At 33.7% G+C, this 72,089-nt stretch overlaps 5 protein-coding genes across 5 annotated transcripts; 2 read left to right on the top strand and 3 right to left on the bottom strand.

Moving 5' to 3' along the window:
- The first annotated feature begins 13,883 nt into the window (after positions 1-13,883).
- LOC112020169 (probable alpha,alpha-trehalose-phosphate synthase [UDP-forming] 9) lies at positions 13,884-20,198 on the top strand. Its single transcript, XM_065763583.1, is given in 5 exon segments — positions 13,884-14,115; positions 16,562-18,663; positions 18,863-19,136; positions 19,219-19,285; positions 19,288-20,198. Coding segments are annotated over 4 exon segments (2,574 nt in total). The 5' UTR covers positions 13,884-14,115; positions 16,562-16,684; the 3' UTR covers positions 19,542-20,198.
- Positions 20,199-20,570: 372 nt separating this feature from the next.
- LOC112020165 (probable CCR4-associated factor 1 homolog 11) lies at positions 20,571-21,626 on the bottom strand. Its single transcript, XM_024052715.1, has one exon. The coding sequence runs from the start codon at positions 21,624-21,626 to the stop codon at positions 20,571-20,573; it is 1,056 nt and encodes a 351-aa protein (XP_023908483.1).
- Positions 21,627-26,212: 4,586 nt separating this feature from the next.
- On the top strand, positions 26,213-29,740 carry LOC112020170 (E2F transcription factor-like E2FE). Its single transcript, XM_024052722.2, has 11 exons — positions 26,213-26,376; positions 26,477-26,544; positions 26,632-26,684; positions 26,810-26,887; positions 26,984-27,037; positions 27,148-27,250; positions 27,675-27,742; positions 27,826-27,898; positions 27,991-28,052; positions 28,214-28,610; positions 29,329-29,740. The coding sequence occupies exons 1-11, from the start codon at positions 26,276-26,278 to the stop codon at positions 29,415-29,417; spliced, it is 1,146 nt and encodes a 381-aa protein (XP_023908490.2). The 5' UTR covers positions 26,213-26,275; the 3' UTR covers positions 29,418-29,740.
- Positions 29,741-30,256: 516 nt separating this feature from the next.
- LOC112020171 (uncharacterized) lies at positions 30,257-36,272 on the bottom strand. The gene is made up of 15 exons (XM_024052723.2): positions 35,682-36,272; positions 35,213-35,310; positions 35,003-35,103; positions 34,812-34,890; positions 34,570-34,630; positions 34,323-34,369; positions 34,121-34,213; positions 33,894-33,984; positions 33,597-33,645; positions 31,937-32,053; positions 31,708-31,855; positions 31,278-31,370; positions 31,131-31,199; positions 30,607-30,649; positions 30,257-30,520 (listed from the first exon to the last, which is right to left on the bottom strand). The coding sequence occupies exons 1-15, from the start codon at positions 35,737-35,739 to the stop codon at positions 30,420-30,422; spliced, it is 1,248 nt and encodes a 415-aa protein (XP_023908491.1). The 5' UTR covers positions 35,740-36,272; the 3' UTR covers positions 30,257-30,419.
- Positions 36,273-41,137: 4,865 nt separating this feature from the next.
- On the bottom strand, positions 41,138-48,622 carry LOC112020174 (aminoaldehyde dehydrogenase 2, peroxisomal). The gene is made up of 15 exons (XM_024052731.2): positions 48,330-48,622; positions 47,734-47,876; positions 46,646-46,726; positions 46,421-46,569; positions 44,961-45,053; positions 44,754-44,877; positions 44,556-44,621; positions 44,390-44,456; positions 43,884-43,960; positions 43,397-43,510; positions 42,518-42,595; positions 42,281-42,432; positions 42,021-42,081; positions 41,786-41,892; positions 41,138-41,383 (listed from the first exon to the last, which is right to left on the bottom strand). Exons 1-15 carry the CDS (start codon positions 48,436-48,438, stop codon positions 41,293-41,295), a joined length of 1,512 nt encoding a protein of 503 aa, XP_023908499.1. The 5' UTR covers positions 48,439-48,622; the 3' UTR covers positions 41,138-41,292.
- Positions 48,623-72,089: the final 23,467 nt, after the last annotated feature.

Consider the following 72,089-nt stretch of genomic DNA (forward strand, 5'->3'; position numbering starts at 1 on the left):
GAGATTGGTGTACCAATTTGTAGGCTCACAATTACTAACTCTAAAATGGTGTTTCTATAGTTTTTTTGTAAGAAACTCTTTTTACAATTTCATAGGTAATGAATGCATATATAGCGTGGGTGAAAGGAAGGAAGAGTCATACAAAAATGAGCTGTCAGAGTTCCTGGAGACTCACTAGTGGGTTGGCCTACCCGCGAGCCAGTCGCTAGCTAAACTAGTTGTTAGAGCTCTTGTTTTGAGCAAATCTTCACCAACTTGAAATCTAAATGTAGTATGACAAACCCCACAAAAATATAGGTAAATGATTGAAAGATTTACAATCAAATTGGCACAAAATAAAGCCAACAGAACTAACGTGAAAAAATCACAACTTAACACTGTCATCTCGGGTTGATTCTCATATCAATCTCTTTGAAAAAACCTTTGTCTTAGTCTATAAATGTCCCCATTTTGGACTCTTTGGGGGAAACCATCTTGTCTTGAATATTAGTTTATCATCTTGTTTCTCAAATGTCCTAATAATAATTCTATTGTTTTTTAATTAAAAAAAAAAAAAAATCACATTCCTACTGAGAGGGGTTTAAGGGGGAATCCAGATTCCCCTGGCATCTGATTCCCTAGCATGATTTGCAACCAAATATAGGAATATTTAAACATTCTTAGAAATCTTAAAACATTACCCTGTACCAAACGCCACATTAAAGAAAAGGATATAGACTTCAAACACTACTTGAAGACATACCTAAAGGAGTCTTTGTGTGCGAATACATTTAAAGAATATGAATCAATTTATTGTTTATGGCTAGCTTCAAATCATTGTTAACAAAATACTTTATAAAAAATGTGAATTTTGAAAATTTAAACAAATAACTGAAGGGACCATTGTATCTTAATATTATTAGAAAATTGATAGAACACTTTATTTCTTTTATTTTGTTAGCTCCAAATCATAGTTAAGGAAAGTACCCATAAAAACTAAGGGGGGTGGGAAAACGAGATCGGATATCTTCAAATTTTGATTTTTTTTTTAAATAGTTTTAAAACTTCAAAGGTTTTTTGTGTCTTGTATATATAGTTTAGAATTGATTTATACATTAAAACAAAAGAACTGTGTGTAACCAATGTAATGAAGTCAAATGTTGGTGTAAAAATTTCAATATATTCTTATGTTTATATGTGAAGAATAAATTGCATATCTTTATACGGTTTTTATTAAAAAATAATAATAATAATTCTATTGTTTTTTAATTTATTAAAAAAAAAAAAAAAACTAGTGGATGAAGTATGAGGCGAGGGCGTTTTCATCCCATATTGAGGCCTTCATCCACTAGTTTTTTTTTTTTTTTTTAATTAAAAAANGGGGGGGGCTTTTTTATTTTTTATTTTTATAATTTTAATTTTTTATTCTTGTAAGTTATCTGTTGCTTTAAATGCAACTGTGTCAAGTTAGTTGCTATGGATTTGTCAGGAAGATCCAGAGGACATTCTCGGATATTTCGTGCATGCCTTAGGCCCTCGTCCAACTAGGAATTATCCAACCCAAAAACTTAACAACAACAATAAAAACATTCACAATGTTTATTGTATGTTAGCAAAAAAAACTATTTTATCACCAAAAAATCATGTGTCATTAGAGAAACTAAAGTTAAATTTTTTGAACTACAGTAAATTGGTATAAATTCCAGTTGATTATAGCAAGTTGTTAAAAATAAAATACAATATTTGATTAAGATTATCTCTCTACCTTCAATTAAAAAAAAAAATCAAATTCTCTCTCTTCCTTTATTATTTTAATGAGTTGTTTATATTATTTTAAATGAAGTGGTAAAAAATAGAACATATGATGTTGGGTGTATTGTAAAATGAGGTGGTAAAATAAATAAATTAGCTTTTTTGAGGTGCTAAAAGCTAAATTTTTTAGCACCACTAGTGTGAATGCTCTAACTTAAAATAAAATAAAAAATCCTGGCTAGCCTATTATTTAAAAAAAAAAATTCTTTGTTTATTTATTTATTTATTTTTGTCTTTGTTGGCAAATAATTACATTTTAATGTATTAAGAAATAATTATTTTATGTATTTATAATTTGTTAATACTATATGGATGTCTATTTGAATTTTTTTTTCTTATACTCTGACCCCTCTAGCTTGAAATCTTAGGTTCGTTCTTTGGTAGCTCGGAACACGGATTGGCACAGGAAGTGTATTCAACAGGCCTTCTTCTCGGGTGACTAGTGGTTTAAACATGCTCGGACCACAGGTAATGGTTCCTGTTAGGTCGAATTCCGAGATTTGAGATCTTGAGGTGTTTCTGACAACCTTTTATTTTACCTTTAATTCGTGCTTTGGGATCGTGCCTCCGTAGTGGGGCCCCATATTTTGAAACGATATGTTATGAACTTGTTATAAGGCCCACTGCTTACTTGGGTTTTATGTGCTACTTCCCTACAATTATATTTGAGCTCAAAACATTATCTTGATAGATACAATAAGCATTCCATTTATGTGGTTCGTCACTTCATAAATATTATTATTTATTATCTGATTAAAATATTAATTAGTTTACCCCAAGGTCTTTGTTCATCTTAACTTCAAGAAAATTGTTCGAATAAAGTCCTAAACACAATTTTATAAAGTAGAGAGTTATCTAGTTCTTATTCAAATTTTCCATTGCGGAATGTATTAAGCCCATAATATAAATTAATTATGATCAAAAGTAAGTAGTTAAGCCCGAACTAATTTCCTGCTTCCACAATAACAATTAGTTATTATTTAACTACCAAACATGAGTCATGATTTGAGTATGTGTGTGTGCGTGTGTGTGTGTAACATTATACACATATGAAATATGTAATTTGAATAAGTAATCAAGTTTAGTGATGTTCTTGTTCATATTAAAATTAAATGAACTAATTATAAACTTCCAATACTCAATTAGGCTAGTTTATAATTTGTGAATTTTCTTTTGTATTTCTTCCCCCTCTTCCCCCACCCCCCCAAAACAAGCGTCAATACATTTGATATATGTTGTGAATCCAAATGCAAAGTTGTGTTAAAAGTAAAATTCCCATTATAATAGGTGTATGAGTTATTAAGAAATTAATCTCAAGCAAGTATCTTTTTTTAAATAAATATCAAGATCTTCTAGAATTACAGAATTATAGGATAACATAGAAGTCTTATAATCCTACCGATTCATTTTACGATTGATTATATTTTGAGTAATGCTACAGACACAAATTATTTTACAATATTTTTACAGATTGTTGATGTTGCAAATTCTTATTGGTTCTTATATAGATCCACCACTAATATCACATTTTTACTTACAAAAAACCACCCATTACATTAGCAGTTTGTAATAAAATAAAATAAAACTTAAAATAGTTTGTGATTATTATTGTGGGGCCAGAAAATCGGGTAGCCTCGGCCCACTTCAACCCAGGCTCAAATGGCCCACGCCGAGGGCGCATGATGGGTCCGAGGATGACCCTAGCCTCGGTCGTCCGAGACCTCAGTACGAAGAAGGGGCAAGCCCTGGGTGAACTGTCACTTCAGCATTGAATACGCTCACCTAACCCTTCTGGCCACATTAATGGGGATGTAACCCCTTGACAGAGCAACATCGATCAGGGCAAACCACTGGAGCATGGATATGGCCTCTGATGGGACGGACGGTCAGAAGGGAGGCCAATAGATGATCAACAGGAGGAGGAAGAGGGGGATATATAAGAAATGTGAGCAAAATGTAAAGGGGGGTTTTTTTGGGGGGAGGGGGGAAGAAAAAACCTCCTCGGCCATGGGCCGAGGAGCATCCCCCAGTTGTAAATTGTTCTAAGTATTTTTCAATAAAAGGAAAGAGTTCATGCTTCGTGAACGCCGGCCAGCGCCTAAACCTTCAATCCACTCTCTACAAATTCATTGTTCTAGGTTCGTTGGGCCTTTAACCCATATCCTTTGGGCTTGGGCAACAAAAACTGACCCTACAATTATCCTTATATTTTACCATGTCATCAACATAGATATATTAAAAAAATTTGACTGCCACTATTTTGGTATCTATTTGAAACTTTGATAATTTAATAAAATCCAATCCTCTCATTTTAAAATTGATGGATAATATTTTATGAACTTCACAGTGGAGTTAGCTTAATAAATCTAGAGGATCCTCATCCATTTTTTCTAATTATTTTCATTATGTTTAAATAAATCTATCAATAAGTCTAAGGCCAAAAAAATTTATACTTTTTTTCACAATTGCAAAGTGATTTGTTGTGATTTGCCTAAATAAAATTGTATTAATGGTGAACACAAGTGTAGTGAGTGTTGTTCTAATCATAATAGATCATATCAATAATTATAGAAAAAATTAAAAATAATGTATCCCTATCATGGACTTGAATTGGATCCAGCGTCCCGTGCTCAACCCTTACCCCCATCTCATTATTCAAAGATATTAGAAATTTGTGAGTGCTATTTAATATCTTCATTTTTGTCCGTGATATTTCTAAATTTTAAGAATATCCTAATTACTTAGTATTATCTAACAAAATCCCACATTTCATGGAGAATGTCATGAAAATACTAAGATATGTACGATGTTTTTAGGATGACAGCAATACAATTGCTATGAACGGTTGAACCACTTTAGTCTTTATGGCATCTACAATTTTTATTATTTATTTTTTTGGGGAAGGCGTCATTTACAATTCCACGTTTCAACTTTCAATGAAAGTCATAACAATCTATAATGTTAATGTCCACTATAGATCATGATTATTTTTCTCCACTATTGATTTATGATTATTTTTTAGTTTACAAACAGAAAGATCTTTTTTTTCTTTTTTCTTTTTTTCTTTTTTTTTTTATATATATTATAAATAAGATAAAATTCCAATCTATAATGTCCACCATATGATAATTGTAGCATTTATTATTAGGCAAAAACATCAATTGATTTTTTTTTTTTTTATATAAATGAGATCTGAATTTCAATTACTTTGCTCAACCAAAATTTTTTTTAACAATTGAGATAACTTAAACCCACAATAGAAGATAAAAATAAATGGAGAAATTAACGGATGCCCTAAAGATACTAGTTTAGGAAATATTGTTATAAGCTTTTTATTAATAAAAAAATTTTAATTTTTTTTACATCTTTTAATATTTATTGTAAAAGTAGTGTCAAAATTTGTCTAAAATGATTTATTAACAAGAGTCCTATTACTGGATGTCCTTAAGGCATTTGGTAATAGACAATTTTATGAAAATTTTGCTACTACTTCCATGAAAAATCTAAAAATGTGTCAAAAAAGTCAATTACCTTCTTTTTTTTTTAGTAAAAAATTTCTAAAAATATTTCATAAATCGATACTTCTAAGACATCCGTTAGCTTTTCTCAATTAATAATTGTTGTGAGTATAAGTTATAGGTCTGGTTAATATATGCCCTACATTAACCATTCATTTTAATAAACTTTTTTATGAAAAAATTAGTTTTTTTTTTTTTTCATTTTTTCATAAAAAATGTCTTAAAATAATTTATTAACGTATATCCTAAGATTATATATCAATAAAACCCATAAATTAGGTATAATGTGAACCTGATATTATTTTTTCTCAACACGTGTTGTACGCGTGGCATATACTCCAAAGGCATATGTAAGTAGAATCCATAAGATAGGAAAATTGTGAAGCTGATATTTTTTTTTTCTTGACACGTACGTAGGCGTGCCATGTACCACGGGATGAATGGCCTTCTAAAATTCCTAGTCAGAAACGAAGAATCAATAACACAACACTAGTCTCTCTTCAACGCATGCTATTCTGTATTGTTGACAATGGATTTTTATGGATTAGTCGATGATGATTGATGTCAATGTTTGAAAGACGCCGACATAGTACCGATAGAGATCACGAGATTGGTTTTTATTAAATAAAACAGGGAATTTAAATTTATTATGACAAGTGTCTTTCCTTTATCTTGAGGGAAAATGTTGTTCGAAAACCATTATTGTTTGTGAAAGTTTGACTTTTTTCATCCATTTAATTGCGGCCATGGAAATAAGTTTTTGAAAGCTTTCAACTATCCAAAAAAGAAAAAAAAAAGTGTTGAAACCTTTTTGTTATTTAGTTCTCTCATAAAAACATTAATATTTTGTATAATTTCATATAATTTTATAACATAACTTTTTTTTAACACATATATCTAGAATTTAAATTACTCATTCCCCTACAATCAAATTATAAAAATATAAAAAGATAATTAAAATAGATCTAATGTTTTACTATTTAACTTTTCAAAATTTAGAATAAAACAGCTAAATAATATACTTTCATAAAAAGTTAAATATTATATCAATGGCTTAATTAATGGGTGCTCTAAAAAAAAATTAATATCACTTTTATAAAAAATATAAAAAGCAGTTAAAATATCAATTTTTTTCAGTCTCCAATAATTTTAAAAAAATATATTTACTAAATAAATGTTTTTAGAACATCAATTAACAAAATCTATAAATATGAAAATCATAGAATGAGATTGAGTAAATGGAATGGCATTGATACTTATTAATGTCTTGGCTACATGTCATGGATTTGACATATCTTTTCTTTCTTCTTGAAATAAGAGTACATATGATGAAAGAATAAGTAGTAACAGTAGTTTTTTTTTTTACTTGTACTTAAAGAATTAGTACATATATATATATATATATAATATAAGTAGGTTTATTATCACAATAATTTTCACAACTTTATCTACAATTTGCTTACATGATGAGTTGTAAGTAGTAAAAATAAAACGGTGAGTCTATGTGAGTCCATGATTCTACCACTCCAGAGTTGCTACATGGCAAAGTTATAGTAAAATTGAAAAACTAGTTGTAGTACTAGACTTACTCATAAAATATTAAGGGTCATGCTAACGAGTGCCCTGAGAGCACTATTTAATAATCTATTTTTAAAAAAATTTAATACTACTTTTATGAAAAAAAAAAAAAAAACTGTTAAAATATTAATTATTTTTGGGTTTAATAATCCATTTTAGGAAAATTTTCATACAATTTTTATGGAAAATGAAAAAAAATTGTCAAAATATTAATTACTTTTTTTCATTTCTCCTAAAAATTTTCTAAAATATATTATTAATGAGTGCCCTTAGAGCACTCGTTAACATTTCTTTTTTTTTCTTTTTTTTTTATATCCCATAAAAATTTTATTAAATAGATTATTAACAAAATATACTTGTTAGTATTTCTCAAATATTAATTAGAATATCTGAATGGTATGCTGACATGGCGTGGGATATCCAACAAAAATGAAACAAGTGCGTTCTGAGTTGTCAAAGTTAAAGGGTATTGGTCTCAAGTGTGAAAAACTGAAAAGGCCGTACGAGATTGCGGAAGCAAAAGGAAAAGGAAAAGGAAAAGGGATAACGTTGGAATTAAAATGTAAGGATGAGGAAAATGGAACGAGCCAGAGGGTAAAGGAAGGAAAGGCATTTAAAGATCCTTGTCTCCTAGGTTTTATGACTTTATCCACATCGAATTGCACAATTCCATTAGGGACCTCCTTTTCATCATTATTACATTTTTGCCATGGTCTTCCTAACAACATTTTATTTTATTTTATTTATCCCTGTATAAGACTTTTTTTTAGTTGGGTTTTGAAGGTGAAAGATATTTTTAATTTAAAATTTGTATAATTAATTCAATTGTGTTTCGTTTTATGCCATATATTTTGAAAACTATTTGAGTTTTAGTTAGTTCTATTGGTAAATTTTTTATTATTAAATGAATTTTTTTAGTAAATAGTAATATTTATTAGAATATAAACGAAAATAGTAATAATAGTGTTTTAAACTGGGTTTATAATACATTAGATAACTAGAGTACAATTACAAAAGGGTCTAACCTTTGTAGTTGTATAATAGGGTTATAAATAGCAGATACTAAACACACACAACTAATGTGAGATAAACATTTTTTTTTTTTAGTAAACAGTAATATTTATTAGAACACACACAAAAATAGTAATAATAGTGTATTTAAACTGAGTTTATAATACATTACATAATCAGAGTATTAAAAAAAAATAGGAATGTTTCTCCCACATTGGTTGTGTGTGTTTAGAATCCGCTATTTATAACTCCAATCTACAACTACAAAGGTTAAACCCTTTTGTAGTTGTACTCTGATTATATAATGTATTATAAACCTAGTTTAAAACACTATTATTACTATTTTCGTATGTAGTCTAATAAGCATTACTATTTACTCAAAAAAATAGGAATGTTTTTCCTACATTGGTTGTATGTGTCTAATGTTCGCTATTTATAACCCTAGTCTACAACTACAAAAGTTAGACCATTTTGTAATTGTATTCTGATTATGTAATGTATTATAAACCGGGTTTAAAATACTATTATTACTATTTTCGTGTGTGTTCTAATAAGTATTACTATTTACTCCAAAAACAAAAATAGGAATGTTTCTCCCATATTATTAAATAAGTTTAATCCATTGCTTACATCAAAACCAATCGGTGTCTTAATTAGATGATAAAAAAAATTATCAAAAGTGGACCCTATAAATTGAATCTCTCTCCAAAAAATAGTTTGAAAAATATTATTATTACAAGTAATAAAATGTAGGTACAGTTTTTAAGGCATTGTGTCTTAAGTTTCCTAATTAAATTCATTAATGTTGCCCTATTAGGAACTATATTTAGAAATATTTTATTGAGAGAATAATAAAATAATAAATGTTATTGACAGTTTTTTATATTTTCTATAAAAGTGGTGTCAAAACTTTCCTATTATGGTTTATTAACAATTACCCTAAGAGCATTCGTTAACATGACCCTAAATTTAAATTTAATTATCATTGAGAAAAGATAAAATTATTACATTAACCAATGCCACTACATGATTGACCTTAATTAGGGAGTCCAACTATCTAAAAAACTGAATATGTGTTAAATGTTTGTCAGTTTAAATAGAAAATGTCGAATTATTTTGTAATAAATCACAATTAAAAGTAAAACTTTGTCAATTTCATATGCAGTGGGATTTGTAATAGATTATAAATGAATCACAGCTGGTTCATTAACAGGTGCTGGCCAGCACCTGTTAATTAAGTCCATAGATTAATAGTAAGTTACCGATTACAAGGAACGGCATATTTTTTTAGATATTTCAAAATTATCTTACTTTTCTTTTTCATTAATATTAATATTTTTTAATGTCTCAAATTGGAATAGAATTTCGCAAAAAAAAAAAAACCTTATTAATAATTTTAATTCCATAATTTAACTTGCATGAGTTGAATTACAAATCATTGGGTAGGTTTTATGAATTTAAAATTAAATTTAAATTATTAATAAGGTTTGTAATGTTAACTTGCATGAGTCGGATTACATGTCATGAGGTAGGTTCTTTCGCATGTATACTTTACATTTTGACCCTTGCATTGCTAATGTATGTATGTAACGTAAAAGGATTTTTTTTTTTTAAAGAAGAAACGTAAAAGAACTCTAAGTAGTACTATTATTTATCTATTAAGATGGAGAAAGAATAAGAGAATGGCCAAAAGATAATGAATTAATAACTTCTACGTCTCATTATGTCACTGGCAAACAGTTAACAGTTACAAATTATAACAATTTAATAAGGTAAGAGATGTCAACACTATTGTTTATACTTATCCAAAACGAATAAAAGAAAGAGACAAACCTTTTTTTCTTTAATTATTTATTTTTACTTTTTTTTTAATCTTACCAGCTTAATCATGGGTTGCAAACTTAAACGGGGTTGGTTTGTCGGCACAAAAAGATTAAATTAAAAACAAATGTTACATTTATAATATTTTTGTAACAAATTTTAAGTGACAGGATGTTATTTGTTTTTAATTTGAATTAACCATTAAAATTAATATTTTATTAATTAGTAACATTTAGTAACAATCAATCATCTAAATTTTTTTTATGAAAATATTATGAACGTAGTATTTTTTGTTAAATTATAACGGCAATTTTGGTTTTTTTTTTTTTTTTAAAATAAAGGTCATAACGTTACGTGAATAAGGTAAAAAGGAAGTAAGTAAATGCGTAAGGATTATTCAAAGTGGATGACAGATTATGAAATAGCGTGGTCGAGCAGCCGCGTGCACTTTTTCTATCCTACCAAAATAAATGTGGTTTCCACTAATTTTTTATTATCTCTGTCTCTCTCTCTCTTTGCATTATAGGCGTTTTAGTCAAACTACTAATTTGTTGCATTTCACCAAGCTGGTCATGATTAGGTTACAGCTCATATTGACCCTTTATTGGCCTTATTATTCTCTACGTAACCCACACTCTTCTATTTTGCCGTATCCATATGGGTACTGAACAGCCATAAACTCAATTATTAAGTGTACATTCATAGGATTATTATCCAAATTCATTATCAATTCATTCTAAGATGGGTCCAATCAACAAGTGTCCTAAAAACATATATTAAAGAACAATAAATACTTGACTAGAGTATGAGCTATAATGCACATAGAAATTTTTTTTTTTTTTTAGCTTGGAACGGATAAAATCGACAGAATGGAGAGAATTTATCTTATGTATTGGCCCTATTGGGTGTACTTAGGCCTCTCACAACCTAGGGGTTCCATAGCATGTGAGCACATTATAGCAAATAGAGCTAATCGTGCGCCGAGAGGAAAGCTTTTAATCACCAAACAGATATTAATTTTTGTGTTCATAAGGTGCCATTGGTTGGACTATAATACAAGTAAAGATAGCAAATCAAGTAGCCCACTTATTTATATGCTATCAATTATCGGTTACTATACTTGGTACATTTTATTACATGAGAGCAAGGCTTATTATTTTAGTGAGGGTCTGATACATGTTTTATTGTAAAGGCTAACATCAATTATAGCCTTCTATGGATTAGGGTTTCGTGAATAAAAATCATACGTTCCATTTTTAATGTTTCAATTATATTCGACCAACTAAAGCATGTCATGTGTCTTATTTTTATTTTTCCATTTTAAACTTAGGTCACTATCAAAGGGGGAAAATGAATGTGTAACGTACTGTGAATAATGGAGTATAAAATGGAATAATGAGTTGGTTATTGCTCTCATTCTAAACCACTGCAGTTGCAGCTAAAAAGGTTGAGAGTAGAGGGTAGAAGACCATTACCCATGTTGCAAAATTTTTTGTTCAACCATATAATGACATATATATAATTATAATTAGTGTGATTTGTATAGTTTTTTTTTTTTAATTGACAGTTGGGAAGGGAGAGTTTTAATTCTAAATGTTTCAATTAAAAACACCATGAAATGTCAATTGAGTTACAATTTACAAAGCTCTTAGCGTTTTGTATAGTTGCCGTGGTATTAAAAATTTACACTCACATTATTATTTATATTTAACAAGCAAAATTCGAAACAAAATAAAAAATATAAAGTAACTAAAGGAACTCAGCTTTTTAATATCAATCTACTACCAGAAAATCAAAGCTAATTCAATTTACTCGTATCAATTGATATTACAAACTCAAGAATTTTATTAGTCTCAAAAGTCTTTCCCTCCAGGGAAAATCTATTGATTATTATTTTATGGGTTATGCTAACGAGTGCTCTTAGGGCACTCATTAATAATCAATTTTATGAAATTTTTGATACCACTTTTATGGGAAATGAAAATAGCTGTCAAAATATTAATTACTTTTTTTTTTCATTTTCCATAAAAACTTTCTTTAAGTAAATTATTAACCAATACCCTAAAAATACTCGTTAATATTTTCCTTATTTTATTATACTCATATTTGTTTTGATAGTTTAATGAATTGAAAATTAGAGAAATTCGAGAAACACAAAAAAAACAGGGGAGATTCACAATGATAGTTTTGGGCGCACAATTTATGTTTATGTTTATCCGTAGGCAGGCAGGCAGAGTACAACAGGGATTTTCAGCTTTCATTCATTACTTATTTTTTTTTAGAAACCAAGAGACGGTCAATAACTATTATTTCTACCTACAAAATAATAATAGCACATAAAAGATTGGTAGATCAAGAACAGGATTGAAGGATAATATTCTTTATGGTAATAATGAGGTCTTTCTTTTGCTGCCTAAAGAATTAGGTTTTAGGTACAGAACAATCTATTGGAGGATTGAGGTTAACCTAATTCTTTTAGTCATGGGTTGACTATTAATCATATTGAATTACATATTTAACCCCTTCTTCTTAGCAAGATGACATATTGCCAAATTTTCCATTCAAGTATTCCTCATTTGTGTGTGCGTGTTTTTTTAAATAACCTATGATTTTTTTGGAGGTGATAGAAAACTGACCTATGAATGATCTTCTTTACTCCTACTCTTTATCTTTATTACCTATTTAACCGATTTCTTAAATTAGAAATGGGACATCACACCCTTTGCATTGCAAGGATGACAAGTGTCCTGATTTTCAAATGAAGCCATCAAAAGTAACACTTAAATAAAAGATAAACTGCTTTTTTTTATATATATATAAAAAAAAAAAAAAAAGCATTTAGAAAGACATAGTATTGAAGAAAAATTATCACCTATATGTAAAAATGTTATAGTTTTTTTGTTTTATTTAAATGGCATTAAAATGTTAAAGGTGATAGCACATCTTTCACAATTTGTTAGAGTGAGTTATAATTGATTAAATATAATTTTTAAACAGGTCCTACTATTAGCACTTTTATCATAGGAAAACATTGAAATTACTACAATTTTTAGCACAAAACACTTACAAACTGATTGATAATGAATGTGAATGGTGCTAATTGAATATGATAAATAATTTTTTTTTTTTTTTTGTAAATGTCGACATTAGGATCACAAGTTTACAACATATCATCTCGACAACTTTTAAAAAAAAAAAATATATATATATATATATATATCACCTCAAAGTTGTCAAATTTTGCTTTCTTAACAAAAACTTATTGATTTATATGTGGTCATAGAGGATAAAGCAATATAATAACACATTTTTATTTTTATTTTTATACGGGGCATCCAAGTTTTTTTTAGTCAAATTATTTATCTCCCTATCTATGAGATACCCCTTTTGTTGTTTTTGGAGAAAAAAAAGTCTATAATACCTTGAAAATCCTATGAAGTAATAATTGAGGGATGAAACATATAAAATTTTTGGATTTACAATATGTCTTTTATATTAGAAAAATGTCTAGTACACCTCACTTAATGCACATAGCATACATACATACCAAAATCAAGTTCCAACTTCGATTTTTTTTTGAAAACTGTGTGTATTATATGCATAAACATGTGTGTAATAAATACTACCTTACAAATTATTGAGCCCATCACCCAAATTTTCCCAAAATATGATATAAAAAAACACATGTTTCAAAAGTTAGGAAACGAATAAGGGTACACACCTAATAAAGTTGAAAGTTAAGGGTATTTGTGGGTGACCAAATCCACAAGACTATAACGTAAGACCAACCATGGTTGCAATCCAACTCTCTCTCTCTCATATATATCTTTCTTTTTTGACTTTCTACGATTTTATCTAATCTGAGAGCTTCCTTTGTTGAACGAACAATTTATCAAATTAACAAATATACAAACAAACACCATTCCAAAGGGAACCTACAATATATATAAATAGTATTATTTTTCACTCTTTTTTTTTTCCAAGTCAGTTTCGAACCCATAAAAGCTCCTCACAAATCTCACCAGTTTCGAACCTAACACCATACACTAAACGTTCTTTCTCTCTTCTCTCTCTCTCTCTTTTTTTCTCTGATGGAGTATTTCGTATCTGTACTTCCTTTTTATTTTTTTCTGTTGGTAAGTTTGTTCACATTGGTTTCTTTGCTTTTTGCTCTTGGAAATGTAAAAGATGAGAACTTGGGTTTTCTTCTGTGAGATTGCAGAGTTTTCTTTTTTATCTTTTCTTGGGTTTCTTGCCAACCAAACATAACTTGCATTGCTTATCTGGATTTTTTCTTTTGTTGGGTATGGTTTTTCTTTGCAGAAAAATAGATCTTTACTGTTACACACCGCTTAACTAGAAGCTCTATTGTTGGATCAGCTTGGTTTCTATTCTGGTATTCTCTCTCTCTCTCTCTCTCTCTCCACGTGGGATTGTTGCCTTGTTGGCATTTCAATTTTTTGCTGAAACTTCTCATGGTTCTATGGTTTCATATTGCCAATTCTGCTAGCTTTTGTTTGGTTACATAATTTTCTCTCTTTCTTTTTGTTCTTTTGGTTCTATGGATGTAATTTCTGTATGTTTATGTATGTATGTGTGGATGGATGGATGGATGGGTGGATATGTCTTTAAAGAAAGGTCAAGGGGCATGAGAGTTATTCTTTAGCACAGTGGATAAGGATGAAGGGTCAAGAAAAATGGAGTCTTGAAGAAAAATAATATCGTGATAATTTTATCAATGAAATATTTTTCTGCTCAAATATACAAATTGCATGTGAATATTTTGGAATACTAAATCTGGTTAGAGCAATGGTTTTTGAGTTTTATTATACTATTTCTAGTAAAAATTTTCCATTACTGTTGAAGATAAGGATGAACCAATAAATGGCCAAGAAGCTATTATTTATTACATTAATTGAAGATTATTCCGCTTTGTCCATTATTAGTAACCAGATAAGCTGATTTAGTGATGAATCAATAATAATTTCAAGGAGCTAAAGACAAATGGTGACCTCCTAAAATCTGTAAAAATAAACCTATCCATAGGAAAAAAAAAATGTCTGATATATATGAATGTAAGTAAGAACTTCATCATTATCCAAATGTAATTCATTAACCACTTATGTCAAATCTGCTTTGTTAAATTGAACGTATCCCTATACCATTATTAGAAGATCAGATAAGGTAATTTAATAATGGTCTTGGTGGAAGCAAAGGGATTAAGTAGTATATTGATACAATATACTTTAATTTTTTATTTTATATTAAAAAATCAATTCAAGAATATTCTTTTCCAATTCTACAAGCTTCATAAATTTTGTTTCATAGAATATTCCTTTCCATTCCGCTGGCTTCATAAAATTTGTCCTGATCTTCTAGTAATTGTATTCATACGTTTTAACAAGTAGGTCAGAATTATTATAAAGGACTTTTGGGTAAGTATATACAATGACTATATTCTTTTTTCTTTTTTCTTTTTTGTTGATAAGTATATACAATGAGATTCATATAAACCAATGAAACATAGACATATATTCCTTCCCTTGTTACCTGTATAATTGTATACATGTTTTTGTCTGTTTCTCTATCTACATTTTCTTCCCTTTGTTGTTAGTTAAACCTTGCATGATATAAATTGAGTTCACATGAATAGTCACCTCTTGGATGAGTCTCTGCAAAGAAGTCACCTCTAGATGGTCTTTGAGCATTCAGATATTTGAAATTATGTCAGAACATTTAGCTCTTTGTTGTTTTCTGCTAATTGTGGATACATGAATGCAGCTCTTTTCTCTATAGAATATGATGGAAATTAAGATATGACTTGAAAATTTTAATCATTGTAAATTTCAATATTATTTAAGCTGTGGCTGTAGTATCACTCTTGACATTTTTTTATCTGCTTATTCATGTTCATTCTGTAACTACACATTTTGTCTTTTATTTTTCCTGTCTTTATGCACCTCATGTATGCAATGGTCATCTTAAGAAACAAGGTAGGCTGTATAACTGCGTCATTTCAGCATATGAAAGCATAAGATCATATAGCTCTTTTTGACAACCTTGATCTGCAATTAAGCATAGAAGGATATTTCATGTATAATTGAAAATGGTGTTAGATTTGTATGGAATAGAGATTGTTTATAAAAAATAATTTGATATTTGAGGGTATTGTAGGCAAGATCAATTGTGCCTTTCTATGGTGTCTATGCTTTAGAAAGAATTCAAGGCTCTGCCTTTGGGTTTCCTTCATTTATCCTGATTATCTTTTCTCTTTTCTGCTTAGTTTGATGCGCGTTTGTTTGCTTGTAAATAGCAGCTAGGCATGTCTTTCTTCTATCCTCACTATGGTTTGGGACCTTTTTTTTTCATTGCTTCATGGGTTGAAGCAGGCATAAGCTCCCTGTTTAAGAGGCACCTGCATTTTTAATAACTACATACATAGCTGATAAAATACATTCTAAGCGCACTTACATTTGATGTTCCTAGTTGGGGATGTGCCGGACTTAGAGTTCTAATCATTGCAGTAGGGAACATATTTGAAAATTGTTATTCATCCTATAGTAGAATCATGTGAAATTTTCTTCTTTAGTGACTTTGACTGTTTGAATGACTTTTGCTGGTGGAGAAACATTCACAGAAAGCAGCATATAGCATTTCTAATAGGAAAAAAAATCCTGATACATAGATTTCAACCAGTAGTTGATAAGAAATGAAAGATTTATTGCTCCATCGTAATTATTGAATGGTGGATTTTTACGGAAGCTTATTTTATTGCATAGTTCCAATGCTGGGCATTGTCCTTTATAGGGTGGTTATAACGGTGTTTTGCTGCCTTCCTGCAGGTATTTGGTTTTCTTTAATTTGGATTAATCCATTGCGATATTTTTGGCGGGAAGGGCATCTTTCCTTCATTGTTCTGCATTTTAAAATTTAAATAACAGATATATGAACACCTACAGGCAATCATGGTGTCAAGGTCTTCTCGCATAAGTTTGCTGGAATTGTCATCTGCGGATATGTTGAATTTCCCTCAAACTCCTAGACCACTTCCACGGGTGTTGACTGCTCCTGGAATCATTCCTGATGTAGATAGTAGTGGAGATTTAGATGTTCTCTCCCCTAAAACCCATCAAAAAATAATATTAGTGGCAAATTTTCTCCCTCTTCATGCTCAAAAGGATCCAGAATCTGGCAGATGGTGCTTTAGTTTTGATGAGGATTCACTTTATTTACAGCTTAAGGATGGTTTCTCATCTAACAATGATGTTGTATATGTGGGATCTTTGAAGGTTGATGTAGATGCAAGTGAGCAAGAAGAAGTTTCCCTGAAACTGTTGGAGGATTTTAATTGTGTGCCCACATTCCTTCCTCCTGACCTTCAAAGGAAATTCTATCATGGATTCTGTAAACAATATTTGTGGACCCTTTTTCACTACATGCTGCCTATTTGCCCAGACCATGGCAATGGCTTTGACCGGATGCTTTGGCAGGCATATGTTTCTGCTAATAAAATATTTGCAGACAAGGTTCTGGAGGTGATCAATCCGGAATATGATTTTGTATGGGTTCATGACTATCACCTCATGGTTCTCCCTACATTTTTGAGAAAGGCTTTCAATCGAGTCAAGCTTGGCTTCTTCCTCCATAGCCCATTTCCCTCATCAGAAATCTACAGGACTCTGCCAGTCAGGGAAGAAATCATGAAAGCATTGCTTAATGCTGATTTGATTGGTTTTCATACATATGATTATGCTCGCCACTTTCTATCTTGTTGCAGTAGACTGATGGGCTTGGTGTTTGAATCTAAGCGGGGCCACATTGGACTTGAATATTTTGGACGCACTGTGTATATCAAAATTTTGGCTGTGGGGATTCATATGGGTCAACTTGAATCTGCATTGAATCACCCATCTTCTTCCATGAAGGCCAAAGAGATCCAGAAACAATTCAAGGGGAAAAAAATAATTCTTGGTGCCGATGACATGGACATATTCAAAGGCATCAGTCTAAAATTATTAGCCATGGAACAGCTTTTGCAGCAGCACGAAGAGTTACGGGGCAAACTTGTCCTGGTGCAAATTATAAATCCTGCAAGGAGCACAGGGAAAGATGTTCAAGAAGCAAAAAGGGAGACATATATGACTACCAGAAGGATAAATGAGGATTTTGGTTTTCCAGGCTATGAACCAGTTATTCTAATTGACCGTAAGGTCCCTACCTATGAGAAGACTGCCTATTATGCTTTGGCAGAATGTTGCATCGTAAATGCTGTGAGGGATGGTATGAATCTAGTCCCATACAAGTATACTGTTTGTAGGCAAGGGACTCCAAAAATGGATGAAGCTCTGGGAATTGCCTCTGCTTCTAGTCGTGCTAGTACACTTGTTGTTTCAGAGTTCATAGGATGCTCACCATCGCTAAGTGGGGCAATTAAGGTGAACCCATGGGATACTGGTGCTGTAGCCAATGCACTGTATTCGGCTATCATGATGCCTGATTTAGAGAAGCAGTTGCGGCATGAGAAACACTTTCGCTATATTAGCACTCATGATGTGGCTTATTGGTCCCGCGCTTTTGTGCAGGATTTGGATCGAGCATGCAAAGATCACTACAGTAAACGTTGTTGGGGCCTTGGTTTTGGTCTGGGTTTTAGAGTTTTATCTCTCTCCCCAAGTTTCCGGAAGCTTTCTATTGATCACATTGTCTCTGCATATAGGAGGACGGATAGAAGAGCAATATTTTTGGATTATGATGGTACAGTAGTGCCCGAAGCTTCAATTGTTAAAACCCCATCCCCTGAAGTTATTTCTGTTCTGAACAACCTGTGTGATGACCCTAAGAACACAGTATTCATAGTTAGTGGTAGAGGGAAAGACTCACTTACTGAATGGTTTGCTCAATGTGAGAATCTTGGTATTGCGGCTGAGCATGGATACTTCATAAGGTATGTTATATTTTCATAATTATGGGTGCTAATTTGTAGTTTTCGTTTCTAATACATTTTCCTACATGAAATGGGAGTTCCATTTAATAAAGGTAATTTTCAAGTGCAATGAATGTGCTGTGTCCTTTTATCAAAATGATGTTTTTCAGATAATTGGCAACAAGTGTTAATTTCATATTTACTATGATTCAAATTCTAGGTGGAGTAGGACATCAAATTGGGAAACAAATCCCATAGCCACAGATTTTGATTGGAAAAGGATTGCAGAACCTGTAATGAGATCATACACGGAGACAACTGATGGCTCCAATATAGAGGCCAAGGAGAGTGCCTTGGTATGGCACCATCAAGATGCTGATCCTGACTTTGGGACTTGCCAGGCCAAGGAGCTTTTGGACCATCTTGAAAGTGTACTAGCAAATGAGCCTGTGGTTGTTAAGAGGGGCCAGCATATTGTTGAAGTAAAGCCACAGGTATGCATGTTTTCTCTCTCTCTTCTGTGTCCCTGTTCTTGGTTGGTTTTTGGAGTGTCTAACATTGGCATCCACATTGCAGGGAGTTACTAAAGGGCTAGTTGCAGAGAAAGTTCTTTCTGCCATGATTAGTAATGGGAAACAACCTGATTTTTGATGTGCATTGGGGATGATAGATCTGATGAGGACATGTTTGAAAGCATATCAAGCATAGCTAATGAATCATGTCTCCCTGCAGCACCAGAGATCTTTGCATGTACGGTTGGCCAAAAACCAAGCAAAGCTAGGTACTATCTTGACGATACTGTGGATGTTGTGAAATTGCTTCAGGGCTTGGCCACTGCATCAGTTATCAAGCCAAGGTGTAGTTCCGAAATTCAAGTTTCTTTCCAAGACACCGCTTGAAATACACACACTGTTGTAGGGTTGAGAAGAAAAGGTGTGGATAGGGCTGTGTTGAAATAGGATGCTTTCTTGGATCGTCTTTTCCTTTTCGTGATATAGTGAACATACTTCAGCAATCAGATTGATCTTTGGTTTTGATGTTAACTCGTTGCAAGTGGGTGCTGGATGATGCACAGCTTTGGCTCCTTTAGGGAGGAAGATGAGCATCAGGGATTATGGTGGTCTCAAATCGTTGCTGACTGACATAGTAATTTTTTGTTCATTTGAAAGTTGGGGCCGTCTGTGAATCTGCTGGCACCTAGTAGAACCATTTATCAAAGGGAATTCCTTTTTTAGCCCAAAGGTTCAGGTGTTAGCTATAGGTATAGTTACTATTACCAAAGCATTTGAACTGGTTTTGATCATACATGAAAGTCATTCCTATGGAAGTGTTTTTAGGTCCAGGCTTCTGCCTTGCGATACCATTGAGGATAGTGTCTTTTTTTTTTTTTTTTTTGGTTTCTTTAAAAAATTTAAACAAGTTCTAGATGAACACCTTGTATATAGAACTTCATACGCTGCAGAATGTCGTATCATTTCATTTTTTCTTGTAAATATCCGTATATTGATTCTCTCTTCTTTTCACTTTACTTAATACATACTGTGGGTTACATACTATGTGCAGTGACCAATTGGTTCACAATCAAAACATTGTTTAGGTGTAGGGAAAGTGGATGTGACTTCCTATAGCTACTCCAATATCTTAAAGAGTTCCCATTTGATTACCGTCTGCTGAGTAATTCTTTCGTACACAGGCAGGAATAATTCATAGCGATGTTATTTATATTTTCTTTGTAGTAAACAGCGATGTTTTTTTGATAGTCATGTGTTATAATAGATATTGACACAGGTTTGCACCCATATTAAAATCAAGAACCAGAAAAACAAAATAAAATTAAACAAATTGAAACGAAAAAGATTTAACCCTGTAGTGACGTTATAAACCAAAAACACAGAAAAGAATAATGAAAAAAACTTTTTGAATGAAAATCAATTACATATTGCAGATGTTTGTCCGCACAAATTCAGATTTATCACATGAAAGCCATGGCTAAACGGATTAATCATCTTCAAGCCAGCACTATTCAATTGACGCAGATTAATCATCTTCAAGCCAGCACTATTCATATTTAACCTATGAAAGCCATGGCTAAACGGATTAATTATCTTCAAGCCCGCATTATTCAATTGATGAAAGCCATTATTCAACTCCAAGCCGTGAAGAACACACTGCATCCTTGTCAACAAATGCCCATAATGTCTAGGTCCACCATTGTTCTGTTCTTTAAAGTACACGTCCAAGAACTTCTTGAAAGTCTGCAGAGTTAACAAGGTATCCGAACCAGCCTGGTGACTCTTCCCAGCCAAACGTTGCACTCCCAATGCGTTAGCCACTTTCTCTAAACCCCCATAAAGTCCATCACAAAACTTCATCATATGCTTCAAGTCGAAAAGCCTTTTTCCAAATATACTCTGCACCATGATCATAAACCCCGTCAGATCATACGGCAGTGGTCGCCGAATCAAGATTTTCATCAAGTGGGCAATGTCATAGGCACCATGAAAGGTGACCCAAGTGAAAGCAGAGTGATTGCCCAACAACCCAGATTCCAACATCAACGCAGCAAAGTCGGCAGAGTCAATACCCTCCTTCAAGTTCTTGTCAAAATCGATTCCTTGGCGCTCAAGCAACTCGATCGATTCAGGGTTCTGGAGATCATTGTAAACGTCGAAATCTTTGAAGTTGAACTCCCACACGTACTGACTCTTGTTACCGAAATCAGGAAGACAACCTTTGTCGTCGCAAAGAGCAAGACCCAACTGGATAATGTTGGTGGAGTTCACGTTGTCTCTGATAACCTGGTAGTTCCAGTTCGGAGGGAGTTTTCCGAGGTCGTGCCCGTCGACGTTAGCAGGTCGGTACACAACACCAGGAAACTCTGTGTCGATTGACACCATGCGGTGGCTCCTCAATGCTACCTTCACAAGTTCGAACTCCTTGACAAGATTTTCTTTCCATACTTTTCTCACTACTACACTCTCCATCTTTGTATTTTCTTGCTATCTAAATCTTAGCACAGTGATCTAAAGATTATTTACTCGTTGCTTATTTATAGAAAAATTATACAAGGTCGGTGAACAAACCTTCTCCCATTCGGAAAAGGAAATTATACTAGTACAAGAAACAATGACCCATAAAACTTTCCCCACTTGTATTAGCCTTTGCTAGTGTGCCGGCACTTGTTTTTTTGTTTTGTTTTGTTTTTATTTTTTGTTTTTTTGTGGTAAAGATTAATAGTTTTCATTAATTATAATTTGAAGTTATTACATTTTTTTATCACAAAAAATATTTGAGTAAACGCTCTTAAAACAGTCATTTCTAAATTTTTTAAAAAAAATTTGGGTAAATTGCAAATTACACCCCTAAAGTTTAGGGGTGTTTCGATTTTACACTATGAAATTTCAGAATTTAGATTTTACTCCCCGACGTTTGAGGTATTTGAATTATACACCCTGATATTTTATAATTTGAATTTTACCCTCCTAAAGTTTGGAAATGTTTATATTTTACCCCCCTAAATTCTGAAATTTTACTATTTTAGGGTATAAAATCTAAATACTCTTAAACTTTAGGGAGTAAACTTCAAATGCCCTTAAAATTTAGGGGGTAAAATCCAAATTTAAAAATTCTTGTTGCTGCACATATTCTCTTTGTGTCTTCTTGAAGGCTACCTTACTCTCTTCTTCCTCGTGTTCCTCCCAAAAGAAAATCCATTTTCTCTTTCTTGGTTCTACGTTTTATTTTCCCTCTCCCCATATGAAAGACCGTTGGGCCAAAGTCAAAGCCAAAGCCAAAGCCATCAAATTCTTTGAAGCATTGTCCATTTATAAGACTCTTTTGTCATTACCTTTTGGACTAGGAATACATTACCTCTTTAACGAGGAGTCTATTCCCTCTTAGACTAGGAATACATTACCTCTTTAACAAGGAATAGACTTCCTTTCATACTAAGAAACAATTTTTCTTTCTACAACAAGGAAACACAAATTAATTTTTCCTTATTCAACTAAGAAACTTAATTAACTTTCCAAGTCACAATTGGAATGTGAGGCAATTTCCCAACAACTTTAGGGGGGTGTAATTTGAAATTTAATCAAAGAATTTTTAGTAAAAGTCTATGGAGCTATTCGGCACGCCAATAAAAGTGAAAAAAAAAAAATTTTAATTAATTGGAGATCAGATCTAGGCAAAACCTGGAAATTTAAGAGTGAAAAAGTTACCAATATTTATCATATTTGGCGGGACAGTTGGATAAAAATTTTCATCCTCAACACAGTGAGCAAGTGTAATATCACACTAACATTTGTAAATTTAAGGTCCATAAATAGTGTGCTTAATTAAAAAAAAAAAATGTAGAAAGAGAACAAATTAAAAGACAACGTACCCAGATCTGTAGATTCATTGGTAAGAACTCCGATAAAATTTTCAATGCCATTATGTTGTATTCTCGTGACCATTCCTTCTAGATTTGATAGGATGACTTTCTTGAAGCATGCCATAACCATCTGCAAAATAAAACATCAGTTTTTTTTTTTTTTGATAGAAAGACTAAAACTTTATTTATGAAGATAAAGAAGCAAATACATCATATACAATAGCTTGTTCTAAAAAACAAGGACACTCTTCAATTTAAGTAGAGAAATCATCTAAGCCAATAATTTGTTTTGCCAATAAATGAGTAAGCTTATTGCCTTGCCTTTTAACATGAGAGAAAAACACTTTCCTAAACTCATTACATTCAGCTAGCATCCCATATATCAGACTAGAAACAGTTGATGGAGCATTTGAAACTTGCTTTAGAGCCTGTACAACAATCAATGAGTCCCCTTCTAAAACCAAGTCTCACGTCGGATTAAAATCCCAATCGAGAATTTACCTGTTGAAATAAAGTATGATTTAATCTTTATAACTTATATATTTAATCTTTATCACTTATATGAAAAAGCTTTGAAAATCCGAAAAGCGTGTTTACTGTTTTTATTTCTTTCTCACGGGGAGAAGAAGTTTCAGAGAATGAAGTTTGCCAGTTACTTGAGTTGCAAAATTGACAGTAGTGGCCTTTCTAAATAACCAATAAAGTAGTGGCTAATAGTGGGAGAGTATTTATTATGTAGTATATATATATATATATATATACACATACGCACACACTTCACATTGAAGAAGTTGATATGAACAAAAAATTTAATGTCAATTTAATTTGTGGAGGTGTGAAGCTGAAATTTAAATCCAAAAAATAAGTGGCATGTGAAGAGGAAATCTAAAGAAAAAAAAAATTAATGGTATGTGAAGAGAAAATCCAAAGAAAAAAAAAAGTGACAGTAATATTAAAAGTAGTTGATAAATTTGGCGCAGCCAAAACACTAAAAGTAATTGATAAGAACCAAAAATAAAAATAAAAATAAAACCAATAATATGTAAAACTTAATAAATTATAGGGGAAAAAGATAAGAACAAAATATTATATCTATTTTTCTTAAGTCTAAAAAATAGATTAGATGAAAAATCTGGATTGCAATCAAATTAAGATTTTTAGCAACTTAGAAATTATAGATAAATTAATAATAAAATGATTAGATGAAGTATTTGGATTATAATCAAATTCAGATTTTTATCAACTTAAAAATTATAGGAGAATAATACAAGAACAAAAATAAAATTATATATATATTTATATAATCTATTGGAATATTTAAATTGAATAAATTTGAAAGTTAGAAGACTTAATTGATTTTTTTAAGACTTTCAATAACCGCAAGAGGCAGATTGCAATTATTATAAGAGAAACTAGCTTTAAAAACAATAGAAATTTTAGATACATAATGAGGTTAAATAAAAAAAACATTACTAATGACATTAGAAATAAACCAATCAGATGGTTCTTCCTCTTTAACTAGGGCATCAACACAAACTTTTGTAGAATACTTAATTAATTACGTGGAGCTCACAAGAATGCTCCATGAGAACAAGATGGCCTCATTGTAAGAAGGGAATGGCTTGTGTCCAGTGGCCAGTTGTCATTGGATATGTTAGAATACAGACATGTCGACACAAGCTCCCCCCTTGTAAGAAAGTACCATTTTTTCATAAAGCTTTCCCTCTTTCACATATGATAGCATTCACATAAGTGCTTATAAAATAGAAAAATAGTGAAATTTACACAATTTTGCCCCAAAACTACCCATATCAGTGAGTGTATAAATGTGTAAATATAAACATTTTCTATATTAATCGGTGTGTATATATATACATATATATGGTTGCTGTAGTTGTGTATAACATTAGTTTATTATTATTATTATATTTTTTTTTTTTGGTTTCACCATTGCTCTTGTTAGAGACTCTCCTCTCTCCAACGTCCATAGTAACCTAGAAGAACAAGAACAGGAAGAAGAAAACCACACAAACCAACAACCCAACACCATCTAACCACCAAAACCAATTTTACAGCAACCCACTACTGCCCAAATTTTTTTTATAAAGATAATTATAATATGCTGCTAATTTCGCAACTTGAACAATTTCTTCCTTAGACCTCCGAGCACTTTATACACTGGAAAGTGCCAATTCAACTATAAGGCCATTGACAAGAGTGTATAATAAATAAATTGATATTGGCGTTTTTAAAAAAGCAATTTGTATACAATTTTAAACAAACTGATACGAATGGTTTAAGTGGTGTTTGTTACTATTGTTAAAACAACATTTTTCAGTATTTGAAGAATATTACACGTATTTTCACAAAATAATAACAACGTTACTAGAAATCTTTTATCAAACGGGTTCATCAAGGAAATTAAACAAAGCCCTGCTACTCTATGCCAAAAAAAAAAAAAAAAAATTCAAAAAAACCTATTAGGGGCAAATCCGGTATTTCACATAAGCAGATTCGTAGGCGCCTGTCTCCGAATTCAAATTCCCGCTTATTCTAACATTCGAAAAAACGAAAAAAAATAAAAGGAGAGAATGAAAGGAAACAATGATACGGAAGCTAGCGGAAAAATAAAAAACCTATTGGATCCAAAACCAAAACGCTAGCAAATTTTTTTCAAAATTGGAACCCCGCCATTCGTCAAACCCTTCTCTTCCCCCCCTTTTCTTAACGGTCCTTCCTCTCTTTCTCTCTCTCTCTTAAAAGCCTGAGCTTGCTTCTCTCTCTCACATACACACAAACGCTTAGATCCAAATGGCCTCATCTTTGCCTTCATCTACGTCAGTGTCTCCGCCGGATTCTCCGCCGTTGCAACAGCCACACAGATCCGAACAACCACCACCGCCACCGCCACAACAACAACAACAACCGCCACCCATGGCGGTGCCCTTGCCTTCTTCTTCTACTGATCTCGACACCTCTTCTCGCCACCACACCTACAGCCGAAAGCAAAAGTCCCTCGGCCTCTTGTGCTCCAAGTAACTCTCTCTCTCTCTCTCTCTCTCTCTCTGTATTTTCTTCCGTCTTCAAAGAGTTCGTTTCTTTAGTTTCTCATTCTTCTTCCTCTTGCAGTTTCTTGAGCTTGTACGATCGCAACGACGTCCGCTTGATCGGCCTCGACGATGCCGCTTATTGCAACAGCCACACAGATCCGAACAACCACCACCGCCACCGCCACAACAACAACAACAACCGCCACCCATGGCGGTGCCCTTGCCTTCTTCTTCTACTGATCTCGACACCTCTTCTCGCCACCACACCTACAGCCGAAAGCAAAAGTCCCTCGGCCTCTTGTGCTCCAAGTAACTCTCTCTCTCTCTCTCTCTCTCTCTCTCTCTCTGTATTTTCTTCCGTCTTCAAAGAGTTCGTTTCTTTAGTTTCTCATTCTTCTTCCTCTTGCAGTTTCTTGAGCTTGTACGATCGCAACGACGTCCGCTTGATCGGCCTCGACGATGCCGCTTCTCGTTTAGGTTCACAAAATCTTCAACAAATTTTCGTACGTACATTCGTGTATATGATTTGTAGCCTGGATCTGATGGATTTTTGGGGTTTTGCAGGGGTTGAGAGGCGAAGAATTTACGATATTGTGAATGTGTTGGAGAGTGTTGGGGTGAGAGATTCATTCAATTTTTTCACCTTCTAATTCAAAAAAAAAAAAAAAAATCATCTTTATTTTGCAGTTTTTGAATTTTGCCATAATTAAGCTTTTGCGTCTCTATGGTTCAATTTTTTTAGGTTCTTGCAAGAAGAGCCAAGAATCAATATACCTGGAAAGGGTTTGGTGCAATCCCAATAGCCTTAAAGGAACTCAAGGTTTTTATTTTTTATTTTTTTTATTTGTCTAAGATATAGTTGGAAGCTTAAATATTTGGAAAAGAATTCTGATTTGTGTGTTTGTTACTGTTTCAGGAAGAGGGTATGAGAGAAAATACCAATGGCTTTGATGGCAATGACTTTGCCAAAGTATGTGAATTTATAGGGTTTTAAGTGCTTTTCCTTCTCTATTATTATTTGGGGTTTGAAAATTGTTTTGGGCAATTTTAATTTTAATTGTTGTTTGGTATTTTGGGTAGGTTTCAGATGACGAGGATGATGATGAAAGACTTTCCAATCCCAGTACTGGAAGTCAGAATGACAAGTCAAACCCTAACAGTTCTGTCAAATGCTTGCTAAAAGGTATTTCTTTTTGGAACCCTTTTTTGTTTGTAGTTTGCTTATGTTCTGTTTACTTAAGATTGCAATGTTTGTAAGTGTTTTTGAGTCAGAGATTATCCTAAGCATAAGTTTTGGAGTAAACAAATTCTCATTGTTTTGATGGGTCAGATGTGATATAAGGCAGCAAGTTTAGGTTGAGAGCTTGATTATGTGAATTTGATTACTCCATGTAACCTCATCAAATTGTCTTGTCTTAGGACTGTCTTTAGAGTTAATTCAAGGGCTTAGAAATTGAATAGTTCTTCTGTTTGTAGATTAATTATCATAATTATAGTTACAATTAATATTATCATTAAGAAATGTCAGCATAATTTGAATTGAACAACCTGAAATATTAGTGGAATAGAAATTTGACTGCAACTCTGCTTTTTATGATTTTTCACAGATAATCGGAGGGAAAAGTCTCTGGCACTTCTTACACAAAATTTTGTCAAGCTCTTTGTCTGCTCTAATGTGAGGATCCTTCTATTTTTTATACTTCTGTCATTGGTTTACCTTGTAATAAATCATGACTTTGTTTCCAAATGATTCTATAGGCGAAATTGATCTCCCTTGATGAAGCTGCAAAGTTATTGCTTGGGGATGCCCACAATTCTTCAATAATGAGAAGTAATAAATTCTGTCTTTTGCTTCCTGAATTCTTCCCACTGACTGAAATGGAGCTGAAACTCTTTAACTAACATGGTGTTTGATCTTTGCAGCAAAAGTAAGGCGTCTATATGACATTGCAAATGTGTTATCTTCAATGAAACTGATTGAGAAGGTAAAACATCATTGTACACCTTTGCTGAGAAAGATGTGAAAGTGAAACCTGTTTACATTTGAGCTTTTCAGTTATCAACAATTGAACTGAAGTGGTAAATTGAGTTTGGCCCTATCATCATCATTTGCTCACCCGTCATATTTTTCTTGAATGATATGCAGACCCATACAACAGACACCAGGAAACCTGCATTCAGGTGGTTAGGGTGCAGAGGGAAAGCTGAGAATGAGCAAGCTCCGGTTGATTCTAGGAAAAGAATGTTTGGAAGTGATATCACAAACAGCGGTTTTAAGAGGAGCAAAGTAGAGTCTTTATTTGATACGAATTTAAACCAGGATCTGAAAGTACAAAAACAAGGGAAATTTGACAGTTTGGTACATGATCTAGATAGAGGCAATACAGAACATGACTCAAAACAGACTTCAAAGAGCTACCAATTTGGTCCTTTCGCTCCTGCCAGTGTATCCAAAGCTGGTGCCCCCGAGAATAACAGTGTAAAGCGAGTTCATGACTGGGAAAGTCTTGCTTCTACCCATCGTCCTCAATATCAAAACCAAGGTATCATTTCTGCTCTTTTACAGTTCAGTGAAATGCATCTTCTAGGCCCCGAGTCATTGCAATTTGGAAATTATTCTTTCCAGTAGAGATCCCACTAGTTTAAGTATGTTGTCTATGATCTAGATTCACATTAGCAAACCGAGTGAAAAGGAGGTCAAGAAGTCATCTTTCATCTCTGAAGGTGACTTACATACTCCCACTAAATTTGTTCTGCATCATTTTTATCTCCATTTTTGTGCTTAGAGGTCTTGATTAATTTGGAATACATCTTTTTTTAAAACTTGCTAAACTATTGTGGTAACTCACCAAAAGAGTTTTAAGAGGCTCCTCTTACATCTTTATATGGGAAAGTAATTTGAAACTCTTAGGAGTAAACCCTAACATTTACCATTTATTACTTCAAAACACTATTTATTATAACTTGCAACATTTTGAATATGCTCAAGGGTTTTTCAATTAAAACTTTGTATTTCAAAAGCTCTTAGGTTATAAGATTTATAGCTGAAATTCTACTTCTTAAAGTTACACTAAATGTGCACTTAGGTTGATGATAAGAGCGATTGCCATGGAATGGATACCATAGTTTCTAAGAGTATTACCCCTGTTAGCTTTTAAGAATTGGATTTTCTGAGGTGTTCTTGGCCAATTCAATTGTCTATTATGTATTTATTTCTACTTATTGTGCATATACTGATGGATAGTTGTAATAATGTTGCAGCTTTGAAAGACCTCTTCTCCCATTACGTGGAAGCATGGAAATCATGGTACTCAGAAGTTGCTGGAAAGAAGCCAATACAGATTTCTTGATACTTCCTACCAATGAGCTCCCAATGAATAAGTACAGCAACAAAATACCATTTTTTTTTTCTTTGTACTGATTAGTGATTTGACAAAGAGTGGCTCCGTGTTGTATGCATGTTCTTTATGCAACAACTTAGAATGGCCACCCACGGGATCTTCATTTCTTCCTTGTCTTTACAGTCTCACACATTTTTTTTCCCCGGTTCCTGTATGCATTGATTCCAAATGCATTTTCTTCGTTTCTTAATCTCATGTATTTCAATAGATGATTAATGTTCTCCTGTATGCATTAGATACAGTTCTCCTATTTTAGAAACTTTCTTCTGGAGTTCTTTTTAGCTGTTATGATTCCTATAAAATCCATAGTCTTATAACAAGCAATTAGATCATTCTGAGGGAGGGTTAATTTCTCTAGAACAAAATTTGTGTGCTTTGCGCCACCTTGAACATTTCGCTTTGAATAGCATACCCAATAGCATACCCACCCTCCAACAATGAGCCAAATCACATTTTGCCATTTCTTTTAAACCATCGAATAGTTGAGCCTAAGCCCAATAGGCCGTTACAAATGAAATATACGATGTTCCTTGCCACTGTTCTCACCAATGATCCTGTTAAAACAGGATTATCAATTCTGCAAGATTAACCTACTTTAGGAAGATGACTCTTGCTGTCTTGCTTGACTGTGTCTGAGGACTCTGCAATTTCGGCCGTTTGGTAGAACAACTATAAAATGAAAACCCCTCTTTTCTGTTAAAGATGATCATCTTTTATCTCCATTCTGATTATTCACTCTTTATGCATTATTGGACTGATGCTCCAATATTAAAAGCACTAAAATAAAATAGCAGCCAATCTAAACGCTTATTCTTTTTGAAGCAATGTCAATATACATAAGGGCAAAAAGCAACTTAATGTATTTGACTTATATCATTAATGAGTAAAGAATAACACTAATTTGTGACAGAATGAGACTCTGGTGATAGGTATGAAACTGGTCTTGTTTTATCACAGAATTATCTCGTCTTGAACACTGACATTGAGAGTCTTGTTTGGTAGGACAATGCTGCTAGTCACCACTACTTCATCTTCAACAGTTACAGCTTCACCTGCATTGCAATAGTGATCAGTGCACTGTAAATTTAAGTTCCTTATTTAGGAATGGAGGGAGTGCATAAAAAATTATGGAAAGTACCAAGTATTGTAACCCCAAGTTTTGCATTGTAATCTCCACTAGCCTGAAATCACTTGACCAAAATTAGAATGTCAATTGCAACAATTTTCAAACCAAACAAAAGAAGCAAGAGACAGACTTTCTGCAGAATTGAGTTAAACAGTAAAAGCTTTGATAGATTTTTTTTCCTTTCTTAACCTCTTTTAAATGAAAAATATTAGAAAAAATAGCTGAAAAATCAAACTTCACGTGTAAGAAGAAAGATCTATAACTACTTGGATATATTCATTTTGATAAGATAGGGCCAAATCACTTTATTGTGTACGTATAATTTTAAACTATGATGCTGAAAAGTGTTTGTTACATGTGTGGCATGGGAGTTGGACATGAGTCCTTTTATGCAAGAGGCTGCCAAGTGTTCCACTTGCATTATAGCAGTGATATTATTGGAGCTCAGAACTGGATGATAAAAAGGCACATTTTCTTAACCAACAAAAATATCATATTACTTTAAAATAAAAACAAAATCAAGTTTCTGAACTTGCCTGGACCCTGGACCATCTCCCAACAGAAGACTTCCACCCAACAATTGCATGAATAACGACAGCATTTTCCTGAAAACCAATTAGTAAAAATGTCAAGCTTAGGTAAACTTAAGCATGCATGTCATACCCTTTGATTTGGTTATATACCTTAATTTCAACATCATCAAGGATGATACAACTGATGAGCCTTACGCCAGCTCCTATACGAGCATTTGCAGATATCGAGACATTGGGACCAATCTGTTTCACCACAGCAGAAAGGTCTATAGTTATAAATATAAAATTATTTCCAATCCAACTAGATAGAAGCAAAAAGTACTTCTCTACCTATTGATTTTAAGTACACCCACCTGCTATCTCCTCCCTCCCCACGCCCCCAACACACACAAAATGAAACATCAAAAAACTGCAAAAGATCACAGGAAAAATTGCCTATTCTACTAGTAATATAATTGTACAACAGTGACATGGGTATGTGATTTCCAAAACATCAGAAACCATCGTAATGAGGAGCTTGCATAGACCAGTAAAACTAGTCACAGGCACTATTAAGTCAGACTGAGAAGGGAGAGATCACCTTAGCACTCGGATGTACTTTTGCTGATGGATGAACATAAACATCACCAGTAATGGCAGCACTCTTTGTACCATCCCCATGTGCCAAAAGATGGGGGGAGGTGAACCGGAATTGTGCAAGATATAAACCAGAACATTTCAAGGACATCCTGCAAGCATCAACTCTCATATAATGACCCTATTGGAGGGGCTTAGGTTATAACAATACAACACCTTGTTGTCAGGCTTACCCAGGAGTTTTGATCTGTTCCCAAAAGTCCAAAGTCTCATACGTATATAGCTGCTTCTTCCCTGCAAGGGGTGACAGAATATCTTGATCCAGTCTTACAAAATCTGTGGAAAGACTCCTGTTGAAGCAACACTTATATCAGGACAGGAAATTGAGAGAAATCACTATTAAATCCAAAGTTCAGAAACAGTGACAGTTTTACTAGTTAAGTTTAAACTGTATAATAACAGATGGTGTTACAGAAATAGATCTGGTAGATTCTGTGGTAAAAATCCCCATAGGTTGTCACAATCTGACCCCAATAACCCAACTTGGGTTTTCAAAGCACACATTAAACACATCCCTAACTCCATGAATATATGTATATAACAACAGTCCCCACTAATGCAGGTTCTGTGTAACAAGGAGACATTTGTGAACCCAGAGCAAAGGCAGAAAATTAACACTAATGCAGAGGAAGAACATTACATGGACATATAGCAAGACTGCAAGAGTTACTGGGTAAAGCATATATTGATTTTTAATACCCAAAAAAAGAAGAAAAACAGTCAAGCAGCTATGGATCCTAAAGAGGCTAATCGGGGTTAATCACATGTATTCTTCTTTGCCAGGTAATTCTATCCAAAGTTATACTCTCTATTACCTCCTTAATTAACATGTCATTTTTAACTACTACTGCTATTACTACCTACTATTATTATAATTTTAGGTCTTCCTCCCCCTTCATTCCCCTGACTTGGATCAAATTACTCTTACTCACCAATACATTAATTGCCATCCTTTATAAATAACCAAACCATTACAGGAAACTCTCTTTCATCTTTTCTTAATAGGAGCAGCCTCTATGTTTAAATGGACTTCTTCATTTTGAATCTTATTTTTCTTTGAATTTCCATTTATCCATCTTTGCATTCTCATTTTAGCTAATAGGCATTTGATGAACATGTTACTTTTTAATAACCCAACATCCAGTACCATATAGGGTGACTGGTGTTATAGCAGTCTTGTAAAACTTTTCCTTTAGCTTAATTGGTATGCAATACTCCTTATGTGCACTTCTCTTCATTCACGTTGCTTTTATGTTATAATTCACATAATATTCAATGTCTTCATCATTATGAATTATTGATCCAAGATATCGAAATCATTCACTCTTTGGTATCTATTTATTGTCAATTTTTAGAACTCAATTTTTATTTCTCCTTTTACTAAACTTACACTCCATGTACTTTGTTTTAGACCTACTTAACCTTAAGCATTTACATTCTAAAGCACCCCTCCAAGTTCAGAATTGAGAAAATGACATTTGTTTAAAGAAATAAAGACCTTAGGCCACTTGCAAGAGAGTTTTCCCTTTTGATTACACAGGGCCAATAATCACATTTTCCAGTTAACTAATTTGCACACTTCTTTACAATTTAACTGATGCAGGATATATTGAAATCCATAATGGAGCATTTATGCTGTGCTTCATTAGCATAAACTTGCAAATCAACCACAACTTTTAGAATATATTTACCGCAAACATTATGCTGAGCTTAATAGAGCAATAGGTTATTTATGTAGTATAGCACTGCTAAACTGTATATCTGCTGTCACTGCTACATTAGTTGAGTATAAAAACACCAATGGAAAATTCAGAGCTAGTAAAAAGGTCAAACCTTGTTGCTGACTGGAGGGCTTCAAAGCTGGATACACGTCTCAGATTAGCTGCAAATAACAAAATGAGAATTCAGATTTCAGCATGATAAATACTGATGCATAGTTTCATTAAACATCAGGCTAAATGTATTGCATTCCCCCCAAAAATAAAAATAAAAAGAGAGTCAATGGCACAAATTCAAAATAAGTATCAAATTGGAGTTCTAGACCCTAATAGTTATACAGCATATCCTTGTGAGTTTGGAGAATCTGTAAACTAAATATGAATCATTTTCTTAGAGACCTATATCACTAACCTCTGTCTTTCCTCTGAGTGGAAACCTCCTGGATGGCAGTAAAAATATCTGGGGTAAATATGTAGACCCCACAATTTATTCGGTCACTTACCTGCATTACATCAAAATATAAGACCACCCAAAGAGAAAACAGGGAAGAAAAGAACTTCAAAAGTCAATTCACCAGATAAGGAAACAACAATGCTTAAGAATATGCTAAGAGTTGAATATCTGCATGTTTTACATACAAAAGTTTCAGGTTTTTCTGTGTAATGCAATAGTTCATTGGTGACTGGATCAGCTACCAATTCTCCAAACTCATTTGCTGTCTCAGCAGAAACCTGCACATGGAAAGAAGATTGAAGCCCAAACACAGAAAAGACCACATAAATAATAACATCAAATAATGATGCTCTCGCAGAATTTTGCTTCTGCATGTGTTAAACCTACTTTGATCACTAAGATTGTTCCCATCCCACCATATCTTCTGTGAGCCTCTGCAAACAGGTAAAGAAAGTGATAATTTTTTTTGGCAAGCCTAGTATAAATCAACTACTAAGCACTTGAAGTTAATGCTTCACAAAAAATTGTACATGCAAGACATTAAGAAAGAACATAAGAACAGGCAAATTATAGATTTTCACTAGAAGCCCAACAAAAAATAAAGATCCCAACTTTTCAAGAAGGAAGCAATTACCAAGCATTTCTGGCAGTGGAAAACTACAGCAAACATCGCAATTGAGCAAGAAAATATGTGACTGCCACACAATATTTCAGAATCAGTATCAGATTTTTAACACACTTCATTTCAAAGTAAACCAAGAAAAGTAGAGCAGAGAGAGAATTTAAAGAGATATTAAATAATAGAAATAATATTAAAGAGTAAAAGTTTGTAATTAATTATGAATCAGAGACAAAGCAAAAGTCAAAGGCAAATACCGGGCTATCTTCCATGATCAGATCTCTGAAGTTATAAAGCCCACCAGCTGAACCATGTGGCTTGTCTTCCTTCAAGTATCTGAAACCCCCATCAACAACAAGAATAAACAGCTATTCAAAAATCAATATCCATATGATAATTTTGAGAAATAAGCTAATAAATTTATCAGGAAAGCTAGACAAAATGTTACCTAACAGGGACTTTTAGCTCATTAGAGATGGAGGATACGTATAATGCAAATTCACGTTCGTCATAAAAACCAACGAGATAGATCTGAGCTAAGTTGGGAATCTGTATGGAAAAGGAGTAATTTTGTACTACTTAGCAAACTCAAAAGCAAGAAACTGACATATACATTACAGAATCACATTATAGTTCCATTCAAGAATCAAGAATATACCCTTTTACAAGCAGAAATTGGATGATGAACCATTGGCTGTCCAGCTAAAGGAAAAAGGGGCTTTGGAATATTCAGTGAAAGTGGTCGGAATCTAGTACCTGTAAAATCCAAAAATTTTGCATGTTAAGAAATCTATCTCATTTTAAACATCAAAGTCAAAATTCACATTGATAATCAAACTAAATTTGAAAAGTAACCAATTATATTCAACAGATACGAGAACAATGTCAGAGTTTCTCACCAGAAACATTGTTTCCAAAAAATAACGAAGAATATACGAATTGGGTTTCATCATTCGAATCAAAATTCATTCTTTTCCATTGGAATCAAACCAGTTTTCAAAGTTTTCAGTAAAACTTATCAAAAATAAGCAAAGGGTATCATCAATTCATTACCAAGATCACAAAATTTCCGATTCTCAACCTGCATTAAGAATTCCAATTACAGTACATACGAAACAACCTCATACCTTTGGTGGGTCCACCAACCATGATCACAGCAACAACTCTCTCCTCTGAGCTTCCCATCGTTAAACAACACAAACCCAGATCCCCAAAGACAGAAAACTCGTCCACAACTCCTATATATTTTACAAAGTTCAAAGTCTTGTGAAGCAAAAAAGGGTCCACACTTTCACACACACACAGCCCACAAAATGTAAGAATTTATTTAACTTGTGACCTGTCCATTCCTAAAGGGACCATATCGATATCCAAAACACTAAAAACCAAACAAACTCAACAGTATTGACTGCCCCAAACAAATCAATACAAATCCCGTTGTAAATCACTAAATTGTAATATTACTAATATAGCTGTGAGAGAGAGAGAGAGAGCTATACTAGTGTATGATAATGTAATCTAGGGAAGGATAAAGGAAGAGGCAATTATTGTCGGTATGATGAGTGTAAAGTAGAAAGGTACTAATAAAAGCCACTCGCTTGTGATAAAGTGCACGGGATATAAAGCCAAAACTGGGAAACTTCCACCTCTTTTTCCTACATGGATCTCACGTGCAATAGTTTTTCGTACGTTGGGGTCTTTCATATGCGAGTGAAAGAGATCAGTCTCTCTCTTTCTTTTATCTTCTTTTTTTAGGCATGTAGATCCGATATATACAGCAAGTTTTCCACGGTCGTGGGATCTTTGTGTCATGATAAACATACTAATATATGCAGGATGTAGGAAATTAATATGCAGGATAACTAATTAACTAAATACTATTTTATTTCTTGAATATGTGAGTAATTTTTTTGGGTAATGAATATGTGAGTCTTTACCTACAAGCGTAGTTATAAAATTTGGACCAGATGTTTAAAAAAAAACTAAATAAATACAAATACAGAATTTAAAAATTATAAAATAAGCATGATTCATTGGGTTACCAGTCTGATTGATTTGGCCAGTCTGGATTTAATAACCATACTTACAAGTCTACAACAATATGATAAACACAACAAATTTTATAAATTTTCACACCTTGTTGAGATGATGTAGATTGTAATCATTTATTGTGTAGTTCTAGGGTCACAAATTATTTTACAATTTTTTTGTCATAACTCTGACGTGGTAGACTGTGAGTGGTTAACCATCACTTACATATGGACCAACCATTTTTTCTTCACTAATCACGTTTTGTCACGTCACAATTGTGGTAAGAAGTTGTGAAAAATTTTGTGATCTTAGATTTTTCCTTAATTATTAGTGCAAATCACTTTTACATGGTACTACCATTGCTATTACTGAAACTGTCCACAAATCACAAAGAATTTTTGTTGTGAAAATATTGCAAAAAATTTGTTGGATTTTTAGACTTATTGATTTGTGTGTGCCGAAAGGAATTCTTCAACATTTTTTGTTTGTTGTCCACAAATTCACATTTAATCTCTTTTCTCTCTTTTCTATTATCTTTAACATTCGATCTCTTTTTGCTCCTTTCGTGAGGCTTTACACTGATCATCTTTGGTAGCAAACAGTGTCTGAAGAACCAATGCTCTTTTTTTTTTTGATGGGAACCAATGCTCTTAGCAAAACACAAATGATATTTGGTGGATCTGTCTTCCGACAAGACTATAATGGGATTATAAAATCAAAGTTCAGTTAGACAGGTCCATTGAACGATACAAGTCATGTCTTATGGAAATATGTTTTGCACATGAATATAGTCTCGACTTTTTGAAGTCCTTTGCTCTTGTAACCTCACTAACCACTGTTAGCTAGCTCCTTAGTGTTACTGTTGTTAAGAATGCATTCCTTAACGAGGATCTTGCTTAGGAGGTTGACATGCAGCGTCCTCTCAGCTGCTATACACATCCTCTCACTAAAGTTTGTCAGCTTTGTCGTGCACACTATGGACTCAGCCATGCCCCTCAAGCTTGGTTTGCTAAGTTTAGTAGAACCATTGCCCACTTGGGATTCACCTCCAAATCATATAACTCTGTCTTGTTCATCCATCACAATGAGATTAATATTATTCTTCTTTTATTCTATGTGAATGACATGATTATTACTAATAATGTTAAGTATGGTATTCATTTGCTTCGGACCCTCCTTAATTAGTAGTTTGAAATGAAGGACCGAGACATCCTTGGAAATTTCCTTGGCCTTTTGGACTCACCTAGTCCTAAAGGTTCTTTCCTCTCTAAAGCCAAGTACGGCTCTATTCTTATCTTGCAATTGCCTTTACTTATAAGTATTGCGAGCTTGCTAACACCACCTATGAGCTTCTCTAGTTACATTGGTTATTGCAACTTTGATGCATCTTAACATTCTACATTGTCTATCTATTGTGACAACTAAGGTGTCATTCAAATTGTCTACAATGATGCGTTTTACGAGCACACCAAATATATCATCGAGACTATTTTCATACTAGTCACAAAACTCAAGCTGGTCTCTAGAATACCATCTTGAGTTTGAGGAAGCACGTTATATAATTGATTACTTTGTAGCTTAGTTAATTGTAGACTCAAAGATTAAACTCATTTATCATTACTTGTGCAACAATCATATTTCCGGTACACACTATTCACTCATAGATCCGTGTGCCCATAGATATAGTACAGTTAACACTTAACATTTAACACGTACACACAAAAACAAAATTTTTTTAATGCTCTTTTTCTCAACCAAATTTTCATTTGGAGAGAGAGAGAGAGAAAGAGAGATTTTAGTGTTTGCTTTGCTCTGTAATTTTTCTATTGCTTGTGAAATAAAGTTTAGATTGTGTTTTTTTTTTTTTTTTTTTTTTTTTTATAATTTTTTTTTGTTTATATTTTATTCATTGTTGGCTTCTTCTCACTTTCTTATTGACATCAAGTAAAATAGAGAGCGAATGGCTTAACTAAATCCCAAGATATGACTTTGTTGATTTTCACTTCCCAAGTTTCACATGATCTATGAAAATGGAGAAGATCTTATTCTGTGATTCATTCCAATAGTTATTCAACGTGTGTGAAATATGGGAACTACACATCTATGTGATTAGTAAGGTGTTTTAAACCTCTAAAAACCATAGACAACCACATTTGGAAGATTGGAAAAAAAAAAAAAAAAAAATTGAATGGCTTAATTTCAAAGTCATTTGTACTAAAAAGAAACTAAAGGCTATATTTGTAAATTTGTAACAACATATAAAGAAATTTTTTAATTTTTAATTTTTATATTTTGCCAAGTTACAAAGAATATGTTTGATCCTTTTGCAGCTATATATTTGTTACAAACATATCAAGAATATTATTGATTCTTTTGCCTTCGAAAGTTTCCTACATCTACATTTTACCCAATAATCAAAGTAAAATGGCTCAGTCATATGGAGGTTGGAATAGGACGAGGGTAGATGACAATGATTAAAAAATAACTGTTTAATTAATATGTTTAATTTAAAAAGTGTGTTTACTTTATGCCAAAAAAAAAAAATGTTTACTTTTATAGTTTTATTGTGTAAGCAATTATGTAGTGAAAAATGCTTACTGGTGGAATAAATTGAAGGAAGATACTTCATAATAAAGTATCTATTTTTCAAAACCTTTCCTATCCTATCCATGGAGTTTTCAATTGTGCAACAATATATAATTTAGATAATCAGAAAATATCACACCACTCATAGTTTTTGGTGCATATATTGACTTCATTGATTAATAGAGTATTTTTCAGTCCCTATCAATAATTTATGAATAATTGGTTACATTCATTTGCTTGACATATATGGCTATATATATAAACAGCACAGAATGTTAGATATAAATTCATGTTATTTTCATTATCATTGTATGTGTATTAATGAAGATATATTAAGGAAGAAGAATGTAGTTGGAAATCAATGTCAAATAATTCAATGTTCACATGGCATAGAGGTGCTTAACAAGTTAAAAAAGAGTTTGGCCATCAAGAATTCAAGCCAAGCCACTCGTATGACAGTGTTCATAAAAATTAAGGGTATGCCAGTTGTTTGAGCACCTCTATGCTTATTTTTGTTTGTAATACACTTTTCCTTAGAATTCTGTAGGAGTTCATCCAAAAATTACAGAGCAATTTTTCAACTTGCTTCAAATCTAAGAAGTCAAAAAAAGGAAAGGTGGTTCAGGTTCAAAATTCGGGAAAGATTGAGATTGTTCCCTCACCATATGATGTTATTCCCCTACCTTGTCAGTCAATTACTTTTGGAACAAGCCATGGCTGCTTTTAGCCAAGATAATAGCTAATTCATCTTATTTCAGATACAACTCATCAACACTAATTCAAAAAGTTAAAAGGTGAAAAATGTTTACGAGAAATCTCACAACATTCTTGGTTCAAGATGACATTTTTACACAATGTTATAATTAGGCTAAAATCCAAATTACACTCGTTAGGTCATTTAGATTGTAATTTTCTCATTTCTACCATGCTAGTCATTTTGTTCATTATCATCTATAAAACTACAACAATCACAATGCTGGATTTGATGAAGTTTCATAGATGATTTTAGAGAAATAACATTTTTTTTTCCTGGAATGTTCCTCAAACACGTTACATAACTCAAAAAATTATTCACCTGTAATTTTAGTCACATGACTTACTTAATAGTCATATGAAATGATTAAATGATATAATGAATCATTTAAGTAACTCAAAAGATTATTCACTTGTAATTTTAGTCACATGACTAACTTAATAATCATATGAAATGATTAAATGATTTAATGCATCATGTGATTGATGCACATGATTGGTTTTTTGAACTTTCACATAATGGATTCATTCAACTCAGTTTGGAAGAAAACTTTTATCTATATACAAAATGCCCAATTATTTGACAAAAATGTGAAAAATTTTCGTGGATTAAAATGCCAAAGTTATACTATAAGGACAAAAATGACGTTACACCCAAACTGAAAAGGGTGTAACTTGAATTTTTGTCCTAATATATGATTTCTTTGCCATATTCTCCAGATGCAAGTGGGTTTAGACAGAGATAGAGTAAGCTTTTCTGAGAGATCTTGGTGGGGTTTTCGGTCACATGACGCCAGTTGGTGCTAGTGCACCCCAACTGAATATAGTATTATTCTATCAAATGTGCCATGTGAGTCCTCTACAAAAGTTATCGTCATCATTCAGCCTCTCTAGAGCCCTCTGTATAATCACGTTGGCAAATTGGAATCCATTTCAGGCTCAATTGTCAATTCCATGTCCACCAATTCCAGTTGTAGGATTTATTATTTTGTGTAAACATAGCATGCAACATCCTCTCGAACAAGAGATAGTGTAAAATTTACCATCATATTACTCTCATGTAAGAGGGCGTTGCATGCAACATGTTACGGTTGAAATTACATGTTAACATGCATATATACTAGAGCCTAATATGCAAGATTGCTGATTCATGCTCGCTGCAATGTGTCAACTTCAAATTGGTTACAACTCTATCAGCCCAAAACAATTCTCATTCAGACCAAACTAAATAGTTTACTGCTCGTGATATTTTATAATATTTGTTCAGAGTCATTTGCATATCAAATTCAATACATGATACCCCTCTCATCTTTTTTCCTTGTAATTTAGTACATCAGTTATTTTCCATTTTGATTTTCAGGGACACTCTCACAGCTTTGAAGGAGACTGGTACCACCCCCATGGCTCATCAGAAATGTACTGAGTAACCTGCTTCACGGTCAGGTAGTTTTCAATTCCCCTGTGCAAAGGAAAATAAAGTGTCATCATGAGGTGTCCATTGATTAATTAGGATTAAGCAATGCTTAACAAACTGGTTCTAAGATGTTTCATACATCAAATTCAAGAAGCATGTGACTGGAGAGTTTTCCTTTCTGATTTCAATTTTAGTTCTTCTAGGACCACATACTTTGTTATAATTTGATGATATGGTCGACTGTGATTGGTGAACCATTACTTTTACATGAACCCACCACTCACAATCAACAACATCAAAGTTGTGTTAAAAGTTGTGTCCATGGCCTCTCTCTTTCTATTTACATAATTCCTAGCAATTTCTCCATTTTTCTTATCAGGCTTTTGGGTTAAGGACATCTTATTGAACAATATTTTGCATTTCTAACTTGACAAGTCAAGGCCATACCATTCCCCTAATTCACGTCCAAAACCACTACGTTTGTTGCCTCCCCACGGAGCTTGAGTGAAGCAAGGCTGTGAGCAGTTGATCCAAACTATTCCTGCCTGAAAAGCCTGCAGAACAGCATCAAAGAAATAATAATCACTCACAAAATTAAATAATCTCAATGAACTGATGGCTTCCATGAGTATTTGGGGTTTAAATGGTTTCTTAGTTCCTTCAAGCACAAATCAAGTCTCACCTTGCTTACGCGATCACATCTTTCTAGATCATTTGATATTACAGCAGCACCTAAGCCATATCTGTGAAAGATCAAAATAAGATGTCAAAAGACTCCAAGCAAAAATATCCCAAATCAAAGCAAGCTGGCCAAAACTAGATAAAAAATAATACCCTCACCACCACCGCCCCAAAAAAAAAAGGATGCCCAAAGGAAAAGGCACCCAAGAAGAATTCCAGGTGATCTTTATAGTCATAAATGAAATATAATAATCAACTCACTGGGTGTCATTTGCTAATTCAATGGCTTCATCTTCGGTACTAAATGTTTTAGCACACAGAACAGGTCCAAAAACTTCTTCTCTCCATATTTGCATAGAGGTAGTTACATCAGATATGATTGTTGGTTGGATGAAGAACCCTTTCTTTAGATGCTGCCATTAATATGTAAATTAACTCAAACATCCTGACAAAATTGAAGTAGTGAAGATGATGATAAGTACAAGCAAAGAATTATACCTCAGGACGAGCCCCACCACATAAAATGCTTGCACCTTCACTCTTGGCTGTATCAACGAACTTCAGTACCTTCTCATACTGAAAAGGATAAGCTAAATATTAGACTCTACATCACACCTTAATACAGATAAAGAGTTGTATCAGTAGACTACATCTACAAGACATATTCTGATATACATCACCAGAATTGAATCCAAAACCATGCAACATTAGTAAGAAAGATTGTTCAAAAGTTTCAAAATTATCAAATAGAAGCCGTGATGCCATATACAGGTAAAAATGTCTCGCAATACTTCACACTTTAGAAAAAATATGGCAAAATAACAAAAGGCATACAAGGAGGAATTTTTTCCTCAAAATGTCCCACAAAAGATGTTTTCCTTGAATGTTGTTAGCAAAAAAAAAAAATATATATATATATATATTCCATAGAAAAGAATCCGTTACTGGAACTACACACCAAACTGGTTTACTGTTTTTTTTTTTTTTAATGAATAAAAGGTTTACTGATTCAATGCCAGCCAATTACAATCAGGAACTGCCTTTTTGCTTTTATTCAAGGGAGGGGGCACCTTTTCAGTCAAAAATCTTTCTAAGCATGTTTTCTGCTTAATTATAAGGTATAATCATATAGTGAACTAAACCTAAAAGTTGAAAATTAAATAAATACTGAACTGGAATGATAAACTGGCTTACTGTCACTGACTTAGACACCTGCCCTGTTTATGAAAGATAGAACCTTCATTAACAAAGCATTCAAAAGCCAAACCTTTCAGCAGAATGCATTCAGAGTCTAAATTTGTCAGCCACCTAACATATTACAACAACACCCCCCCCCCCTCCCCACCCAAATGCAGAAATTCAAAATGGCAACCTTACCTGGCCACCACTAACAACAGGACCAAGCCTGCAACCCTCTTCCAGGGGATCCGAAATCTTGATGTTTTTGGTCCATTTTACAAGCCTATCCAAAAATTCTGCAGCAATGCTTTCCTGAAAGATACCACATCATAACTTATGGGAGGGAAATATGACAGAAAGGCATTATAGAGTAAGCTTTAAAGAAGATGGTCTGAGGAGCATGCTTGGGGCAAGTGCCTTTCCCGCGAACACAAACTCTCACAACCACAGTGATAATTTAACATCCCAAAGCACAATCAAAATTAATAGGTGTCATATTCTATGGTTATTCAAACTCACAATAAATGTGTGCTAGATTCTGATACTGTACTCTTTTTCTTGCACCCCAGAGAAGAAATAGAAAAGAGGAGCTAGAGAGTGTGTGTGTGTGTGTGTGTGAAATAGAGACCTTGAATGGAAAGTCTAATATGTGTATAAACATGTAATAACTGTCGATCATGCTTACATGCACAATGAGGCGGGATGTTGCACTGCAAATCTGACCATTTGTCCAAAAGCAACCAAAGGCAGTCCATTCAGCAGCTGTTTGAATCACAGACAAGGATTAGATAACTAACAATATAACAAAACCATCGGTAGTATGTGTTTTTCTAATTCAACAGGGTTAAATTCCAAACCATCGGTAGTATGTCTTTTTTGATAAGTGTATTTTGCCTCCAAGGGGAGGGGGAAGGAGAGATTCAAATTAATGACCTCTGTTTCATGAGAGGTGGTCTCCAACGTAACAGGCTGAAAACTTCCCTGGGATGAAAACTTCCCTCTATATTCAATATACTTGTAATAAAGATGATTTAAATATATAGGGCATGTTTTCCATTTAGCTTATTTGGCTTATGTACAACTTTTTAAAGATCTTTGTTTTTTTTTAGTAAGGCTGTACTTTTACCTAACTTATTTTTAAGCCAAATAAACCAATAAAAATAAGCTATATCCAGCATTAGAGGTTCTAACCCTTATCAAGGTCAACATCCTCAAAAATTACAATCGGACTTTTCCCACCAAGCTCCAGCGTAACAGGCTGCCAAGAGAAAATGCATAAGATGACATATAAGAGATCGCATCAAGTGCATAAATGTCACAGAAATAAAAGACCAATACCTATAAAATTTATATTTACCTTGACCACTTGAGCTGCAGCTGCCATAATCTTACTCCCAGTAATGGTACTTCCAGTAAATGCAATCTGTTGACAAACTTATATTTTAGCCATCACAGCCAGGTAGCTGAAACAATATTTCACAGATACCAAATTTGTGGAATATGAAGATGATTCTACTTCATACAATTTCCAATGGAAAAAATAACTAAATGGAACCTTGTCAACATGGGGATGAGATGCCAGAGGAGCACCAGCCTCATGGCCTAGTCCAGTCAGAATGTTAAGGACACCAGGAGGTAGACCAACCTCTCTGCAAACTTGAGCCAGCTCCAAACAGGTCCTGAAATTCAAAAAATAATGACATATAACATGACAAACCAAAATCAAAACTGAACAAGTTCATATAAGTTAATGAGGACATACACAGACGCCAATTCAGACGGCTTCAGTATTGCAGCACACCCAGCAGCCAATGCAGGAGCCACTTTCCATGTAGCCATCAACATAGGGTAGTTCCTTTAACATAAAAGACAAGCAATTTTATATTAATTGAGAGGGCTAATCACCACAAAATCATCAGAACCACCACTCTATAAATACTGAGAGGACTAAGGATCACCAACCCAATCTTTAGAACAATTAGGATTCGCCATTCCACTTAGCTTGGAAAAGAAAAACTAGGGCAAAATTAGAGCACACACTAGCAGAGTACAGATGCAAGTAACTCAAGCGAGAAAAGCAAGGATGATTTGAAAAAGGAATACATTCCTGAGAAGTACAGGTAGCACTAATTAAGGACAATGTGAAAGATATCAGCTAAGCCTTTTTTTTTTTGGGGGGAGGGGGGGGGGGGGGGGGGGGGGGGGGGGGGGGGTGTTAATTAGACATCTTGGTGGGTCTTGAGCCCCAAGACCTTACCCCACCACCTTGCTCTTACAAGGAGCTAGAGCTCATTGTTGCTAAGATAGTGCATCTTCTACAATGAAAACCAATGATTGCATTAGTGGGCAAAGTGATTTAAGTTGACAACAGTGGTGCCCCATGGTGGGAAAGAATTGCATGAAAAATATAAATATTTCAGAAATACAAATATTTAACAAATTGAACAAATACAAATACAAATACTTCAGAAATACAAATAGTTAAGTTCACCACCAAAAATACAAATTGAACAAGTGTTCTGCAAAGCAGAGGCACTACTAGTATGTAGAGTTCCACAAATGAGCATCGGCAGAGATATACAAAACACCACATAGTTTATGATAGAAGTGAGTAAACCGCAGAATTTGAACCCATAGAGGAACTTATTAAAATGATTTGTCAATTACGTAATCTAAGGAGTTGAACTGCCAAAAGAATAACAGTCACATGCTAAGTCATAACACACGCACACAAAAGCTCGTTGCTTTTTTTCTTTCTTAAAAATGTGTGAAATCACTGATTGATTGTTAGTTGTATATGAAACTAGTGTACTAGCCTGTTAAGGCTAACAAACTGTGAAGCAATCAGGAAAAGACATATTATGAAGTTGCGTCACAAACTACACAAAAAGGTCACATTAAGAACACGATGGAGCTGACAGTTCATAATGCATTTTTTTACACTTTTAAAATCATGCAGGAATGTTGAATAAATTTTTGAAAAGCAAGAAACCAAACATGTGAATAAATTGTTGAAAAGAAAGAAACCAAACATGCAAATACCAACACAAGCCTGTTGTAAATTGATATTGAAGAGAAAAGGAGGAAAGAACAAATAACAGGGATAATTATTTAGTTTATAAATATCCTCATCCAATCACCAAGCAAGAAAATCTAAATTTTTAAACAGTAAGCAAATAAAAAAGAAAAGCATAAACAATCAACTATGGAAATGAGAAATACCATGGAGTAATCAACCCAACAACCCCAATTGGCTCCTTAAGAACATGACTCTTAAAAGTCTCCATAGGAAGAGAAACAGGAGCCTTTTGCTTTGCATCCAAACCTTCAGCAAGGTCTGCATAGTACTCAAAGCACCCAGCAACATCATCCTGGATCACATTAAAAAGCATGTAAGGCAATTTTCTAGATAGTGAACTATAAAACTCCAGAGTATCACAAGCATACAATGTCCCATGCTGCTTCATCCAATGGTTTTCCGCAATCAAGTGCTTCAAGTTTTGCAATTTCAGATTTTTTCTCTGTTATCTGCATGAAAACAAGGGCAGGAAGAGCTCAAGGCATGTAAACAGCACCAATCAACTTCAAAGTACAAATTATGAAATAAACATATCAATAGCACTCTACCCGCCGGGGGAGGGAGAGAACAAAAAAGCAGACAAAGAAGCCCATATATATATATATATATAACCAGAACAAAGTTGAGTAAAGTACAATTTAAAAAAAAAAAAAAAAAAACCAGCATTAAGTCTCATATGCAACTCCTTTTTTGCTTTTGGGAAAATTATATTTTAGACCCTATAATTTAGAGGGTAAAACATTTTTTTTTTTGATAAGTAATTTAGAGGCAGGGTATAACAAATTAAACCTTGAAGTTTCAAGAAGTAAGAAGTAATAATTTAAACTCAATAGTTTCAAAAGTAACAAATTAAACTATGAGGTTTCAAAAAGCAACAAACTAGGCCCCAAATTATTTAAGTGGTTTGTGTTTGGGATTTAACTTGATACTTTTTAAGACCTCAGGGTTTAATCTGTTACTTTTTAAATGAAGTTCTTCCTTTTTTCTTTTTTCTTTTTTTTTTTTTTGTTTCTTTTGATAATTTTCTGCGATACACAATATTTCAACATTATTTCCCCAAAAGCATAGCCTGACAGTGACATCCAGTCACCCCATTCTCTGTGATCTTCAAATAATTAGGTAATGACAGAGTTGAATAAAAAACCTCAGTATCATCTCCACAGACTATGAACCAGATAACTGGTCCACACATGTCTTGAATACAGATTTAGCTAGTGGTGTGCATATTAGACATGATACTGAAGAGATTAATGATCAATAAGCGCTACTAAAAAAAAAAAACTCAATAGAGATTCACATCGGCAACCAGGTTCCAATGCTTCTCAGTTCTCACAGAACTTCAAAATTAGACAATAAACAAACCAAGCAGAATGTTTTATTGTTCTTTAAATCCAATTTCACAAATTACTTTAAGCAATCCACAACAATAAGCATAATGATAGCAAAAATTCAATACCTTAGCTGCAATAGCACGCATATACTTAGCACGAACTGCCCCAGAAGCATTGGCCCAATCTCTGCCTTTGTTCCTTGCAAGGGCTTTCCTTGCAGCATCCACTGCAAGCTCCACATCCTCTGCAGTAGCAGCCGGTATATCCCCTAAAACCACATTCCCACAAAAACCCAATTTTTTCAGAGCTCAAAAACCCCAACATTTCAATTTTCAACGTTCACCATTTCTTTCTAATAGTCAGAAACCAGAATGAAAATGAAAATGAAGATATGCATGTATAAAGATTAAAGATAGCTTTTTTCTTTATCAGATTCGGGTGAGAATCAAAACCCAGAAATATTATTGCATAACATGCTCATCATCAGCAATTTTGTTCTGATAAAAACACACACATTCACCCAATTTTTCTTTCAAATAGTCAGAAACCAGAATGAAAATGAAGATATGCACGTATAAAGGTTAAAGATAGCTTTTTTCTCTATCAGATTCGGGTGAGAATCAAAACCCAGAAACAAAATTGCATAACACGCACATCATCATCAATTTTGATCTGAGAAAAACACACACAAACAGTAACAGATAGAACCAGAGAAAGAGACCGATGATTTGCTCGGTGGCGGGGTTGATAATGGGGATGCGTTTTTTCAGGACTGGTTCTCTCCATTCACCGTCTATGAATAGCTGCCGAGTTGGTATTGGGATCGCCATGGTTTTTTGGGTTTTGATTAGCTTTGAGAGTTTGACTGTTTTGAGTGTCAGACTGTCAGGAAGGCTTTCGAATTTGAGTAGGCTCCTTTTTTTTTAGTAGAAGGGGGAAGTAAAACTGTGAGGTGAGAACTGAGAAGCGTGTGATGTTATTTGATGATAAATAGTTCGTTTTTTTTTTTTAGTAGCTGAAGATAAATAGTTGGTTTTTATTGTTATTGTTTTAGGTACTTTTTATAACTACTGTCGGATTTTGATCATCCCTTCTTTCTTTTCGCCGACCAGAGTTAAGAACTGGGACTTTTTTATTGTCATTTTTTTGGTTAAGAAACAACTTTTGAATTTTGATTGTTTATCAGAACTCAGGATAAACATTGCAATAAATGAAATAATATATAGTTTATACAAAAATGGAAGGGTATATGACATACAATTAAGAAAAAAAAATTATTTTTTTACAAACATTTTTATAACAAATTATAAGTAATAAGTTGTTATTAGTTTTAATTTAATGTCATTATTTAAATTATTTTTTTACCCAATGTGTGGGTTTTTTTTTTAGCACACAAGTCCAAGTAAAAACAAGGATCTTGAGCCCAATACTTATTGTTTTAAGGGATTAAGCTTGATTCACTGTAGTTAAATTGGGCTGATTTTGAATCAGGTGGTGCACATAGCACAAATCTTACAACACATACATGCTAGCATACAAGAAATATATGCATTGAACAGTAAGAAACAACAAAGGAACGCAATGATAAAGAAAGAACGTAAAATAAAGTGTTAGGGATTCTTAAAACAATGTAAAATACTTCATTACTTTCTTAATTGTGTAATACATTATGCTCACTAGGATGTGTTACAAGATCCAAATAAGTTCAAAAATCACAGACTTAGATGGCTCTTTAGGCCTCTAAGACTTGCAAAATTTGAATCTCTTTGAATCCAAGTGTGTTCTCTAGTGGTTGTTTGAGGATATCAGATAGTATTTCCCTCTTTTTCTTCTTCTTCTTCTTCTTTTTTTTTTTTTTTTTTTTTTTTTTTTTTTTTTTTTTTTTTTTTTTTTATTTTTTTTTTTTTTTAATTCTGACAAAGTTTACTTAAGGATTTTACTCTAATTCACTGTTGCTGAATGCCTTTTCATTGTTGGCTACTTCCCCTTTTATAGTGTCATCTTAAGGTTTCTGGGGTACCACTGATTCCCTCCATTTACTTCTCTGAGTACCAGAACTAATGTTATGCCAGCATCATTGGTGGCTGGTCCTTTCCTCATTCCTCATTATTTTCTTCTCTTGAGGTTTCTTCTTCAAAAGCCTCTAGCTGACTTTCCCCTTTTTGGGGGTCCTAGAAGGCTGGCTTTTTGTTCTTTTCTTCTCCAAGGTTTCTAAATTCCACTTTTTCAAACTCACCAGTTGCTTTCTCTTTTGTCATTTTTCCTAGGTGAGCTGATTCTTTTCTGCTAGGCCGAAAGATCCTAAGCCTCCTTCATTCTTAGTTCTTCTTCCCAGGTTCCCCGAGGTACTAGGCTTTGGCTCATGAGTTGTTGGTTCCCAAGCCCTCTGACCCCTTTACTGCATCATTGGGTGGCTCATAGGGACATATCTATTCTTGTTCCTTGTGTTTCTTGGCACCCCCCTGAATTGTCTTAATCCAAACTTGACTTTGCTACATGTCTTGAGGATCCCAGGCTCCTTGGAATCCCCAGATATCCTGGCCCAATTCTTTCCCTGGGCTCCTTAGCGATTTTCTGACCTTGGTGGGCTGGGCTTCTTTCTTCCCTTTGTTTCATGAGACATTTACCCATTCATGGATTTGGGTTCCTCCTTATGACCCTTGATGGGCTTGGGCTTCTCCTCCCTTTCTTTTATTTTGAAGGCCCAAATATATATATATATATATATTTTTTTTTTTTTCTATAGTTCAATCCTTTGTGCTGTTTTGGGCCTTAATGTAATATTGTGATTTTTTAAACCTCAACACCCACCAATAACAGCCAGTAACAACTTACCATTTAAGATTTATTGTGAAAGTATAGTAAAAATATTGTGGACATAGTATTTCTCATACCTTTTTTTTTTTTTTTTTTTGGATAAAATTTCATATCACATTTTATACTTAATTTCTTGAACTACAAGAATGCACAATCGACCCTTTAAACTAAAACCTATGTAACACTTTATCTCCTCCCATCACTTTCTTAGTTAAGTCTAATGGAATATAGCATTAAAAAACCAATTTACTCTTTATCATTTATTTTGAAATAATGGGTAAATTTATTTTTGGGATAATTACAGCAAACCCACCTGAGTTTTGGCTCGTTTGCACTTTGCCTACCCGTGGTTCAAAACTTATCACTTTACCCACTTGAGGTGCCTTCCGTTAGAAATCTATTACCCACCTTTCCCTTTGTCGTTTGAAAAACACATTTTTAGAGAAAAACAAATATAACAAAGATAAAAAAGTTAGGTTTCTTTATTGCTTAAGTTCACATAACACAGGAATAGCATATTCTACACTACTCTCACTCTCTCTATCTATCTGATTCTAATTATCATATCTATCTGTATTCTTCATGTTGCTTCCTTTAACACACATTCACATTCACCCTTCCTCACTCCCTTCAAACTCCCTCACTGTCACTGACCAATCACCCTTCCCCTTCACCTTCTTCCCCTCACAGCCACCACTCCCCAAAACCCGTTTCCTCATTCGGAGCTCCACCTCAGATACCCAAACCCTCCCAAATTTCGCTATCCAACGCATTGCCCACAAGCTCCGCTCTCTCGGATTCGTCGAAGACCCCCAAAACTCAAACCCGAACCCAAGCCCGAGCCCAAATGTCGGAGAAATCTTCATCCCTCTGCCCCACCAATTATCCAAACACTGGGTCGGGCACACTCTCAATATGAGCTGGTCCACTCCTGAGAACCCGGTTCCAGTTTTGAGCACGGGTTTCGCCATAACCAAATACCACCAGCTGAGGCGCGAGGTGATTAAGTAGAAGGTGATGCATAAGAAGGAGAAGAAAGCTCCGACATTGGCTGAACTGAGCTTGAGTGAGGCGGAGTTAAGGAGGCTGAGGAGACTTGGGATTGAAACAAGGAAGAAGTTAAAAGTAGGGAAGGCAAGGATCATTGAAGGGATTGTAAATGGTATTTATGAAGTTGTTTATTCATGTGTTTTGCTATTGTGGCTGGGATTTAGAGTGGGTTTGAAATTGGAATTGGGGGTGGGTTTGCTACTGTGGTTGGGATTCGGAGTGGGTTTGAAGTTGGAATTGGGGGTGGGTTTGAAGTTGGAAGGTTCCTTTCCTTTCCTTTCCTTAATTAGTGGTGTTTGGTTGTGCAGAAAATGACTGAGAATTAGGAGAGGCACAAGTAGCACCTAGGGTCGCCACCACGCCACCAAACCCATGGTTGATCTACCACAATCCAAACCCACGGCTGGATTTCTCATTGCCTCATTATTTGGTTGTTGATTGCTTATCTCTATTTCAATATCTTTTGTTAATAACGTTGCTGGTTGTTTTGAGATTGTTGGTCTTCTTGTAAAAATTGGTTCACAATTTTGAGTTGTTATGAGATTGTTGATATTGATATAGATTAAAAGTGATTTCATTGAGCATTTGATCTGTGTGCTATTCCTGTGTTTTGTTCTCAAAGAAGTTCTTAAGCAATAAAAAATCATAACTTTTTGATCTTTGTTATGTTTGTTTTTCTCTAAAAATGTGTTTTCCTAATAGCAAAGGGAGAGGTGGGTAACAGATCTCTAACGAAAGGCACCTCAGGTGAGTAAAGTGATAAGTTTTGAACCACGGGTAGGCAAAGTGCAAACGGGCCAAACCTTAGGTGGGTTTGCTGTAATTATCCATTTATTTTTTAATACTAGATTTTGTAAGACTTGACCCTAAAATAGACGACAAGAGGTTGTGTTACAATATTATAATTTATGGGGTCAATCATGCATTTCGATAGTTCATAGGGCCAAAGTGTAAAATAGAATATGGTTTAGGATGAAAACCAAAATCAACCCATCCACATGTAGCAAACATAAACCTAACAAACCACAATACCGCTGGCCAAACCCACCACCTCAAAACACCAAACTACAAAACCACAATCCCATTTCTCAAACCAAATCCAATCCCTAAAATCAACCATAAACAACTTGTTGGGGACCAAAATTTCACAAGAAAACCCATTCCATGAAAGGTAAAGAAAGACCATTGGTCTTAACAAAAGAAGGTCCAATTCATGAAGTTAAAAAGGAGCATGAAGGCCCAAAGTCCCAAAAAGAAGGAAAAAGAAAGGTATGTTGAGGGTCAAAAAATCATAACACAAGGCCCAAAGAAATAGCACATTGGACTAACCCCATGGAAAGTAAAATTGAAAAAGGGGTTAAGCTCATAAAAGAAAAGGATGGTAGGCCTAAAAGATTTGAAGCCCAAGATCCATGAAGGGGCAGGTTTTAGAGCCCATGAAACAAAGGGAAGAAAGAAAAAAGCCTAGCCTGCCAAGATCAGAGGACCAAAGAAAGTCCAGTAGAAAGAACTGGGCCAGGATCCCAGAAACTGCCAAGAGCCCAGGATCCATGGGACGTGCAGCACAGCCAAAGTGGGATTGAGATAGCTCAAAAGGGGAACCAAAAAGCTTAAGAAACGAAGGACAAATATGTCTTTCTCGAGCGCTCAGTGATGTAGCAAAGAACCAGAGGGCTTGGAAAGCAACAACTCATGAGCAAAAGGCTGGTACCTCGTGGAAACTAGAAAAATGAACCATAAGTGGAAGTAGCTAGGAAAACCTTCGACTTGGCAGGGAAGGATTCGACTCACTTGGGAAAAATGACAAAAAGGAAGGGCAGCCAAAAATTAAGTCTGAAAAGGTAAATGCGTGGAAGCATTGAAGGAAGAGAGATTGAAGTTTAGCTCTCCAAGGACACCCTATAATGGAAAGTCAGCAATAGACTTTTGAGGAAACAACACCAAAAAAGGGAAACTATGAGAAACAAAGAAAGAATCAGTCGTCAGAAGGGCTGGAACAACAGGGGCTTTGGTACCTAGGGAGCTAAAGGAGGGGAATCAGTGGTACTCCGAAACCTTAGAGTGACACTATAAAAGGGAGAAGTAGCCAACATTTAAGGGGCATTTAGCAAGAGTGAATCAGAACAGAATCATTGAGAAAACTTTGTTAAAAACTCAAAGAAAGTAGTAAAAGAAAGAGGAATATCACTTGAAATCCCAAAAACAGCCACTATAGAACATACTTGGATTCAAAAGGATTCAAACTTTGCAAGTCTTAGAGCTTAGATAGTCATCTAAGTCTGTAATTTTTGAACTTATTTAAACCTTGTAACACGTCTTAGCGAGCACATTGTAATCCACAATTAAGAAAAATAATGAAATATTTCATACCGATTTGAGGATCCTTAACAGTTATTTCGTGTGTTTTTTTATTACATTGTTTTTCTTTGCCGCTTTCTTGCTGTTTAATATATATATATATATATATTCTTGCTTGCTAGTTTTCCTTTTACTCAGCCAAAAGCTGAGTCTTTTTACCGGGGTCCTCACTTCAACTTGGGCCTTGGACACACTTAGCCTCCAAAGAAACATATGTCGAAATATGCACACATAAGGTATCACTCTCTCCCACAAAAATCCTTCTCACCTAACTATCTTAGAAGGCAATGCCCAAGCAAAACCACTTGGACTTGAGTTCCAAATCCTACAAGTCTTATGCAAAAGCACTAAGTTTGTGAGAATTAGGGCCAGGATCCTCATAGCTAAGTCATTCTCATGAAATTCATTTACATATATGTATATTTATTAAAATGTATATCCTGATCTAAGAAACTAACAATTATTTGAAGATATGTGTATTGTATAGTGTGTTCTTATGTAAGACCTATAGAGGTAAGCGAAATGACTAAACTCCATTGCATAATAAGCATGGAGAAAGATCGTGTAGTTCAGAGAACCAGAGATTTTGGGTTCTTACAGGCTTAGTACCCCTGGGAACCACGACAGTACGCCTGGGGTACCATGATAGTACGCCTGGGGTACCAAGTGAGAGAACTTTTTCAAATATTTACACAATAAAATATAAGTCTCAAATACTCTATTTTAATCTATTTCTCATTGTGAATATTATGAATAATTATTTACTTGTTTAGTAAGAGTAGAGGGTCATTTTATGACACTAAAACACTTATAATGGTATTTTATTGCTTAGGAGGAATCGCATTTTGCCTTGAGAAGCTCTATGTGACTTGCACACAACTTGGTTTGTAATCAACCCCCATTTAGCTGCGGTGAAACAAGGCCAGTCCACCAAAACAACAAGTAAAGGGCCCAGGATCCTCGTTTCTACTTAGGCCTGTGTGCTAAGAAAAAAAGCACCCATACACAACCAAACAAATAGGGAGAATCAGATCTTACTGAGATCAAGTGGATTTCAGTGGAGGCAAGCTACTTGCCGAGCGACGAAGGTGAGGTGGGTGGGTGGAGAGATCACTATGGCGGATTGTGAGAGAGGAAGAGAGAGAGGAGAGAGAAGGGCTGAGAGAAAAGAGAGGCAAACGGTTGAAAGAGAGAAACATGAGAGGAGAAAGAAAAAAAAAAAAAAAAAAAAATGAATAATTATTTACTTGTTTAGTAAGAGTAGAGGGTCATTTTATGACACTAAAACACTTATAATGGTATTTTATTGCTTAGGAGGAATCGCATTTTGCCTTGAGAAGCTCTATGTGACTTGCACACAACTTGGTTTGTAATCAACCCCCATTTAGCTGCGGTGAAATAAGGCCAGTCCACCAAAACAACAAGTAAAGGGCCCAGGACCCTCGTTTCTACTTAGGCCTGTGTGCTAAGAAAAAAAGCACCCATACACAACCAAACAAATAGGGAGAATCAGATCTTACTGAGATCAAGTGGATTTTAGTGGAGGCAAGCTACTTGGCGAGCGACGAAGGTGAGGTGGGTGGGTTGAGAGATCACTATGGCGGATTGTGAGAGAGGAAGAGAGAGAGGAGAGAGAAGGGCTGAGAGAAAAGAGTGGCAAACGGTTGAAAGAGAGAAACATGAGAGGAGAAAGAAAAAAAAAAAAAAGAGGAGAGAGAACAATAATAATAAATTAATTTTTTCATATAGCATTCTTGTTCGTACCATTCCAAATTTGGAACTGATGTGTGCCAAATGTTTTGGGGCTCGTTTGGTAGGGCATTTCAAATATTCATTTTTAGTTTTTAAACAACATTACACATATTTTCACATACTTTTTCACCCACACATATTTCGAAAAACTACAAATAACATTACTCAAACTCCTCTACCAAACGGGCCATTGGCATTTAGAACATCTCATGTGAAAAGATTTTTGGTGTTTGATGTGCCAAATGCCAAATATTTGGCATTTGGCACACCTGATGCTAGTGCTTTTAAATCGGCTCTAGATATTTTTCTAAGGGGGCTAGTGTCCAACTAGGAATTTGTTAGGGAGAAAAAAATATGATTAATTTTTCTTTTTTGTATATACAACTTTCATATTATATACAAATGCAATAATCTAAAATAGTACTCTAAGTGTCTGTTTGTGAACAACTTATCTAGTTTTTTGCTGAAAACTTTTTGTTGAAAGTGTACTAAAGAATACTTATAGCTTGAAAAAATTTGAAAAAGTGAGAAAATGCAGGAAGAAGTGAGATTTTAAAAAGCTGTATAAAAACTAAAAGTTAAAAGCTAAAAGTTGAAGCTAATGCTAAACATGCTCTAAAAAAATTTAGTATACAATACAATTATATTGTTCAATAGTCTAAAAAAAATTATTAATAGTTTAAAGATTAGCAAGACAACAACTATTGGATGCATAAATAAATATAATTAAATAACTAATCATAAATTTTTCTCAAATTAATAATAATTTATTATATTTACATATAATATCAATTAAATAAAAATATATGATAAGAAAGAACAGTAACACACTTAGGAGTAGGATTGAAAATAAATGTGAAACTAAGAAAAAATAGTAACTGATATAAGTTTTTGCTTTTGAAGTGTATGGTTTTTTAACCATACAAGTAGTCATTCTCTTGAAATTGGAGCACGCACTAAAAGACCTATTGGACTTAAAAATCTGTAGAGCACTCATCAAACTACTTGATTAGACAGCAAGAAAACAGAGAAGGATAAAGGTAGATAGAGAAAATGAGGAAAGAATCATAGATGTAGATACCAATTGGTTGGTTATATATGTGATGTTTTTTGATTTTTTTTTGGTGCTAAAAGTGGTGTAATTTTTTGCTGATAAAGAAGAAAAGTGTTGGGAAAAATAGTTTCATTCTATTATTAACGGCAAAGTATGAAGGGAAAGTTTATTTATTTAATTTTTTAACGAATAAGCAATTTTAAGAGTAGTGTTATTGATACAACACTTTCACAACAAAATTTAGGTGGCAAGTTGTTAAAAGTATGTAAAAAAGTGATGTCCGTTGTGGGTCTAAATAAAAACCAATTATAACTTGCCATTTAACTGTTATTGTAAAATTATTGTAAAAATATTGTGAAAGTAGTACTAAAATGATCATATTTAAGCTCCTCTCAGTTGGATTTAAACAAAATTTAGACTCAGAGTATTCAAAATTTTATTTTAAAGGTCAAAACAAAAAAAACAATATATATATATATATAATTTTTTATTTATTTGCTAGTTCATAGGGTTTATTTGAACCCCTGGGTTGACTTAGCGGCACCCCTGATTAGGATTGACCCATATAAAAATGGTGTTAAATTTATTATCTACTTACCATAATATATCATCTTAATAAATTGTAAAAAAAAGAAAGAAAAGGTTATGCTCAGTTTGCAATAATTGTGTACCTAGCCAGATTACCCAAAATTTTTTCAACGACCTTAAAGCATGGGACCTTCCTTATTGAAGGGCTACACTGGATGATGAACATATTTCCAGGCCTTTAGACGCTAGCCTGCCTTAACCAAAGAGGCCTACACTGCATTGCAAGTTGCTTGGGGAATAGGGAAAAAGCCTCTTCTATCACGACAAGCAACAAAAAGCCTCTTTCTATCACATCAAGCAACGAAGCTTTGTTCTGTCTGGGCCCATGAAAGGGGGAAGCTACTGTTTTGTTTCGTTTTGTTTTTTTATTTATTAATTTTCTTATAGAAAATTTTAAAATTGAAAGGCTACTTCACTTTTTCATACCATAAAAAGAGGTCATGATCTTATATATTTCGCACTTATTATGATGAATTAAATAAAAGGGAAATTCTTATAAAAAAACAAAAGGGAAATATATATATATATATATTGAGAATCAAAAGGGAAATATTCTATTAAAACATACTGTCATTGCACAAAGCCATCCCACATATTGTTCCATTGGCTCAAAAAGACGTAAGTATCTGATTCTTCTTAAATTTTTTATTTATTTTATTTTTCAAGATAATTATAATAAACTATTAATTCCGTAGTTTAAACTCTTTCTCTCTTAGACCTCTAAGGTGCTAATTCAGTTACAAAATTCTTGACATTCTTCTTAATTGATGAATGAAAGTCCATTTTACTTGTTCTCAAAACAGAAAATAAAAGAAGTTATTATATTTATACGTTTAAAAAACAAAATATATAAATCAATCTCTTTTTTGTACAACATCATGAAATATATGTGGTCCATGTGAAGAAGACCTCGGGCCTGTCGTTTAGGGAAATTTGGGCCCCCAGTACCAATGGCCCAAACCATGATGGGCTCATGGACTTACCATGTGATTAGTTTACAATTTGGAAAACCGAAGAGGAAGGTGTCATTGTCAATGTGTCGTCGTTCACCTACCTCATCTCAAGCATCCTGAGAGAAATTGGGTGACATATCTGACTCCGATTTCAAAGGAGTGTGAAATCTCAAAATTACCCTATATAAATACTCTGGTGTGTTTCCTATAAAGGAGAAATTATAAGGCCCTATTTGGTTTATTTTTTTTGTTCACTCATCACTCTTCACTTAATTTTCATCACCCATCACTGATTACTCACCACTCATCACTCAAAAATTCTCAAAATACTCCCAACCTTGTTTGGCAACTAAACCTGATTCAGCTTTCTGCTTAAAAACTAAAAAAAACTCATATTTTTATGGACTCACGGACTGACATTGCGCAGTGCGCACAAAACGGTTACCCGCGGTTAACCTTCGATTTTTTGTTTGCATTTCATCTCTCAAAATGCTTTACCTTATTTCCTTACACTTACTTTCACACTTCAGCTCTCAAACCCCAAAGCCGCCGACCACCCTTGAGCTCACCTCCTCCATCCTTGCCCAACTGCGCCGCTGCCATGGTTTCTTCGAACGTCATCTTCCTCATTCCTCGTCCCTGAAACCGAAGCCACAACGTGTCGCTACACCACCGTCCTCTTGCCTCGTCCTTGAAATCGAGCCCAGAAATCCAACATCGCTCCTCTGCTCCTCAAGGCTGATAGACGGTGGGTAAGGGCACGACGAATCCACGGCTTCTCTGAAGATTACCAACACCAGTGTGTGTCAATTTTTCCCTCATTTTATATATGCAATTTTCGGAAAAAAATGAGAATAAATTTGTTGGGTATGCCATGGTGTTGAATAAATTTATTTCTTTCTTGTTGCAAGCTTGTTTATGTCCTGGGTTTTTGTTTCCCATGTGGTATTGTGGATTCGTGAGGGATTTCAAGTGGGAAGGGAGTACTGTTGGACCCCTTGACTCATTTTATTTTTTAATAATCTTCAATGTCATTCAAATCGGAGATCTGCTTCGGTGATCAGCACCGAACTGGAGCAACAGAGCTTGGGTTGTTTAGAGGCCAGAGCTTGATAGATCGTAGATAGGTGCGCAAGATCGGATTTTGTGGATTTAGTTGGTGTTGCTGTGGGTTTGGATAATGAGAGGTGAGCTTTGTTGTTTAGGGCGCTGATGAGAGAGTGAAGAGGGTAGGTTGAGTTAAAGGCACGTGACCATTGGTTCAATCGTGCAAACTGAGCAGGTGATGGGACAAGACACTGTCGTGGGGCCCACATGGGTTCAACTATTTACAAGTTTGCCACAAAACTCATATTTCAATAACTTGAAAACAACCTTTTCTTGTTTCCAAATTTCTTAACTCAAATCCTGAAAATCTTAGTTTTGTTAACTGAGTTAACATTCGAAAAAAAAGCCAAACAAACATCATCCATGTGGGGCCCACGGTTTTTGGGATATGAGTTAACAAAACTCAGTTTTGTTAACTGAGTTTGGCAAAATCCAAACAACACCTAAGACTCTCACCGCCACCTGGTTAAAATTGTTGAGTTAATTTTTTTTTAAAAAAAATAGAAACTCATTACTGACTTAGCAATTTTAAACAAGTAAAATTCTTTTAGTAGAATGATGGACAAGTGGCGCGGTTCACCATGAAAACCTTATAATATCTCCTATTAAAGATGTGCAAAATACGTCTTACCCTGCCTTTATAGTTTATTCCTTTTTGGAGAAATACACAATATGCTAAAATTGAGCATTAGAGCACTCTCATCAGGTCTCTCAAATGTGCCAAATGCCAAAAATTTGGCACATTTAACACATCAAACACAAAAACAAATGCTCATCAGGTATGCTAAATGTTCCAAAACTTTAGAACATGCTACAGTACGCTCTCATATTTGAGAGCGTACGGACAGAAATGACATTTTTGTTTAATACTTTTTTATTCTCTTTTCTCTCTCCTCACTTTCTTCTTTTCTCTGCTCTCTTCGTCACTCTCTATCTCTTCCCTCTCAATCCTCCCGACTCAAGATCTCTCGCCGCCTCACCTCGCCGTCAACCTCCACAGCCCTCGCCGCCGACCTCCACAGCCCTTGCCGCCAAACTTTAGATCTCTTAATCGGGTCGTGGGTGTAATATTTGGGATGGGTTTCTATGTGTGAGTTTTGGGTTATTGATTGGTCGGTTGGGTTGGGATTTTGGGTCGGTGGTGGTGTCGTGGTTGTGGCGGTGGTTGGTTGAGTTTTGGGCCGACGATATTTGTGGCTGTAGTGGGCGGCGGTGTTTGTGGCTGTAGTGGGTTTCGATGTGTGGATTTTAGGTCATTGATTGATCGGTTGGGTTGGGATTTTGGGCCGGTGGTGGTGTCGTGGTTGTGGCGGTGGTTGGTTGAGTTTTGGGCAGCTGTATGGGCGGCGGTGTTTGTGGTGTAGTGCGCGCGGCAAGGTTTGTTGAAGATTTTGAGTTTCTTTTTTTTTTTTTTTTTTTTTTTTTTTTTTTGAGGTTTTTGGATTTGGATTTGGAATTTTTATGGAGATCCAGTGATTGTGATTGTTGTTTGTGGAGGTTGATTTGCCGTTGGTGGTGATTTGCTGTTGCCGTTGCTGTTGGTGGTTTGTGGAGGTTGATTGTGATTGTAGTTTAATGTGATGAAATTTGTTTAATATTATTTAATGTGTTGGATATATTATTTTAATATATAGAATTGAAGTATAGAACATCTGATAAATGACATGTTGTAAAATGGTGTGTTAAAATGATAAAGTAGGTTTTTGGTGTTGTAAAATGGCATTTTTTATGAGAGAGCTGATGAGAATGCTCTAAAGAGATGGGGCTTTAAGCCATGTCCCAAAATATTTAACAACCTCAGCAAGTGAATACAATTTATAAAATGAAATTATATACTGTATAATTAAATCATCATTGTTATTTTATTGAGCTAATTTGATCATAAGTGAAACTTTATTTTTCAAGTTTCAAGAATGTTAATATGCTATTTTGATTAGATTTTTATTACTAAAATTTTATTAAAAAAATAGTTATTATTCATTTTAAATTATTTTATTATTTACCAAAAAAAAAACTTTGGTTTTACACGTTAGGCAACTGGTAATTTTTCATTGACTATTTTATTATTTGATTTTGATGAAGTATTTTTTTTAGCATACCCACTTCTACTAAATATATATAATGTTTGAAAGGTTCTTTCTACAGTACTTTGGTTTAGTCAAATTTTTTCTTTTTAAGTAAGCCAAAACGGTGCGTTTTGTTGTGAAAAAGAGAAAGTCATTGTTTCAGGGAGATGTTTTAGTGAGAGACTAAAACAAAGATGTCTACTGTGCTTGGTTTAGTCAATTTGGTGAGCAAAAGCTTACTGTTTCATGCCTGCTGGCCCATATTGATACTAGTTAGCTTTGAGATTTCTGTTTTTATTTTTTAAAAAATGATTTGATCTAGAAATTGTTATACTTACACAACAAATTGGTATAATATTTTCATAATTGCTAAGGTGTCAGTTTCTTAGAAGTCAAAATAAAGTATACTAAAATAATAAACTATTAGACCAAGGCCAACCACGAAAATAAAACTCTTGTGAAAATGTTATGACATTTTGATGTTGTCACAACATTTTACAATTGTTAAAGTATTAGTTTTGCATATAGCTCAAAATAAAATAATAAAATATCATACAAGGGTGTACCACAGCTTAAAATAAAGTTATTGTGGAAATGTGACATTTTGTTGTTGTCATAATATTTTTACAACTGCTGAAGTATAAGTTTCCTATAACATTTACATCAACTTATGCAAAATGGCATAAGGGCCAAAATTTGCCCAACCCCAAAACTCACCCACATCAACTTATCTATTATGCAAATACATTTTAGGTATAGTACTTGTGCAAATATACACAAGTATTATTGTTGTGCATTTAGTTTTTATTATCTTTTTGCATTTCTTGAGAACGAAGGAAGAGAATAAATAGTGGTTTCGTTGTTGTTACAGTATTTTCACAATTGTTGAGGTATCAGTAGCTTATAGATCAAAATTAAATAAAATAATTAAATATCATTCCTAGGCCAACCACAGCTTAAAATAAAGGTATTATGAAAATGTGACATTTTGTTATTGTCACAATATTTTCATAACTGCTGAAGTATAAATTCTTTATAGGTTGTTGAGGGGGAAATTGATGCCTCTATCTAAGATGTTGGGAAGCCAAGCTGAAACTCGATTATGGGCTCTTGAGATAGTACCTAAACGCTTTCGGTGTGATGACAAAGCTTATCCAAGCAAGAAACAAAAACTGCACATGACAAAACAGCAACAAAACCCCAATGAAAAACATGTTACAATACTTAATTAGTACATTAATGGTCTTGGTTCGATAGTTTAAATCAGTCTTCTAGTGGTACGGTATTATCTCCAACGGTAGGGTAATTTTAGGTTAGTAAGTGTGTTTACATGGTAAAAATCATTTTTTTTCCTTATTATTATTAAGTCAACATAAGGGAAAACTTCCATAGTTTCCAAAACATTATGACCTTTATCATAATAATACTAAATAAGGATTAAAGACTTCATAGTTACAAATAAAAGAGAAAAAATAGGATGGAATGAAGGGAGAGAGAGATCTTAGCTCAGTGTAGCAAGTATTAAACTAAGATTTTGATGAGTATGTGTGCCTAAGGCATGAATGAGGTAATGTGGGCTGTTTTGAGTGAGTGGGATGTGATTAACACTGAGGTTAAGGCTTTAGTGAGTAGTAGGCTAAAGGGGAATGGGTTGTAAGCTTGAGGAGAGTTGAATTGCAAGCAAAATGACTAATCAATCAGAAAGTTTCAGAGGGAGTTGTTGTAGGTTTGTGGACTGAGATGTTTATACTTTTATAATGGAGTTTAGAGAAGTATTAATTAACAAGAATCCAAAAAAGGAAGGTCTGATTCAAGGGAGCCTTGATAGCTGAATTAATAACCTGGATTTGGCCTAAAAATGGGAGATTTGCTTTTGGGGTTGTTTTGCTTCTTTGGGCAATGTCACGCATGGGTAGTATTTGGGGTAATCTTGCATTAAATGCTGAGATTGTGTTCAGCCAATGGGATTAAGGCAAGTATTAAGGAAGAATCTTAGTGTTGCAACTAAGATTTGGACCCTAGGAAGTAGGATTCAACACTCTAAGTCAGGTGTCAAAGTTTAAGCCCACTTCAGAGGGTTTCGCTGGAGATTCCTTTTTGCCTTCCAAACCACATGTTCTCAATTTTTCCCCTTTAGGATTCATGGGCTTGGGACATGAATCATGTCTTGATCGTTTTTAACATTTATAGCATCAATTTGTTGAAGTTTGGATGATTTGGTTTCAGCTCCCTTTTCGCTGGAGTTGCAGTCTTGAGGAAGATGATGGAGTCCCATCATCTTTTAGACTTCAGTTGATATGACAGCACTTGGGCACTGTTTACGTTAGGTAGAGGGTGGCAGAAAACCGATGGGACAGCCCCTAGTTCATCCTCAAAGGCTTGGTTCTCTTGTAGGGGTCTTTAGTTGTTTCTTTGGTTAGAGATGAATAAGGGCTGGTTGCCCACTTTCAAGTCTCTTGCTGGGACCTTTTTGGGCTAGAACTTTGCTCCATTTCAGTACTTTTAGTTGGGCCACATGGCTCTTTCTTTGCTCTGGCTTGTTCCATACTCCATGAGATTCTTGGGCCTACAAAATGGGCATTAAATACATGCTTTGCCATGGGTTTTTTACTCCTCATGGGCTTTAGTTGTTAATAGAAATAAAATGAATCCATGAGCTTTAATAAATATTTATGATAGATTTTGGGTATTAATTTTCATGGGCTTTAAATAACAACTTGTATAGTTTCTCAAAATTTTTGCCATGGATTGCTTTGTAAATGATATTTTCTTTGGGGCTTTTTAAATAATAACCTCCAATATTTTTCTTAAGAATAATATTTACCATAAGTTTTAAATAAATATGGTAACAACCACTATAATAGAATAATATGATGTCTCATGAGTTTCTCTATAGATAATCATAATGGACATGTAGGATGAATAATTACCATGATTTTTGGTAATAAATATTATGAATGTTGTGATGTAAGATAGATAGTGAACATAAGTTTATAATACGAAATAAATAAATGTCATGGGTCTAATAATCATGTATTTCCATGGGCTTTTATGAAATGATTGCCATGAGTTTTGAGAGTAGATAATTCATAAATTCCATGAGCTTGTAATATTATAGTAATAGGTTTAAAGATTCTAAAGTATTGTTCATTATTGGACTTTTAAGTAAAATAATTATGATATAGTATTTTGCCAAGTATTGATAACCTTGGGCTTTCGATAAATAGTGCCAAGTAATTTGCTTGGACTTTTAATAGTGCCAATGTAAGTTGGGTTTTTGATGTTGTTAATGGGAAGTGGGCTTTGATGTTGCCAACAAGAATTGGGCTTTGATGTTGTCAACGAGAACTGAGCTTTGGTATTGCCAATGTGAATTGGGTTTTGGATAGATAAATTGCCATGGGTTTAAATCATGGGCTTTGATCATGGATTTGAATTCCATTGATAAAATTGTTTTGCCATGGACTTGAATCATGAGCTTTTCAAATATTGCCAAGCATAAGTATTCTTGGGCTTTAAATAGAATATGATTATTGGGTTCATAGGGCCGGTTTTAGGATTAGCTAGATAATGATAATAAAATTGGATAAAATATGATTTTTTGGGCTTTTTGTAATAATTTATATCATAACCTAATTTAAGCAATGAGATATGAAACATTTGTTATAATAGAGAAAAAAATATTTGGGAAAACCCAATAACTTATTAGTGGTATTTGAAAATAAATATGTGGTACTCAAATAAAATTAGGTGCAAAAAAAATACCCTAACATATGTCAAAATAAAAAAATTATTAGACCAGGACCAACCATAGCTAAACATAAATTTATTGTGAAAATATTGTGACATTTTATTATTGTCACAATATTTTCACAATTACTGAGGTGCAAGTTTCTTATAACTCAAAATAAAATAATAAATTATCAGACTGGGATTGAGTGCAATTAAAAATAAAGTTATTGTGAAAATGTTTTGATGTTTTGTTACATCCCTAAACATTTTTGGTTTATTCAATTTTTTTTTTTTTGAGAATCATGGTTTATCCAATTTTGGTGAGCCTGTTTTGCACACGGTTTTCTTATGCTGGTCTTTCATTTTGTTTGTTTTGTTTTGTTTTGGTTTTTTGTTTTATTGTTTTTATTTTTTTATGCACCAACCTATATAGTTTTACTAAAAAAAGAAAAACCACTTTCCCCATTCATGTTTGAGTTAGTTCACAATTTTTCTCCTAAACTTTAAAACTGAGCAATTTCTCCTTTTATATTTTGGAAACAAGTGAACACCCTTTATTGTGCAATGTCTAAACTACTCTCACTAAATTTTAATATCGCAAAAATTTCCTTCACCTTTTTTGAGTTTTATGTGGTAGTCATGCTTGGAAATTTGGAATGATAATATATGGTGTTCTATTTGTTACTTAGAGAATACTAATTTGCTAGGTTTTAATCTTCTAAACTTATAATATTGTATAATTCGATGACACATATGCCTTTTGTTATTTTATTCTTGTTTTCCTTTCTTCTTTTAAATTTACTTTCTTGCTTAAAAGGGTGTTTATTAAAAACTAAATAAGCTAAACACCATAACTAAATGCATAAAATGAAAGATAATAAAGAAGTGTATACAAAAATATTTATTATGGATAGTTGCAGGTATTTGATAAAGAGCTTTAATTGCATTTGATATCATTTATTATGAAAATTTGAATATTGTGCAGGTATTTGATAAGGAGTTTCAATTGCATATGATATCGTTTATTGTGATAATGTATTAGCAAAACTCAGTTACTTATTATTGGTGTAAGGATGCAATTTGAGTCCCTAGTCCAAATGATGGATGAACTTAGGCTTAAAAAGCCTAATACAATGAATTTGTAGAGAGTGACTTAGAAAATTGGGTTTTAATGAGTTGGACAACAAGTAAAATGGATTCAGATGACAAGAAAACGAAGAGAGACTGGTTTAATCTAAAGAAAATTGACCTCGGCACAATCCGAGGAGATCAGTTCTTATATATTTCTCTCAAGTTTGATTACAAGTTCAGCTCTTGATTGTTACAATGTTTTTCTCTTAATTTCTCGATCTTTCTCCTTTAGGGTCTTCTTTTTGTTTTATACTACATTCCTTCTTTTATCCCTACTCTCCATGTGTCGGGTAGGTCGCTGGTGTTGATACTTGTCCCATTAACACTTTCTTGAAGTCCTTGGTAGTAGTTGTAAGGCTGAAAATTACTGTTCAGGTATCACCTCCACATAAATGCGGCAAGTTGGTTAGGTGTAGAGCATTCGATGTTGTGGTAGCAACTTTCCCTTTAGATATTCCATGGCTTTCCTCTATCTTGTTCCTTCTTGATATTTATCCTCATCAGTGAAATTGTCTGGAACGTTGCTCTTGACGGCAGACCGTACTTTCTAACCTCGGCTTTGCTTAGCCGAGGAAGCATTCCTCCTCGAATCACCTCCCTGGAACATCACACCTAAATCCCTTCCTTTATTTATTAATACTGACCTCTATCACATGTTTATCCATTCTCGGACTTAGGTGTCCTCGGACTGGGCTTCCGACCCAATATGTTCTACTGGGCCTAAAATCAATTAAGGCTAGCGGAAGTGCATTCAGATGAATAATAAAAATATCATTGCGCACTCTTAATGCGACGGTCATTTCACAAGTATAAGGGCTTGTGTGATGTGAAGGGCAATGATCGGGGTTTAAGTGTCCAAGAAGGAATTTCACGCACATATACACTTAGATTATGCTAAAATAAAATTTCTATTTTGTATTAAATATATATATATATATATATATTCACAAGAGACAACAAATATTTAACATGTTTTGGCTAACTCCATACCTGCTCAACAAAAACATCCACGTTCAACAATATGGATTACATCAACATTAAATAACACTCACAACTCCCACTCACAACATTAAATTGCATTTTGCATGCGCAGATCCTCTGGCGTTCAACCTGTTAATAATAATAAATAAACAATTTTCCTATCAAACCTAAAATTGGTCAATTTGACCAATTTTACTTGAATGCGTCTTCCTTTTTATAGTATTTTAATTTTTTGCTATACACATAAAAAATAAACCGTCAAACGTCACTACATGCGTATCTACATATAACTTTCTTCCTAATAGAAAAATCTGTTTTCATCCATTGAAAAAAATAAGCAAAGATTGATCAAATCAAGATCATTAAAAACCCAAAAAACAGAGGAAAAAAAAGAAAGAAGCAAGAGTCATGAACAACATGAACAAAAAGAGTCATGAACAACATGAAAGAAATACACAAAGGAGAGACATCTCCAATCTAAACCATAAATGAAAATCTCAAAAGTGTATGTATATGGTACACATGAATAAACGAATCCAGAAAAGAGTCATGAACAACATGAAACTGAAATTGAAACTGAAGAAAGAAGGAAAAGAAGAGACATCTCCAATCTAAACTATAGGACTAATAATTAGAGGACTGTTTATTCTTCTGGGTAGTCTTGTGATACTTGTCCTTGATCCAGTGAAAGCCCAAGGTAGTCCCTTCCTTCACCTTCTTAATGCCAGTTGAAGCCACAGCTTTGGTCTTTCCAAGCCCTTCACCAACCTTTTGCTTGTACTTTGCAGAAGTACCTCCATTTTTCTTTGTGTCTGCAGCGTTAGGAATAGGGTCTGGGTTGCTGTAGTCCCACTGATCAGCCCATGATGCACCATATGTGTTGTTTCCTTCCATTGTTTGCAGAGATTGGAATTCCTTTTTCACAAGGAATAGATGTATGATATATGATAAGAGGAGGGAGAGTCGTGAGAGTCTTGGGAATTGGTATTGGAAGATTAATGGAATTGTATTTTGTCAATGTAAACCTTTTATAGACTGGGTGGCCGAACCTTGAGAAAACTTATACGGCTGTAGAGACTGGACCATTACGGAATTTTATATGTGAGAATAGGCGAAATTTATAAGTCAACAATCTCGTCCTTCTTTTTTCTTTCTGGACAAGAAAGTTCTTATCTTTTTTATTTTTATTTTGGGCATAAAACGGGAGATTATACAATTATATTAAATAGAAATAGGAGAGCTGAGCTTTCTTTTTCTTGCTCCGTTTGTTAGGAAATTTTTTTTTTTTTTTAATGAGCCATTTTTTAAAAAGCATTCTTTATAAAACTATTTCGTTTTTTTATATTTGATAATTACTTAAGTGAGTTAAAAAATGATCTTCTAATTTTCTTTATTTAACTTGCAATGAGATAGATTTTTTTTTTTAAATTTAATAAAAAACAAATTCTAAAAATAAATCATACTTTATTTTTTTGTTGACCAAAGAAAGCTTTTGTTTGACTTTTTTTTTAAAATTTTTTATACTACCAAATACTGAAAAATATAAAAAACTATCTTTACAGAAAATTTTTTACTGAAATAAACAGTGCAGTCTGCTTAGAGTCTGTCCACCAAAATTTTATACTTTTGTCGTTGTTGCTTATTTTCCAACTTAATTTAATAATACCAAGGTTGATTATGAACAAAAAAAAAAAAATTATAGTATATGGGACTAAATTTTAGGCATGTTCGTTTATGAACACGGGCAATTTAAGATTCGATAATATATAGGTCAGAAAAAAATTATTTGTAAAACTTTAAATTTTACCATATAAATTTTATAAATCGATTATGATGAGTATAGTTCGTCTAACATTTATTATAAATATCCTTCAGCTTGTGCCATCCAAATACAGTTGTCCAACCCCTTGGATGATAGGTGAATGAAGAAGGTGCCTCTCAAGGAGATCCCCGTCCATCAACCCATGTTCTTCAGTTTTGGGTACAAACCTTGAGAATCTCACCACCATTATTCTACGCCTTCCATCACACTTCATTTGTGAAAAAATGGTGGAAATCATGGAAAGACAGCTAGTCCAAACTCCTGTATAAACACTAGATCATCTCCATTTTAAGGTATTAGTGAAAAGATTTTACTAATGTGTGCTCTTGGGACACACATTAATTTTTATTTTTGACAAAATTTTTCTCGAAAATTAAAAAAGTAATGACAATTTTTTCAATTTTCGAGAAAATATTTTAAAAAATAGAAAGCTTAATGTGTGCCTTAAGGGTACACATTAACCGGACCCTTAGTAAAAAAACTCTACAATTATTGCATTTCGAGGGCGTTTGGATTGAGATTATTCTCACGGCGCGTTTTCATTTTCACGTTTTTTTTTTTTTTTTTTTTTTTTTCAGGCGTGAGAGGGAGCAAAGCGAACTGTGCGCTACTGTGCGGATACTGTTTATATGAACAGTAACTGCATTTGTTAACTTTTGTCCATAAACAGTGAATTTGTGCACTGTTTACGGACCTACAAATTTCATTTTTTATCAACTTTTTTTTATTAAAAATGGGTCTTACAGTACTATTTATACATTTAAAAATTATTTTGCTACGGTGTTTTCAGTTTTCAGTTTTCAGTTTTCAGTTTCAGCAACAATAAGTTCAATCCAAACGGACCCTTCAACTTTCTTGAATTTCTGTGAGTTTCCCACTTAAGTATTAAGAAAACTTAAGCTGGTACTGCTTCGATGCCCTCTAATAGTGTGATTTTTGCCTTGCAAGTATTCTAACACTTTGTCAAACAATTAGCCAACTAATTGTGGGTGCATCATCAAATATGTCATTAATTATAAAAAATTATTCACATTTAAATTCATTATCATACCCTTTTGTAACTCTATAAAATTAGTACCAACTTTTTAAACTTTTTTCTGTCATTATTAATTCATTATTGTAGGAAACAAGGGTCGTATTGTAAAATCCATATAAGCGTGTACTCTTGGGAGCTTCTGAGGTAATATTATAATAGGGTAAGGAAGGATCCGGAACTATCCAGAAGACTTTTTGACAAATTGGCCTCACACACCGTCACACGTGACCCACCTGCATTTGCTGGATATAGGAGATTGGTCCATCTTCCTAGAAGCTACTCCCTTATGTTGTACATGGCTTCTGTCCAAGAAGTCCATATTCAACTTTCATATTATTATATCTCATACGCGTTGTCAAAGTACAGCGGCTTTAAGTAAAAAAAAAAAAGAAAAAAAAAAAGAATAGTAAACAAAGAAAGATATAGGCCAATAGGGCTTCTAGATAGTAGATCATAGAACTAATTCTCAATGTTGTATTATTATTATGGTCAACTAATCTACAATGGTCCATAATTGTAGCTAGTGACGCCTGCTCTTAGGCGGTTCATGCATGGTTGGAGTCTCGTCAGTAAAATTAAAAAGCTCAAGCTTAGTTTGAGTTTGAGACAAGTCTAAAATATTGTTTGAACTTGAGTTTGTAGGAAAGCTAAAAAGTTTGAGTTTGGCTTAGCTTGGCTTGATTCATTAGTCAAGCTAAGCTCGAGCTTAATATTAAGCTCAAACTCGAGCTCAAATCAAGATTTTGAACTTGAGATCCAACAAAATTATCTTATCAAATGCTTAAATCTCCCAAAATCAAGTAAACAAGAACAAGAAAATAGCATACTCATTTTATCATGCTTTTAATCTGATCAATGATTAGCCGTTGTTCATATTGCAACTTTACAAAATTAAATTAATCCATTCATCCTTTATTGTGAATGAGAAAGGATTAACATGTTTTATAGTTTTACATTAGATAATGGATAAGGAAGGACCATATGTGACCCACTTATAAATTATTTTAAGAAGGTAACTAAAGTCTAAAGTGGTGCTTGATTAGTTTAGAGGGAAATGAAAAATTAAGGTAAAGGGTATTGGTGCAATATGAGACATTTTATTATTATGATATGTGTAATTAGTTTATTTAGAAAGCACATATCATGCCTATAAATGAGTTTATTCTTGACTTGTTTTGTATCGAGCCTTATAGCTCACAAGCTTGTTCATGAATAAGTAGTTTTACTTGGGCTTGGCTTGTTTACTAAACAAGCCTAAAACTAAGGCTCAACCTTAGCTTATTTATAAACAAAAAAACATGAAAGAGTTTTTTATCGAGCTGAGCTCGAGTTGTTTATGAATGACTTGGTTTATTTACAACCTTAATGTTATACCTTCAAATTTAAACCAATTGGTGTTTTGGTTTAATGATAAATAACTATCACCAAGAGCGAAAACCGTAGGTTGAAACTCTCTTAAAAAAAAAAAGTATCATACTAACGAGTGCCCTTAGAGTATCCATATCAATGGATGCAAAATCTTGCAAAATGCAAAAAACCCTTCATTTTACACATTTTGACAAAAAAAACACTCATATCAGTAAGTGTAAAATTATGCATAAATGCACAATTGCTACAATAACTGTGCATATATTGCATGGTTATTGTTACAATAACTGTGCATATATGCATGGTTATTGTAGCATTTGCATTTAATATTTTATTATTTTTTTCTCTCTCATTCTATTCACTCCCTCACTCTTTTTGAACACTCTTTTTATCCCTCACTCTCTCTAAACTCTCTCTGTGTTTCTCAGTCTCTAACTCAAGCTTCACCACCAGCTTCACCGTTTGCTCTGCGTGTTGGGTCATCTCTGTTGCTCGCTGCATGTTGGGTCATCGCTGTCCTTCACTCTCTCTGACCTTTACTGCCGATGGTTTTCCTTTGTTTCTAGTGGGTTTTGGGATTTTGATAAATGGGTTTTTGAATCTTTGGATTTGGGTAGGTTGATGATGGTGATTGGGTCTTTGGATTTTTGTTGTGTAGCTTGATGA

Source organism: Quercus suber, unplaced genomic scaffold (assembly GCF_002906115.3).
Source record: "Quercus suber isolate HL8 unplaced genomic scaffold, Cork oak 2.0 scaffold_514, whole genome shotgun sequence".
NCBI classification, from domain to species: domain Eukaryota; kingdom Viridiplantae; phylum Streptophyta; class Magnoliopsida; order Fagales; family Fagaceae; genus Quercus; species Quercus suber.

Coding starts and splice junctions, on each gene's coding strand:
- LOC112020165 (XM_024052715.1), bottom strand. CDS start 21,626: ATGGAGAGTGTAGTAGTGAGAAAAGTATGGAAAGAAAATCTTGTCAAG.
- LOC112020171 (XM_024052723.2), bottom strand. CDS start 35,739: ATGGGAAGCTCAGAGGAGAGAGTTGTTGCTGTGATCATGGTTGGTGGA. Junction 35,311..35,681: donor GGTTGGTGGACCCACCAAAG/GTATGAGGTTGT, acceptor TGGATTTTACAG/GTACTAGATTCCGACCACTT. Junction 35,104..35,212: donor CAATTTCTGCTTGTAAAAGG/GTATATTCTTGA, acceptor TTTTCCATACAG/ATTCCCAACTTAGCTCAGAT.
- LOC112020170 (XM_024052722.2), top strand. CDS start 26,276: ATGGCGGTGCCCTTGCCTTCTTCTTCTACTGATCTCGACACCTCTTCT. Junction 27,743..27,825: donor AGCTCTTTGTCTGCTCTAAT/GTGAGGATCCTT, acceptor ATGATTCTATAG/GCGAAATTGATCTCCCTTGA. Junction 28,053..28,213: donor CAATGAAACTGATTGAGAAG/GTAAAACATCAT, acceptor AATGATATGCAG/ACCCATACAACAGACACCAG.
- LOC112020174 (XM_024052731.2), bottom strand. CDS start 48,438: ATGGCGATCCCAATACCAACTCGGCAGCTATTCATAGACGGTGAATGG. Junction 42,433..42,517: donor GTGGTGGGGCTCGTCCTGAG/GTATAATTCTTT, acceptor TATTAATGGCAG/CATCTAAAGAAAGGGTTCTT. Junction 42,082..42,280: donor GAATTAGCAAATGACACCCA/GTGAGTTGATTA, acceptor GATCTTTCACAG/ATATGGCTTAGGTGCTGCTG.